At 48.9% G+C, this 70541-nt stretch overlaps 2 protein-coding genes and 1 long non-coding RNA gene across 4 annotated transcripts in view; all 3 read left to right on the forward strand.

Moving 5' to 3' along the window:
• Positions 1 to 2701: 2701 nt before the first annotated feature.
• CUNH1orf116 (chromosome unknown C1orf116 homolog) lies at positions 2702 to 14690 on the forward strand. 2 transcript variants are annotated; one of them, XM_055319117.1, is made up of 4 exons: positions 2702 to 2861; positions 7709 to 7891; positions 10238 to 10415; positions 12040 to 14690. In XM_055319117.1, exons 2-4 carry the CDS (start codon positions 7787 to 7789, stop codon positions 13440 to 13442), a joined length of 1686 nt encoding a protein of 561 aa, XP_055175092.1. In that variant the 5' UTR covers positions 2702 to 2861; positions 7709 to 7786; the 3' UTR covers positions 13443 to 14690. The 2 variants fall into 2 exon arrangements, with proteins under 2 accessions (XP_055175092.1, XP_055175093.1); XM_055319118.1 differs by lacking the exons at positions 2702 to 2861; positions 7709 to 7891 and adding an exon at positions 7898 to 8008.
• A 10395-nt stretch (positions 14691 to 25085) lies between these two features.
• Positions 25086 to 45997, forward strand: LOC129505845 (uncharacterized). Its single transcript, XR_008663608.1, has 4 exons — positions 25086 to 25193; positions 40071 to 40162; positions 41763 to 41829; positions 45391 to 45997. It is a non-coding gene; the product is annotated as an uncharacterized LOC129505845 (long non-coding RNA).
• Positions 45998 to 68748: 22751 nt separating this feature from the next.
• FCAMR (Fc alpha and mu receptor) overlaps positions 68749 to 70541 on the forward strand; it is an 8533-nt gene continuing 6740 nt past the window's right edge. Inside the window, exon 1 of the mRNA XM_055319178.1 lies at positions 68749 to 68803. Coding sequence (XP_055175153.1) covers positions 68770 to 68803 — 34 coding nt within the window. The 5' untranslated portion in view covers positions 68749 to 68769. The remainder of the gene's footprint in view (positions 68804 to 70541) is intronic.

Consider the following 70541-nt stretch of genomic DNA (forward strand, 5'->3'; position numbering starts at 1 on the left):
CTCTCTTTCCCCTAGTCCAGGCCTCCTTTCCAATGTTCTTGGAACCTTTAGACACTTTGCCCACAGCAAATATCATTCTCAACAGGCTGAGAAGCAGGGTGCTTGGAAGCAAAAATAAAACAAAAAGCAAGTAAAAAAGATTCCAGGTAAAACAGGTAAGGATATGGAGAATGAAGAACCCCAAACTCAAGATGGTGGCTCATTTCAGCAGGGGCATATGTGTGTTTTAAGTAGGTAGGAGAGAAGGGAGAGGCAAAGCTTGTAAGTAACTTCAACTGGAATGTTCTATTTCTTGAGCTGGGTGTTGGTGCCGTGGTGTTTGTTATGCCAGGGTATCTGAAATACTTCATAACTTTCAATAAGAGATGTCTAAAAGGAAAGAGAGGAACAAAACAATCGTTTTATGTCCCTTCTACTTGTGAAAAGACAAGAGTCCTTTCTTATTACACTAATTTTATTTATTTTTTTAAGACTTTATTCATTTATTTGTTCATTATTTATTATAAGCCCCGGGGGGGCACAAGCTGAGCAGGGAGCCTGACACAGGGCTCCAACCCAGGACCTCTGAGATCATGACCTGAGCAGAAGGCAGACACTTAACCAACGGAGCCACCCAGGCGCCCCCCTAAACTATATGTTATTATAAACTGAGAAACTGTGTTTGTTCACAAGCAAGGCTGTGCCCACTACCGTCTTTGAAGTTAATGCTCATAAGTCAAATTCAATTTTCTAGCAAATGTTCAAATTGCACACCTACAACACCTACAAAGCTGGATCAGCTTCAGTGATTCCATCCATGGGTGTAACTAGTAAGCACTGAACACCTGCTGATACAGAGGTGCCTTTCCTGTTTCGTTACTACTATGACATCATACATGTTTGAGTGACACACCACAAAGAGAGGTCATCAGCCTTAAATGCTCAGTGCATTCGTTACCCATATGCTGCTGATAGGATACGTGGTTGTCCCAGGCATCTTCCTTCCTGCTTCCTCCTCACTAGTCCTGCCCCATTTCTTCTCTTTCTTGACCCCAGGGTCACTGCACTTCTCATTTCCTACCCACTGTGATCACAGGAAGAGGAGAGATGAAAGCCATGTGTCATCTTGTTAACAGAGATATGAAGAGCTACAAGACAGAAATGAGATGGGAAAGGATTAATCTAACTGTTAGAATTAGACCTACCAACTCTCTGTTTCACATTGTGTGCTTGGGAATTTCTCCAAAATAGAGGGAGACTGGTATCCTACCGGTGCACGGCAAGCCTGATGTCATACTGCCTGAATGGAAACCATGCTCCGCTACCTCCTAGCTACATGATCTTGTCCAAGTTACTTCATGTCCTTGTAAAATTTGGATATTAATAGTACTTGCCCTTTGAAGTTGAAATAAAACTTAAATGAAATGATGCATCAAAATGCTTAACACCGCATAATACTCAATACATAGCAAGGGCTCAATAAATGTTGGCGATTAGGGGATCCCTGGGTGGCGCAGTGGTTTGGCGCCTGCCTTTGGCCCAGGGCACGATCCTGGAGACCCAGGATCGAATCCCACATCGGGCTCCCGGTGCATGGAGCCTGCTTCTCCCTCTGCCTATGTCTCTGCGCCTCTCTCTCTCTCTGTGACTATCATAAATAAATAAAAATAAAAAAAATGTTGGCGATTATTAACGTGCTTTGATTTTCATTTCACTTCCTGACCTTTTGGTATCAGGGATAACCTATATTCAGGAAAAACCGGCTTCCAGGCAGAAGTCCTGATAAAAGTAGCCTCCATACCTGGAGGGAGGTTTTTTTTTCCTCCCCTGCTGAAAGCAGTGATTTCTTCCACCTACACATTTCTCCCTAATTCTCTTCGGGTTGTTTTAACAACAGATGCAAAGAGTCTGCCTATGGAAGGAGACAGGTTGCTACATTGGTTGGAAGCTTATTTTGTTTTTATGTCTTCGTATTCATCGCTACCTTCCTGGAGCAGCGAAAAGAGACCGGAGACCCAGATGACAGCAGGCATGTTCCCTCCTCCAAGACTGTCACAGTCACTTTTTCATCAGGACAGGGACCTCCTGGGAGAGAAAATGGTTCCACACCCCCCCCACAAATAAATGAGGCTAAGAAGGTCATTGCCGAGCATTGGCCAAGGGCGGCTCAGCTCCAGCAGGCTCAGACCCCTTCTCCAACAGTCCTGAGCGCAGGTGCTGGTAGTAAGAGCTGCTAGGACCAGGCTTGAGGGCGAAAGTGCTTTCAGAACAGCTAGAAAAGCTGTTGACAAAACTGGTCACAGCGGATTTTAACTTGGAGAATTCAGGGCAATACTTATCTCTGAGGAAAGGAAGGCAATTCCAGATAGAAAACCAAGTTTCAAGCAGACACAAAGGAAAGCATACTGCCTGTGTTTCTTTATATTAAAAATTTAAAATAATATCTTTTACCTATTCCCTTCCTGCCAACTCTCCTCTTCCAGTCTGAGCCCAAACGTGTCTCTTCTCCTTCCAGCCTTCCTATTTCTTTCTTTCTTTCTTTTTTTCCTTTAAGGGCTCTTTATTCACTCTAAAGGGGGGGGGGGCGGCAAGAGATGATTGGCTACGTGAGAGCAGCCCGGCCCTGCCCATTTCCCTTCCCACACCCTCCCCGCCAGAAACAGCTGGAATGAGAAGTAGGGAGGGAAGGCTGGGATTGGCTGTGAGTCAGTGGCAGGGTAGGGTGGGGCAGCGCAGATGAAGCATTTACCTGTCCAGGTAAGTCTGGAGGAGGTCAAAAGAAGAAAACAGTGGAAGGGAGGGGAAGCAGTCTCTGTCTCCGTCTCTGCCCGTTGAAATAAAAGGATATTTCTTTCCTCTCTTCAGCCCCTCATCCAGTGAAGGTGAGTTAATCACTAACCAACTATTGCTTATTCTGCAGCAAGAAGGGGGTGCTTCGTGGGAAGTCAGCCACAGGGCTGTGGGGAGCCCTGTACACCCCAGCCAGGGGGCTTTCCTCTCTGCTCCTCAACTCTCTGAGTCCAGTCTGGGATCAGAGTAGCCTGGTAGCTTCTTGAGATTGGAATGTTTTTGTGGAGACCAGGGCTGGGATGCACTTTTTTTTCCCCCATCTGCCTCTTTCTGTTGGATCAGCATTGTTTTGCAGACAACCAGAAAAATAAAATTGGCTTGTTTTGGAAATTTCCTTCTCTGAGCAATTAAAGTTGTGATTTTGGAAAGGAAGAGTTGGGAGTACAGGGATTCAAAATGGGAGATCACCCAGGGGAGGAGAGGGCCTTAGTTTCTCCATTGCATTTCTCACAGGAAATTGTCTCGTGGTTTATCAACTCAATGTGTATCTTTATTTAAATAAAGGGTGCAGTGTTGTGTGTGTGTTCAATAATGGTACCGTGATAATGGAGCTGTGCATGGACAAGCATGTAAAGGATGAGCTGTGCTAGGTTGTTTGTAAGGGCATGTGAGGCTGGGAAGACTCCCAACTCAGACTACCAGTTAGTTCATCTTTGGAAAACCCATGGATAGTCCAGTTGCAAAGTTGAGTTTATTTGGATTTGACCCAGTTAAGGTTCCAACTACTAGTCACAGAGACTGGCAAGCAGCCGCTCGCTACGCTGTGGCAGGACCTCACCCACCTTCATCTTTCCCAGTAGTACCTGAGTGGTTGGAGTTCTTGGTGGGCTCGGGGCAAAGCCATGTGGCCGTCCCCGGAGAGCAGGAGCAGACCACTGTGGTGGCTTTGCTTTGTTTTCCTCCAGGTGTCCCAGCGGACAGTATGCGTGGCAGGTGTCCCTGCACGGGGAAGCTAGATGTCCAAGTCAGTTCAGAGTAGCTGGTCAGTTCTCCATTAGCCACCTTGGGCTGGGGGTGGCATCCAGGGGGTCACATTCTGGCCCCTCACTTCACCTCTTGTCCTCCTGGTGCAGGAAGGAGCAAAGTGGGGACAGCGCGGTGCCCGGCTCCAAGGGCCTGGCACCCGCAAGCCCTGAGCAAACGTGTTGGGTTGCCAGTCCTGGCCAACTCTTGGTTTCAGCTGAGCCCACACCACAGAACCGGCCCGGTAGACTCACGGACAGAGGCCGCCGTAGTTGGCGAGCTCGTGGTGATGAGAGAACTGTGTATGGAACAAAGCTCTTCAGTGCAGAAGACGTTTCCACCTGCCCTTGCCTCCAACCCACCTGCGAAATAGGAGATGATAACGTTGACTAAACACACTCAGAAACCTGACCCTGTGCTCGTGGAGAAGCATATAGTCCCCATGCAACTGTTAGTCCCCTGCCATCTTCCTTGGGATGCTCCCCAGCCCGAGGCCTGGACAGTCAGCGAGGAGAGACACTTGGTCTGAGGGAAACAGGAAATCTCCTCGACTGGTGGGGAAAGGGGCTGAGCTGTTGGAGATACGGGGGTGGGCTCACGGGGGGAGGGCGACAAGGGGGCCTTGGGCCCGGTTGGAAGGTACACAGAAGCCAAACAGGAATGGGGCTGGAGGCCTGCGCAGCCCCCGCCCCCACCCCCCATGCCAGAACTCCACATGCTCTTTATTTACTCTCCTCCAAGACTTGGCTGGTTTCGGTGGAGTAGTTAATATTTAACGTGCTTTTGCACGGGTGGCCCAGACCATAGGCTGCGCGTGTATTCTACAACCCACTTCCTCCTCCCCTCCAACCCCTCCAAGAGGTCAAGGGTGAAAAGATAGCAAACTCTCACCTTGAGTGTCTTGCTTGTTTCTCTGGCTTCTTATCAGGTAGGAATACCTCAGGTCTCAGTGGCTGCCCTGAAATAGCCCCCAAGTTTCAAGGTTGTAAAGTTGATGGAAGGAAATGTAACATCCAGGTCAGGCCGGAGCGGGGAGGGAGGGTGCAAGGGTGCAAGGGTGGGACGAAGAGAAGAGACTCTTGGGGTTCTGACTCTTTGGATCACAAAATGTGGCATGGAGACAAGTGCCTCAGGGCTCATTCGGCCTTGGTTTCAGGTTCAGGTTCACTTCTGCGGTGATTATGTAGTGTCTGGTGGGTGACAGGGTCTTCAGTGGCATTTGGTGTCATTTGTTTACTCTGTTTACTCTTGCGGGGGCAAAAAGCTGACCTGGAAGCATTACGTGGAATCAGGTAATTTAGAGGGTTTAAGGCGTAAAGTAGAAGGGTGACCTTAGAGCTCTTAGTGTTTAGTCAGGGGGACCAATGATCTTTCCTTAGGTTCATGACCCTCTTGCATCTCCGGAGGGGCCGGGATCCACAGGCAGCCCTGTCTATGCTGTTATATGTCATCCCGTTTCCCTTTGGGAAGGAGGAGGGGAAAGAGCCCCTGATTTCTCATCTGTCAAAGAAGAAAGTATCGCATCTTGCCCATTATCAGGCTATTCTGAAGATCTCATTAGCATATCTGAAGGCATTTTGGGGCTTCACCGTGCTGTGTGTTTTTGAAGCGGTGCTATTCACACTGCGTCTCTCCCCTGGCTACTTTAGGCTGTCCTTAGTTCCAAAATGTGCGTGTGATAGGTGGCCCTGGGAGGAAGGAGAGGCTAGCAAGCCACCAGACAGTCTGAAGCATCCTTGGAAGATCAAGGGTAGTAATTGTCTTTGAAAAGAAAGAGGCAACATCTGGTCACCCATTCACAGAGAATATTATATTAGCCCCAATGATTAATACGGTATTGATAATTATTGCCATTAGTTATCTACAATTTTACAGATAAAAAAGTAGACCCTTGGATTTACACTGACTGCTTGGAAACAGTGTCTTTGCCTCACAAGTGTTGCTTGCCCCATGCCTCTAGGGGGCTCAGAAATGTTAGTTTAACTGAAGCGTGGCCCCAATGCCACTGAGCCACCTGTTCTCAGGGCAGTAAAATACTTAAGAGTTTATAGTAATAGAGTAGAAGCCAAAAACAAACAAACAAACAAAATATAGAGATCTTCCAACAGCTTAACTCAATAGTTACTAGAACAGATGACAGGGCTATTTGTCTAGCATTTTTCGAGTGCCTTCTGCGTGCCTAGGCTTGTGAGAAATGGGTCTCTTTGGTTGTAATGGCCTCAGCCCTGCAGAATGTCAAGGATGAGTTAGTACCTTCTGAATCTAGATGGTCATGAATGGGGTGGATAGCTAAGGTGACCGAACCCCATCCACATGACTTCTCATGTTCCTGTTTCTTTGGGGTTCTGGAGATTGGGAAAGTAGCCTTAGGAAGAAACCTTATGAGCCGTCTTGCCCAAAGTTGATTTCTCTCTGGGCTTCTTTGGCATCTCTGTCCCCTCTGGTCCTGTCTCTATGGACCCTTATGAACTCCATGTGTCTGGCTCACTGGGATTTTTTTCCTCTTTTTCCCCTCATTGTCCTGCTCCTCCCTACCTGCCCCACTTGCAGGTCTCCCTGAAAGCAGGAGAGGAGCCCCATGAGGCCTTGTGCTTATCAGCTCTACAGGGTTGGCAGGCTGGCTCACCCAGCCCAAACCTGACTTGGCCCTGGAAGCAGTTATTGGCAGAGGCCAAAGGGACAACCTCCCTGGGATCCAAACCCCAGGTCCCAAGATCTCCAGTAGAACACGTTTTTCCTAGGACATTTTACCTAGTATCGGGGAGTCAAAAGGTAGTCAAAAATCCAGCGTGGTGTCACAGGAAAAAGTAGGATTCAGAATCAGACAAACTGGATTCTGATCCTAGCTCTCCCCAAACTCTCAACTGGACCTTGCAACCGTCTTTTGAACGTAACTGTTCCGGGATTTCATTTTAACATGGGAGAGTCACCTCTGGCCTTTCCAGAGCTTGGGATATTCAGAAGGAAGATGGCACTGCCTTCCTTTGTTATCACTATTGATACAGCGAAGTTGAAACCGTTTTCCCCTACGAGTTGGAGTCCGGGAGGAAGTTACACAGCACATTTCTCTTGTTCACTTGGTGAGGGTTAGGGAACCTCACTGGAAATAAGCTCAGCGTCATAGGGGGCGGCGCACAGGAGGGAGACTGGGTTTGTGGCAGCCTCTGGGGTCCTGTGCCTGCCCCCAGCTCAGGGAGCCGATTGGTGGCAGTTGTGGTGGGGGTGGGAGGGGGACGGTGTTGGCTCTGAGGGCAGCCAGCAGTTACTACACGACGTGTTTTGTGTGCACTATTTCAGTCAATGCTCATGACGACCCAGTGCAGCTGCTATTATTGACGGCCCTGAGTTCCTTCTCTGCCATTTAACCCCAACCCTCCTTTTCTAAACTCTCGTTGCCTTACCTCGATTTACGTGGATCCTAGATGGATCTTGCCTTTTTCTTATTACGAGAACAGTAGCAGCTCTTCTCTTATTCATCAAGTGAGTGTTTACTACCAACTAAGCTGTGCTAACTGTTCTCCTTCAATCCTACGTTAACCTGTTTTAATGAGAAAAAACGGAGTCCAGGCGTAATTTGCCTCCGGTCACATAACTGTAGATGGCAGAAGTGGGATTTGAATCCAGATCTGACTACCTCCAGGACCCAAGCTCCTAGCCCCTCTGTCCTGATGGCTCGCAGTCGAGGACATGTAGGGGAGGCCACTAGGGAAGTGATGGAATCTCCTTCCTTCCTGCCTACACTGCCCCCCCCCCCCGCATGTGAGTGAGCCCGCTTCTGTGCCCTTCCCCGGGCGGGGCCTTGGGTGCTGGTGCTCCTGGCCCCTTGCCGCCGGCCCCCTGCTTGCTTGGTGTCCCTGCCGCCTTGCCGGAGAGCCTCAGCCCGGCTCACACGTGGCTTTGATTCTTCTCTTTTCAGGCCGGCTTGGGACATTGTCCACTGCCTTCGCTTCCCCCCTGGGAGCCCCTTTCACCGCCCCTGCACTTGCTTCGGGCGATGCCCCAGAGCCAGCTGTGGCCAGTGGGGCCTGGCTCGGAACCCGGGACCCGCGTCGGCAGCTGCGACAGCATCATGAGCGCCACGGCCACCCGCTCGGGATCTGTACGTACCCTCTGTCCGCAGCCTGGCCTGCTCGCTGCTCCTGCCCTGCCCTGCCCTCCCGGCCTCACTGCTCCTCCGCTTTCATCTTCCTCATCAGAGAGTGAATCACACCCCTTGGTATTTCTGCCTCTGAGTCACCCTGGTTTTCTAGAGACGAGGGTGGGACGGCCCCCGAGAGCAGTAGGACCGATGAGACTTGCTCCCAGTTTTCATTCACTGGGGACAAAGTTGAGGTGGGGGTGAGGGCCAGCGATCTGGGGGCCTGGTGGCACCCGGATGGATCATGGATCGCAGATCCCTGGAGCCCTGTAGTCCTGAAGTCTCCTGCAGCAGGCCGCATTCCTTTCGCAGAGATCAAAGGGGACAGAGTAATTAGGAGCCTGGGTTCTGGAGCCAAGCAGGTCTGAATTTCTCTACCTACAAGGCCGATGGCCTTGGGCAAATTACTTAATTTCTGTAAGCTTCGTCTCCTCAATTTTAAGGTGGGGATAATGCAAACACCGAATTCATGGGGTTCTGGGGGGAGTGAATGACAAACACTTAGCACACGCCTCTGTAGAGAAAAGAAATAGCCTGTGTCTACGAGCAGAGATTCAGAATCTTCCAAAGTCACCGTGTGTAACTGTGAGTGGCGTGAAGTAAATTGTAATTTTTCTGGGAACGAATTTAAGTCTCAGTTGCTGTGAGGCTGGTGTGAAAGAGTAGGTCTGCCCTATATCTGGATGTCAGCGTTGCTTTGTTCTTGGTGTTCGTCACATACATAATAAGCCTTGACAATTTATACTTTATTGCTTTATATCCTATGGAGGTGCTTGGAAATTTAAGGATTATAAGAATCTCTACCAAATGCCAACGATATGTAAAAATCGAGCAGAGAAAGCAGGACACACACACACACACACACACACACACAATCCAAAGTGCAGGCAACCTGGGTATAATTTCTTTTTGACCTGAGACGGTGGGACCACAGAGACAATTTTCTGTTTCTATTAGGCTGAGAACAATATGAGCAGTTACATACTCCTGGACACAGAATGTGACGGGGATTAAAGGTTTCCCGAGTACATCATCCAGAAAGGAGAAAGTCAGGGTTGGCTTATCCTTGGCTACTCGAGGAAGAAAAGGGCAGTAAAGAAGATTTTGTTCAGGGAACCCCTGGAATCGACTTCAGGGTTCCCAAGGGTATGTCTGAGGCTTCCTTAAACATGGAATCTTCACTCTTGTCAACAGACAGGTGGCTCCTTAAGGAGTCAGGGGAGCTGGTAGGGTTATTCCAACAACCATCTCCTAGGATTTATTTAGGGTCGTCTCGAAATCTTCCCAGGCCGTCTGAGTGGGTCTGGAGAATATGTAACTCTGAAGTATCTCAAATATTAGGAAGAGAGTAGAGATACATGCCAAGAAGGGACTCAGGCCAAATCTCTTACATTTCCATTTGCCTTTTTGGTTTTCCCTTCAACTTTCAACTTTAGAGAGGGGCTCTTCTATGGATCTTGCTGGCCTCATAGGACACAAGCAGTAACCATTGGAAGTGGCCATAACACTCTTTCCCAAACATCCCTCTGTGCTTTTTCATCATGACAATTATTTACTTTAAAATCTACTTGATATTTCACACCATGTTGCCCTCTCCTCCTCCCACACCCGTCCAGTTTCTCTACCCTCCCCTCCTCAAGTTAATATTTGCTTAAGAAATGCACACTTATTTGAATGTTAGCCAGCGCCGAATGCCATCAAGAGAGCAAATACACAAAGGAAAAAATCCTGCATGGAATGCGTTGCAAAGTCAAGTGTACATTATTTAGTAAATTTATCTGTGGCTACTCATACCACAGTACCACAGTTTCTTGTTTGTCCCTCATACCGTCCTTGACATACCAGTCGTGTATGCAAAAGTACTTTGAAAGTTAAAAAGAATACCGTTCAAGTTTAAGGTCAAATCATTCTGTGGTCCGTGTAATTTAGAGCTAAATCGGAGACACACAACGTGAAATGCTTGGCAATTCCTCACACAGAGGAATTGGAATTAGAACCTGGCACCGCTTCTGATCTGTTCCCCCAAGCCTTCCACCCGGGACTGAGCCAAGAAAGGTCAACTGCCACCTGGCTGCCCCACGATGGGTGCTCGTGGGCCCTCGGCCCCGCATCCCTGCCCCCGTCCGGGCCTGCGGTTTCAGGAGGCAACTCCCGCACAGTTTGCACAGTTTGCTGAGAAGCCTCCTGGAAAGGTTTCCAGCTCTTCAGCATTCCTTCGGGACGCAGGGTGGTTCTCGGCCCCACCAGTTTCAGGGGAGCTCCCTCTCACAGTCCCTCATCCTCTCGGTCCTCCACGCCTCATTCCAGAGTGACAGCAGCTACGACTTCCTGTCCGCTGAAGAGAAAGAGTGTCTGCTCTTCCTGGAGGAGACCATCGGCTCACTGGACACTGAGGCTGACAGCGGGCTGTCCACGGACGAGTCTGAGCAGGACGCAGCTCCCCGAGCCCCCCGAGCGCCGCCCGCAGCCCAGCCTGCCCCCCACGGTAAGAGAGGCCCGGCTGGGGGAGCGCCTCTAGCAAACCCAGAGGCCCGGGCAGCCTCCGCTCTCAGGGCCTTGGGCTGAGACGGAGCAACAGGCCTCCTCTCCCGCTCCCTCCCGGCTGGAATGAGGCCTTGTCCTGGGGAGAGGACGAGGGACTGCTCACAGGCCGGCTTCTCTGGCTTCCTGTGAGTTGTGGGAGGCCTGGGAGGGTTTGACCAGCTCCCACTCTCTCCCAGACATTCTGAAGAGACTTGGCCACAGAGGTGGGGAGGGAGGCAGGGAGGGGTGGGTGTTGCTCTGGGGACACTGAGTGATTCTGGAGAGCTAATCTGGATGATCCAGAAGAAGGCGGTTGCAAGAGATAGGAGGGAAGGGCTCCTTAGCCTCAGTGGGTGGTACCTCGCGGCTCTTGTGAGGGAGTGTGGAGAGCCCGTGGTACTGAGGCTCAGTAGAAGGGGGACAGGATGGCACACACGTGTGGCTGTGACTGTGGGATCATATGTCCCAGAGTGAGGCGGGCACTTGACTCCTGAGGACAGCCCACTGGCATAGCGACTACGACCATTTATTCATTCATTTAGCAAACATTGATTGACAATGTGTGTGTCTTTTTTTTTTTTTAAGATTTATTTATTTATTCATGAGAGACACAGACTGAGAGAGAGGCAGGGACACAGGCAGAGGGAGAAGCAGGCTCCATGCAGGGAGCCCGATACGGGACTCGATCCCGGATCCCAGGATCACAACCTGAGCAGAAGGTGCAGCCACCCAACCGCTGAGCCACCCAGGCATCCCGACAGTGTGTTAGGCCCTCCGTGGACATAGGCCAGTAAGTGGGGACGAGGACGCCACTGCTCCCTGAGACTGATTCCCTGGCCCAGGGGGCCCGAGGCACCTGCCTCGCTTGCTGGAAAGAAAGAGCCCATGTCACTCTCCAGTGTGGGGACAGCTGTGGCCATCACAGAGCCATTCAGGTGCTCATAGAAAGTGAAGGTGGGGGGACACCTGGGTGGCTCAGTGGTTGAGCATCTGCCTTTGGCTCACGCTGTCATCCTGGGATCCGGGATCGAGTCCCACATCGGGCTCCCTGCATGGAGCCTGCTTCTCCCTCTGCCTGTGTCTCTGCCTTTTTCTCTCTGTGTCTCTCATGAAAAATAAATAAATAAAATCTTAAAAGAAAAAAAAGTGAAGGCAGAGGAAGGCAAGTCTGGTCACAGCAAGAGCATGTCAGCTGTTGGTGCTATTTGCGTTCAGAGTTTCCCCAGGACTCAGTGACCTGGGCGCCCCAGGATAGCTAGCGGGCTGTGCTGAGCCCCCCCCCGCCCCCACCCCCGTGTTTCTGTAGAGGGCTGGGAGGAGCCCGAGGCCAGGACGGGAGTTCTGTGCAGCTGCTCCTTCCCCAACCGCCATGAAAAATTAATCCTTGGTTGTAGGGAGTCTGCTAGTGTCCATCTGTCCGTGTAAGTGATATCCAGGCAACAGGGGGCCCCTTAGAGAGCAGAGACTCCGCAAAGGGCACACCCCGCGGCTAAGGCGAGGTGGGAGCTCAGGAAGGATGTGCCTGCCCTGGGCAGGGGGTTCTCACTGCACCCACTCTTCTGTGCCTGTTCTCCCGACCCTCGCAGGACACCCAGCGGAGAGGAGCGTGCCCCGCGGCCCAGAGCCCAGGAGAGGGCCTCCGGCCGGGCCGCCCCGCCTGCCTGAGCCGCAGGGCCTGGGCCCCAGGTCTGGCTCCTATAGCCTCCCCAGAAATATCCGCATCGGCAGCGGCCAGGACCTCGGGAGGAGCAGCCGGCCCACCAGCGGCCCCGGGGAGCCTGAGCACCGGCCAGCGGGCCCAGGCGCTGAGGCTCAGGCAGGCGGGGCCTCCCGCGACGGCCACCCGGGGCCGCGGGCCCTCAGCCCCCAGGCGACAAAGGCCATGTGGCAGGAGCCCCAGGAGGGTGGCCCCGCGCCTCCCCCTGCCCCAGGGTCCCAGGCTGCGAGAGCCCACGATGCTGCCAGCCCCGCGGGCATGGACCCCGGTGCCCGGCTGGCCCCGCTCCCGGCCCCCAAGCCCCGGAAGCTGCCCCCTAATATTGTCCTGAAGAGCAGTCGGAGCGGGCTCCACGGCGAGCCCCAGAACTGGCTGTCCCGCCACCCTGACGGCGGCCCCGGAGACTCGGGCCCCGCCGCCACCTCGCTGCAGGAGCAGAGGAGGGCACGCCGGGAGGCGCTGGAGAAGCTGGGGTTACCCCAGGACCAGGACCAGCCCGGACCCCACTTCAGTGGACGCACCAGCTGCCCCGGCCCGCGGCCCAGGCCCAGCCCCCAGGCCGCTGCACCTGCCCCCACGCGGGCCCCGACCCTGACCTCGGCCCCGACCCTGGCCTGGACCTCAGCCCCTACCTCGGCCCCAGCCCCAGCCCCGACCCCGGCCCCGACCTCGGCTCTGACCTCGGTCCCAACTCCGACCCCGGCCCCTACTCCAACCCCGACCCCGACCCCGACCCCGGCCCCGGCCCCGGCCCAGGCCTCCCCGCCGCTGCCGGCCGCCAAATCCAGGCCCATCCCCATCCCTAAGGCCCCGGCGGCCGGCGGCCCCCTGACCCAGCGGAGGCCCGACCCGGCGCTGACGCTCCCAGAGAGCAGCATCCCCGGCCTGAGACAGATGAGCTTCAAGTCCAACACCCTGGAGCGCTCGGGCGTGGGCCTGGGCAGCCGCCTCCCAGCTGAGAAGGACCCCAGCCCCCAAACCAGCTCGTCCCTGGGCAGAGACTCCTTCTTGGGCAAGGTGTCTCCCAACGTCCTGCGAAACACACGGCCCCGCCCGGCGTCCTTGGGCACCGGGAAGGACTTCGCAGGGGTCCGGGTGGCCGAGCTGGCCGAGCTGCAGCAGCCCAGCACCTCCAAGCGCCCGTCCTTCCAAGGACAGGGCCGCGACAGGCTGCCTCGCCCCCCCTGCGTCAGTGTCAAGATCTCCCCCAAAGGCGTCCCTGACGAGCACAGAAGGGAAGCCCTGAAGAAGCTGGGCCTGTTGAAGGAGTAGTCGCCGGCCACACGAGGAAGAGGAGGCTCGGGCCTCCCCGGCCTCCAGCTCAGACGCGGGCGAGCAGGCTTCTCTCCAGGGGGCTCCCCTCGCTGAGGCGAAGGGGGGAGACGGGACTCCGAGCACACGCGGACGTTCATACTCAGCGCGGCCGTGTCGTCGAGTGCCTGCCCGAATCATCCCGAAGATGATTTCCACGAGGCAGCCTGCGTGTGCATGCGTGTGCATGCGTGTGCATGCGTGTGCGTGTATTCCGGGCTGCGTGTATCACTGAAGCTATTTATAGGACGCGGCAAGTCGTCGCTCACAGTTGTGCTGGTCTTGGAGACTTGCTCACGCAGGATGGAGTTCGGCCCAGCCACAGCTGAGAAGACACGGGCGGCTAAGCCGGAGGAATAAAAAGCCCGACGACACGAGGGGTGTGTCAGGGTCATGTGAAATGCGGGTCTCCCAGAACGCCCGCACGGCAGGAGGCCGGCTCATACCTTGGGGGATCCCTCTCTCCGCTCTGCTCTTCTGGACGGGGGGTGCCAGCAGGGGCGGGTCTCTCATCTGCTGCCCCACTGCCTTCTCCCCGCCAGGCCCAAGGGACACATCCCTGTGACGAAAACTGTCAGCTGATTGGAAGCAGGCAAGGTCCGGTTGGCCTGGGAAGGCAGGAGAGGTGACCACCCAGCACACGTCCAGTGGGGAGGATCCTTGTCGTGGGCCTGACAGATCTCGAAGAGTGAACTGTGCTGCGGTCCCTGACTCTCCTGCTCCCTATCTCAGCCTGCACGTGACGCGAGGGATCCCAGGCCCGGGCACGCTGAGATGGGAGTCTAAGCCCTGAGGCTCTATAAATACCAAAGAACTGGGGGCCGCCTCTGCCTAGGCCGCGGGGAAAGGGAAGCCGTGGCTTCTGCATGTAGACGTGCCCGTTTCTATGGGAAGGCAACACGGTACATTCTCTGCTAGCTATTCCCCGAATATCAGAGCTGGGGGGCGGGGGAGTCCTAGAGACAGACAATCCTGTCCCATACTGTTAGGGAGGGGAAGGGACTCCCCTGTGGTCACTCTGCCATTCAGGAGCAGAACAGGGACTCTGGCTTCTCAGGCCACGCCGCACGATGCCTCCTCCTGCGGTGCCTCTGTGCATCCACACGCACCCTCAGGCTCAGCAGTCACCGTCAACGGCTCGACTCTCAGGCCCTTCACGATCCTCGAGTGTCTCCTGGAACGTCCGAGATTAAATGTCGTTCAAGACCATGTCGAGTGTTGTTTTTTTCCTACCACGTCTTTGGAAAGCAGCGATAGAATAACTCACCAGGAACTCCAATTCCCCGACCACATTGTGCAACTTGACAAAATGCGAAAGGAGGGTAACACGAGTAGGTGGTACAGGCTTGTGGGCACAAGTTTGGAAATCAGACACAGCTAGACATGACCCCTGCTTCCCCTAAGGAAAGAAATATCCTTCTTGGCTGTGGTTGGAGCCCAGAAGCCCCAGATGTGAGGGGCGGACTAAAGGGGACTGCGGTTGGAAAGGTGCCCTTTAGGTCTGCTGAGCAATTCTGAGCTGTGTCCTTCGGGACCCAGCACTGTCAAAGCATAGTGATTCTGAAAATGATGAAAAGATTAAGGTACAGACAACAAATGGCCCCACCCAGTCATGGTATGTGGGGTGTGGGTGTGACAGTTTCTGTACGAAGTCTCAAACACACACACCCGAAATCCTGGTGCCTTCCTGGCCCTGGGTAAGGGCCTGGTCTGTCAGAGCTGATAGGGACTCCCACAACTGGCCAAGCCATTCCTTATTACAGACTCCCCCAAAGAGAGAAGGCGCCCTCCTGGAGGACTGGTTTGACACATGCTGTGTTTGTTTGAACGGCTTCATGTGTGCATTTCAAGAGAACCTAGGATTGATCACTTTATTTTCTTCAATTGCCCTGATTAACAGGGAAACTCGGTGCTCCCTAGACTGTCAGGCTTGGGAACATCAGTACAAGGCTAATCAGCACAATTAGCATCTTTTTTTTTTTTTTTTTTTTTTTTTTGCACGATTAGCCTCTTAAACCCTCACTCCCAGGTAAAGGTAATAGCTCCCCAAGAAAACAGAGTTACGTACAGTTTGCCTTCCCGCTCTGCATCCTCATCTGGTGACATGCCCATTACCCTGGTGACTCCCTTCTGGCTTCCCCATGTCCTCGTCCTTCAGAGGGCACGTCTTGCTCTTCAGAAGGTCTTTGGGATTCAAGAATAGGATAATAAACCTGAACCCAGCTGTCCTCATTTTGAAGAAGAGCAAGGGAATCCACCGAGGGACACCTGCCATCCCCAAGGTGAGGCTACACCCACCCGTAGAGTTTTCTCTCTCCTCTTTTATCCATATAGGATTGCTCTTCACTCAGCCTGAACTGTCTGGGTGGAGGTGAGAGTGGAGTCATTGTTGTTTTATCCCTTTTGAAAGATTTTGGATGGAAGTTTGTAAAGGTCATTTGATGTTAAAAATCCACGTGACAACTCTACTTCCACTTGGCCTTGTAACTCAGCTACAGCCTTGCTGCTGCTGGGAACAAAGTATCTGCCAAACACTGAAGCTGGCTTCTCCTCAGCCTGGCACAGTGGGCCCTGCGCCCTTACGTGTGTTGACAGCTGCTTCTCTGAATCACTACTCATGTGCTACCCTGGGAGTCCTGTACTCCAACGTGGTGTGACCAGGACAAGCGCTCTCCTACACAGAAGTCAGGAGATGGGCCCAGACACCTCCAGGTGCCTCCCTCCAGAGTGAGAGGCATAGTCTGGCAGAGGCGGCCCTGCAACCTGGCTTTGCACAGGTGTGGAAAAGTAGGTGTTAATTCCGTGGAAGAAAGGGCAGGTGAAGGAGTGGAGAGCAGGCCCTACTTGATGTTATGAGCGAAAGCTGGAGGTGAAGAGTTAAGACTTTGCAATTTGTGTAAGTGTGCAAGTGAAACCTCTCCATCCCTGATCCATGACCATATGTACAGGAGGAGGAGGGCCATACCGTCAGAACAAGAAGGTCATAGACTAGAGGAGTTGGAGACCAGTGGGATGGGCAGGAAAAACCATGGTCATTTCAGAATCTAAGGAGGAATGGGGCTCTGATGCTCCCAGGCTCTTTTCCTCATGTGAGTGACTAGAGAGCATGCAGATCTGGGCTTAATCATTAGAAATGACAAATACCCACCATTTGCTTCGACGTGGACGGGACTGGAGGGGATTATGCTGAGTGAAATAAGTCAGTCGGAGAAGGACAAACATTATATGGTCTCATTCTTTTGGGGAATATAGAAAATAGGAAAGGGAATAAAGGGGAAAGGAGAAAAAATGAGTGGGAAATATCAGAAAGGGAGATAGAACATGAGAGACTCCTAACTCTGGGAAACAAACAAGGAGCAGTGGAAGGGGAGGTGGGCGGGGGTCGGGGTGACTGGGTGACAGGCACTGAGGGGGGCACTTGATGAGATGAGCACTGGGTGTTATGCTATATGTTGGCAAATTGAACTCCAATTAAAAATTTTTTAAAAATATTTTAAAAAATAAAATAAAATTTAAAAATGAAAAAGAAAAAAAAAAGATGTGGACTTAATTTGACCTCCATCACTTATCAATATGGGAACCCTGGGGTTGAGACTCTAACTTTCTGGACTTTGGAGTTTTTATCTGTAAAGTGGGGATGATCATACCATCCTTTCAATATCATTGAGGTAAACAAGTGACATGTGTAAAGCTCAGTGCTTGACATGGTGTAGATATTCAATAAATGATAGTATTGTCCTCTGCACCTTATTTCTTCCTTCTCAAAGGGACCAAACGGAGACAGGGTTGGAAGCCGAGAGCTCACCCAATTTCAGTTCTGAGAGGAAATGGGAGAGACCTTATTGCAAGAAAAAGTACAAAGTACCAACGAGGCTTTGGCACACCCTCCAGGTGACTCAACTTCACCCACGCCAGGATTCCTGGAATTGGAAAAGAAAGGGATCAGTGTGAATGTAGTGTTTATGTCTCCGTGAAGCCAACTTCTCTATTTCCAAACCCAGCTTTTGATTTATCATCAAGGTCTTGTGGCCCGTGACCACTGTAGTTTACTTTTTTTTCCCTTTCTTCAACTTCCTTTTGCTGTGTGGTTCAGTGAACTATAATGCTGTTCTATAGTTATTCATTTTTAAAATGAAGAAAAAATACACATAGCAGGAACGAATGATGGTTCAAATCAGGAAGAGATAGAGACTAGGAAAGGTTTCAAGCTTTCTGGGGCATTTTCTAAATAAGGTAGGCATCTTTCAGGAATGAATCAGGCATTAGTTGGCAGGAAGCAAGAAGGTGTATTGGGTGACTCCCCACATCCCTTCTGTCATAAGGGCCTGGTGAGTAGCAGGAGACCTTGCCATCATCACCATTGCCACCACCACCATCATCATTGTCATCAATGACCCTTGACATTTAAGTGAGGTAAAAACATGTGACATTCTAATTCCAGGCTGCCATTCCCTCTTGCTCATTGCCTATATGGATCTTTGTCCTTATTCAGCACTTGCCATGTATCCAGGGTTCAAAATAATCTGAAGCAGAGTGGAACCCTGGCAAAGCTCTGGGCAAGATGGACTTTAGTGAGTCACTTAGTCTCACTCGTAAAATGGGGAGCTTGGACTGGACTATCTCCTAGATCCATGCCAGCTCTGAAACATGTGTTAAAATGAGTCCAAGCAACTTAATTAGGAAGGTAAACACTCTCCCAAACATCACAGTAGAGTCTAGGGTAAAATATACCTCATAGAACCTAAGACCTGGAAAAAAAGTTTTCAATTATCTAATCCAACTTCCCAATCCAAAAGGAATTACATCTATAAGTGGATATAGATATAGTCGGAAAGATGTATGTGTGGATGGATGAGTGGGTAGATGGGTGGGTGGGTGGATAGGTGAGTGGGTGGATAGGTGGGTGGATGGGTGGATGAGTGATTGGATGGATGGGTGCGTAGGTGGATGGGAGGGTGGGTGGATAGCTGGGTGGATGGGTGGAAGGATGGATGAGTGGAAGGATGGGTGGATGGGTGATTGGGTGGATGGGTGGGTGTATAGATGCGAGAGAGGAGGGGAAAGGATTGAGAACATTTACTAAGAGTGGAAGCTTAGGAGTCAGGCTGCCAGGTACTCTGCACCTTGACTTCCTCTTCAGTTTATTTTTGATTCCTTTAACTTCCTTGGGAAGTTTAGGAAACTATATGCTATCCTTTAGTTATTCAGTTTGAATACGGAGTATTAAAAAAAAACAAACTTTTAATAGGGATGAACCCTGTAGAAGCAGTAATAATACTTGTTGCAGTTGTTATGAAAACAGAATCCAAGGGAGATAATATATATGAAAAACATTTAGCACATTATTCAAAATATGGAATCTATTAATATTAGTGTCATATACATATGTAATTCAGACGCCAGTGGGTGCCCTTGAGGACAGGGTTAATATGAGCCTGCACTTGAATTCCTCAGCCTGGAACAGTCAAAAGCCCTTCTCCAATTTCCAGAACCTACAACCAACCTCCCCATGGCCCTGTGTTCTCTCTGTCTGGGGGTGCGGTACCAAGGCCTCCCCACACAGCCTGCCCTCCCAATCCATGTCCTGCTGCCCCATTTGACCCTCACGGTCCCCACTCCCACCAAGTTAATCAGACCCATGCCAGGCCAGACTCAAAGCCCGAGACTTTAATTGATTTGCATGGGAAATCAAGGGACTTCAAGGGTTTATGCTGTTTTCTGAGTTTTTAACTAAAGATTGAGGTAAGAGATGTCAAGGGAACTAACAGAAGGCACACACTTGCCTCCACCTCCCATGCCACCCTTTTCCGTCTTCTTGTTCCTTCCTGGTGTCCTGTAGGTCAACCAGGAAGTTCCCCCCACCACCCACCCTCACTCAAAGCCCCTCATGATCTGAGCATCTGCTCCAAGAGGCTTCTCAAAAAATTTCTTACCCACGGATAGGGCTATCTCCTCGAAATGAGCTCTGGAATCTTCCCTCCCTCCTTACCTTCAGGTCTGAAAACAGGGAGGAGGAAACAACATAAGATGACTTACCGATAATGACCCCCACTACATACTTCCTAAGGAATTCAAAGGGCTTCATTTCAATTGCTCCCTGCTGTGTGCTTGGATATGAGGAGAGATTTAGACTTCCCCAACCTCAATCCCTGGGGCAGGGGCCCTGCCCAGTAATAGCCAAGGCCCATGGTAGGTCTTGAGCTGTGGGGATCTGATCTAGCTGAAGTAGGCTCAAATACAACATCATTCTCGTTTTAGGGTGACTTGAAATCAGGCACAAAGGCAGCCCCGACCTTCTGTCATCCCACCTCCACCTGGAGGACGAGGGGTTCCCCTGTGCCTCTGACCTCACCCACTGGGAAGGCACAGTCTTCTGGGAGGTGCGCTGACCTGAGCAGCCAGCCTCCTGCAAGGAGAGGTTGGGGTGACTACCAAGGCTTTGGTTTAGGTTTTCCTCTTCTGCGTGGGACTGCAACATCTGCCTGCAATATTTTGATCTGTAGTAAGAAACACACATTGGTCTTCGTTTCTGTCCCTTTTTCTGGCACCGAGCTCTTAAAACCCTTGGGATTTCTCTGATGAGGGAGATAAAGGTATCTTTTGTTATATTAATGAGGTGACTTTTGGAAAGCCCCTAGATCACCTACCATGGGGGCTGGTTCCAGGAGAACCAACCCAGAGATGAGAGGTTGGAATTTCCAGTTCCACCCCCACCCTATCCCCACCTCTGGGGAGGGGAAGGGACTGAAGGAGAAGTTCAATTGCCATTGGTCAGTGATTTAATCAACCGTGCCTTTGTAACGGAACCACCTTAAAACCCCAAAGGACAGGGTTTGGAAAGCGTCCAAGGCTGGTGAACCAAGGCACATCCATCACAAGGGTAAAGCCTCTGTGTGTGGGACCTTGCCCTGTGTATCTCTTCACCTGGATGGTGCTTCCTACCCTTTGATATCTTTTGTAATAGACTGGTAATCTCGTGAGTAAAAGGGCTTCCTGAGTTCTGCAAGCCGTTCTAGCAAATTAATCAGACCCAGGACAGGGGCGTGGAAGCTTCTCCTGTATAGCCAGCTGGTCAGAGGCACAGATGCCCAGCTGGACTTGACACTGGCATCTGAAGTGGGGAGCTGTCTTCCGGGACTGCGCCCTCCGCCTGTGGAATCTGATGGTGTCTCCAGGTAGCAGTGTCGCTGGTGTCACACACTAGCTTGGCGGTGTAAGGACCCCCCCCCCCCTTTACTGGAATTGGGTGCAGATCATACCCCCTAAGCGGCTGTGCTCTTATTTTCTGACTTAAGTATCCGGAAAAACTAGGGCAGAATTTGTACAGCCTGAAGGCATTTCTCTTCAGACCCCATCTCTGGGCTTTATGCCTCAAGTGCCTACTGTTTCCACTTCAGATTCAACATGTCAGGGACGCCTGGGTGGCTTAGCGGTTGGACACCTGCCTTCAGCCCCCTGGGGTCCCAGAATCGAGTCCCACGTCGGGCTCCCTGCATGGAGCCTGCTTCTCTCTCTGCCTGTGTCTCTGCCTCTCTCTGTGTGTCTCTCATGAATAAATAAATAAAATCTTTTTAAAAAAAATATTCAACATGTCCAAACAGACCCAAGTGGGGGACACTTCCACCCAAATCTGATGCTTTTACAATGCTCTGAATCCTAGTGAGTGACACTAGCATCCATCCAATCAGTTAAGCCAGAAGCAGAAACCTCATCTGCCCTTTCCCTGGCCCTCAGTATTCCGTCACCGAATCAGGGCCCTGTCACCTCCAAACATTCAAACCTGTCCTCCTTTCTTTTCCGCTGCCACCACAGCTGCACCGAGCTCCCACCCCTACCCCCACCCCCACCCCCGCATCTCTCTCTTGGACTTGGGTGGCAACTTTCTAGCTGTTTCCTTTACTTCCTCTCAAGCCTGCCTCCAGGCCCCTCTCCACCCAGCAGCCAGAATTATCTTTGCATCTGTAGTCCACTACTTCTCATGGGAGGAGAAAAAGGTTCTAGGAAAATACACATGTGTCCTCACATCTGTGCAAGAAGAGATAAGGCAATGATAAACCAAAAACTAATGGGACAGAGGGTGGGTGGAAAAGTTGGGAAAAGAGGGAAGGGGAACGAGGTAGGAGGGAGGACGAGGGCAGTCCTTCTCGGAGGATACCTTTCCTATAGAGCTCAGATTTTAGAACTGTGGTAATGTTTCAGATCTCCAGGAAATAAAAATATAAATGATAAATAAGTAAGCAGGATGTGGGGGGGCGAGGGCTGGGAGGAAGAGGGTGGAGGGATCCCAAATGACATGCAAACAATGGCAAAGAAATGTAGTTATATTAAAAATGAATGCCACACCACACTGAAGGGAGTGAGGAAGGAAAGAACTAGTCTAACTTTGAAAAAAAAACGTACTTTGACTATGGGATTGCTCCATAAAAGGGAGGTACATGCAAAACCACCTCCAAGGGCCCAAGAAGCTACAAGACCGGCTGACACATCCACCTTGATGAGAAATGATTTATTAAGGAGCCGTAGGGACAGAAGCATGTCTTGGGTGGCTGCAAGACCCAAGGCACGTAGGTCTCTGCAACCTCAGTTCTTTAAGACATGTTTTTATAGCTCTAGAGCCTGGGGAGTACATGCTGGTAGACCACCAGGTAGGAAATGTATCTTCGGAGTAGATAAAAGATATTATGCCCCAAAGATGTACTTAAGGGTGAGATTAGACAAAAAGGGAAGAATGTGGAAGCAGAGGCTGTAGTGGAGAAGGCTGCAGGTCACAAAGCAGTCATCATGGCACATGGGTCCAAGATGGTGTTAGTCCGGTTCACACAGTATTGTCAAAGGCTAAAGACAGATTCTAGTTGATGAAGGTGTGTTTCACATTTATGGGTTAGCATTCTTTTTTTAAAGATTTTATTTATTTATTCATGAGAGACACACAGAGAGAGGCAGAGACATAGGCAGAGGGAGAAGCAGGCTCCCTGCAGGGAGCCCCATGCAGGATTGATCCCAGGACCCCAGGATCACTCCCTGAAGCAAAGGCAGATGCCCTACCACTGAGCCACCCAGGTGCCCCTGCAGGTTAGCATTCTGAACTTATGTGAATTACAAAATTGGGCAAATAAGTAACTTTATCATGGATGAAAGCACTAGGTTTCTCACTATTGGAGAAGAGACAATAAATAAGAAAACAAGAAAGACCTGTGATTTCGGATTAGAATTGGAGGTATCAGTATGAACTCATGATTTTTAATATATATGTAGACAGGGGCACTGGATGGTACAGTTGGTTGAGTGTCCAACTCTTGGTTTTGGCTCCAGTCGTGCTCTTGGGGTCATGGATAGATCTCCACAACAGGCTCCCCGCTCCCTTCTCCCACTGCCCCCCCCATCTCCCTCTCTCTCTTAAATAAATAAATAAATAAATAAATAAATAAATAATTAAATATATATATATAAATGTGTATATAGACAGGTGAGTATAGACAAAGCTAGATATGTGTGTGTATATTCCCACATATATTTCCTAGTTCTGTTCATTGAGTGGGTCTAGAAGCAATGACACCCCAGGCACAATGAACATGTCTAGCACCCTGATCTTGGCTTCTTAATATAATTCCAAAAAAGGGTCCAGAGGTCTTTAAAAAACTCCAGGGTGAGAACAAAGAAAGGGCAAGAGGGGCCCCAACCATTTCATGATGCCAAGGGTAAGGTGGGAGCATGTCAGAAGGACAAAAGAGCCAATATAAAGGGTCTCTCTGTAGCCCAATATGGAGTAAGTTAAGCAACAAAAGAAATGATAACCATAGGCTATTACTCACAGAATAAAGTAAATATACGTGATTCCATACTGATATAAATATAAATAAGTTATTGACTAAGTAATTAAATGGGAGTTAAGAAACAACTCTTTGTTACAGTAGATTTCCAATCAATAAATGTTGAAGAACGATGGAAATAGAAAAATTACAATTCGGCAGACACCATGGTCATAATTGTTGCAGGCAAAAATCATTACTATATGCTAAAATTAGTGGAAAAAACTATGACGGGAAATGGGATTTTTGCGTAGCCTGCAACCTACATGTGCATCGAAAAGGGAAAAACAGTAACTTTGCAATGAAAACACTTGGCAGACACAAGCTGAATCAGTGATCCAAGTGAACATCACCACCAATTGTGATGCGTATTGATATCAAGTGCCTCCCATTACACTGCACGGAGAAGGACACAATGTCACAAGGTTCTTGCCCCAGCAATGCACAGCCTGAACTTAAACATGAGAAAGCATCAAATACCAACTGAGAGACATTCCACAAAAACAGCCAGGATTCTTGAAAAGCACCACGATATTGAAAGACAGACCGAGGAACCATCACACATTGGAGAAGACAGAGAAGTGACAAATACATGCCATCTAGGATTCTGGGTTGGATCTTGCATTAGAAAAGGACAGCCTGATTTGGTTTTAATAAGTGTACTTATATAAGATGCTAACATTTGGAGAAGCTGGGTGAAGAGTATGTGGGAACTCTTTGAACTATTTTTGGAACTTTTTTAAAGTTTGGAATTATTTAAAATTAAAAAGTTTTTAAGAAAAAAACGTTTTTAAAATAAAGACCTGAAGCAGTCATGACCTGGCTTCTCCACTGCTCTTAGGATACAGTCCAAAAAAAAAAAAAAAAGGATACAGTCCAAAATTTTAAACACGGACTCCAGCCCCAGGCCGTCCCTCCAGCCTCCCCTACCTCTCTCTGAGCTTTAGTCACTCTTGTAGTTCATTGAAATAGTCATTCTCATCCCCAACAATCATTTGCTCATAACTGTTTCATTAATGTCTGCTCCTTCATTAAACTAAGTCCCATAAGACCAAAGACTACGTCTCTTTTTGGTCATGAGTGTATACCCAGCACATAGTATGCACTCAATGAATATTTGTTGAATGAATAAAGGAGTGCACGGTGGTATAGGGTGCAGGGTGCCACAAAGGCACATAATTCCTACAGGTTAAACCAAAAATGGGACAATTCTGATTTACCATGTCTCAGGTGTACCCTTTAAATTCTTTTAGATATGCCCCATTCATCCTTGCAAGGTGGTAGGTAACCAGGTGTTCTAGTGGTCCTCCTGGTTGTCAGGCTTTGAGAAGCAAATGTGTGGACATTGTCTCCACCCAGAGCCTGGGACTTTACTGAGAATCTCCTAACCAGAGATGAGGAACTTCATCCTAACTCCGCAGGATCACACTCATGTTCCTGAAAGGTGGCAGAGAACAGGGTAAAAAGGGTAGACTCTGGAGTCAGATCCTAGAGGTCATCTTGAGAGTTGTAATGCTAAGCAACCTCTACTGAAGTTAAATGCAAACAAGACACAGAGGTAGGCACTTCATTCACACTATCCTGTTCAGTCCTTACGACAGCCCCAGTGGAGGGGGAAACTGAGGCATAAACAGGTTAAGAGACTTGCCCAAGTCACACAGCTAACAAGTGGTGTCAGGCCTTGAACTCTGGCTATTATACAAACTTCCTAAAATTGTCCTTTCTTTGTCATTTTTTTTCAAGGAGGTGAAAACTTCCCAACTGCAGGAGATATTCCAGTGGGCAAGGTCTCTTAAGTGTCCGCTCCTGTGGCCTCTCTGCTCTGATAGCCTGTCACATCAAGATAGGACTATGCACTTTTAACAGCATCTGGAGGCATCATCTCCTCTGTTGAGCTTAACTGGTAAGTGACACCATGGAAGGAATTTGGGCCCAGGAAGATTGGACACATGGTTAAGAAAGAACCTTCTCGGTGGGCACATGAGTTGCATGGGAAGCAGAAAGTCCACCCCATCTCTGGGTCCAGTTCTTTTCCTAGGGTTCATCTCAAAGAAATAACTGTCGACTATAGGAGGCTTGGGGCTGGTTTTGGCTTCCTGCTCACCCATGCTGGTGATCCTTTTCATGCGCTTCCAGTGAGCTCTCTCCCCAACCCTCCATCTCCCTTCTCATGCTCCTGATAGCATAGGTTGGCCATGTGCAAGGCTTCCTCATTCCTTAGGAGCTCAACCCTTTGATTTCTTCTCCTTCAGTCTTGGAAGAGGGGAAGCAGGGAAAGGTTCTAGAATATGGAGCTGTAAGACCTGATTCTTCCATCACTTAGCATCACATCTCTACTACCTTCTTGATTCACAGAGTTGTTTAGAGACTTACATGAGATACATATTTAGGGAAGCACCAGGGGGTCTTCTCAGTGCTATGCAGATGTTAGTAACTCTTCTTACTCCTCTGTGCTGGGATGAAGGACCAGAGCAGTTCTGCATGGAGGTGCTGGCCTGGCGGCTGCTGTCTACACACTTAAAGGAAGCAGCGATCTGTGGCTTTGACTGCTCAGTAGCATTTGGACTACAGCTCTTCTCTAGGCACTGGCATCCCTGGTGGGATCCCACCAAGGTTGAAGACCTCCTCCCCACCCTTCCTCTTCACCTAACATTTCTTGAACCCCCATTATGAGTCAGAAATTCTCACTTCCAATATCTCAATTTAATTCTCACCGCAGCTCCACACATTCATACACAACCTCCTGTTAGGAAACTGAGGCTCAGAGAGCCTCTTCACCTTGCCCAAGTTCATAAGTTAATAATTAGTACACATGGATTTGAACTTGCATCTGCCTGTCAGCAAGGCTAGTACTGTCTCTGCCATTACAGAGCTGCCACAAACAAATGATTTCATCAGACAACCCTATGATCTATGCAAAGGTAGAATTATTACTCTTGTTTTACATAGAAAGAAAATGAGTTTGGGAGAGTTCATGAGGTTATAAGAAATAGAACTGGGGATAGAATCAAGATCTCCGGTTTCAGTACACTCATTCACTCATTTTACAATTTCCTGAGCTCCAGCCCTCTACCCAATATTGGGAAAACTAATCCAAATTAGAAAGGAGCTCATATTCTAGCGAGAGGAAAAGACAATAAAATGGGATTATAATCTCTCTGCTTTTCCTCTGGAAATGGTCCTTGAAATAGTCCTGGATTCCCCTTTCTCATCCAACACTTACTCCTCTACCACCTTCAGAGAAGCATCTGTCTCCTCCATGCCCCCAAGACTGCACTTGTCAACATCACCAGTGATGCCTGTGTTGGCAGATCTCATGGTCCTCCTTGCCTTCATTTCATTCTATCTCTCAGCAGTATTTCACACAGCTGACAACTCCCTTCTTTCTGCAATATTTCCTTTTCTTGTTTTCTGGGTGGTATCTGCTTCTTCTGAGTCTTTGTCGCTCATCCTCTTGGGCCCAGGGCTCTCTATAGAACATGTCTGCATGTTCTTCGAACACATCGAGTTTGACCCAATTCTGGACTCTGCCTTGGCTGTTCCTTCTGCTAGAATCCTCTTCTCCTCATCTTTACACAGCTGGTTCCTTCTTAGCCTTCATGTCTTAAATTTCAGCTCTTGAGAGGCCTTTGCTAACGCTCCATCTAAAGATGGCCCTCAATCTTTTCCTTCATCAAACCACACTTTAGTGCTCTGCCTGGCACTCACAGCTATCTCCTATTTTCTTTTTTCTTTTAAGATTTTATTTATTTGTTCATGAGAGACACACACACACATAGAGAGAGAGAGAGGCAGAGACACAGGCAGAGGGAGAAGCAGGCTCCATGCAGGGAGCCCGACGTGGGACTCAATCCTGGGTCCCCAGGATCAGGCCCTGGGCTGAAGGCGGTGCTAAACCGCTGAGCCACCCGGGCTGCCCTATCTCCTATTTTCTTAGTGATGTATTTGCTTATATTATTTGCTTTCTCTTTCCCTCACACTCAACGAAAAGTAAACTCTGTGAAAGCAGGGGCTTTGCCCATCTTGTAGAAGAATTCTTGGCCCATAATAAGCATTTGACAAATGTTTGTTTAATAAACATACGGAAGGTTTTCTCTGAAAGACAGGAGAGAGGGAGAGACAGAGAGAAAGAGATTCTGAAAGCTAAAACAAACAAACAAAAAACCCAACAGTTTTTAGAAAGAGACATGGTCAAAAGTATCAAATAAATGCCCAGATACAGCAAATATGACAATAACTAAAACAATTTAAATTGGATTTGGAAATTTGGTGGTCACCAACAATCTCAGCAAAAGCAATTCTGGTGGAGAGTTGAGTGTGGAGAGCTAACTTGAGAGTTGAGTATATGGAAGTGAGACAGCGTAGATGTAAGCTTAGCTATAAAGGTGGAAGGAAGCTAGGGGAATTGATAGGCCATCAGGGTCAAGGAGCATTGTTTGGTTTGTTTTTGCTTTGAGATAGAATAAATTGAGCATGATCATTTGCTAGGAGGACAGAGTCAACAGAGGAAGAAATTAAAAATCTATAGGAAAGGTGATCACTATAGAACATAGTTCTTAAAGGAAAGAAGGGATTGAATCTAATGGACAAGAATAAGTTCTTCTTGGCGTAAGGGTCAGCACCTTCTCTTCCAGGTCAGGGCAAGAGAAGGAAAGCATGGAGAGCGGTAAAACAACGAAACAAAACAAAACAACGCCACACACAAAAACAAAACACACACACAAAAAAACAAATCCATCCAGTTTTATGGGCAAAGGTTGAGAAATGGACAGAGCTCCCTCTTATTGGATTATATTTTCCCTTTTTTATTTATTTATTTATTTATTTATTTATTTATTTATTTATTTATTATTTTTTATATTTTCCCTTTTAATGGCAACTCCTGGGCAGCCCTGGTGGCTCAACGGTTTAGTGCCGCCTTCAGCTCAGGGTGTGATCCTGGAGACCCAGGATCGAGTCCCATGTCGGGCTCCCTGCTTGGAGCTTGCTTCTCCCTCTGCCTGTGTCTCTGCCTCTATCTCTCTCTGTGTGTCTCTCATAAATAAATAAATAAATAAATAAATAAATAAATAAATAAATAAAATCTTAAAAAAAATAATGTCAACTCCTGGTAGCAAGAGAAGTGGGGAAAGGAGAAGGCACTTGATAAGGGAAAAGGCATAAAATAACCATTGTAGGCAGGGATGAGAAATAAAGTGCATTTGGAACGATGACAGAGAAGAATGTGTGGTGACTTGGAAGCCCCCAATGACGTCAGAGGTACCCACATATTCTTAAGTGTGGGCGTGCAGAGAAAGGAAGGTGGTGAGGGTCAATCCAGGTGGAGGGAGTGCGCAGTTGTCCTCAACGCTGGTGCTTTGACTGAGGCCCACTCCCTCACTATTACCCAGTTACCAGGTAGAAAACACCCTAGCAGAAAACAATTGTTCTGCAAAGACAACTGCCCCAGTTTTCCACTCGATTACACTAAATCCACAGCTCTTGCTGCCACCCTTGCTTGTTGCCAGAACCTGTGCACACCCCTCCGGCGTCCTGACAGTGCTTGAAGCTGCTGTCAGTGGGTACTGTACTTCAGAGGGCAGAAAAGGCATATTCTGGAAGTGGTCTGGGATAAGCAGAACACTAACACTGCCTTCCAGGGCCATCCCAGTCCCTTGATGTAAGGGAGGGAGGGATAGAAGGTGGGGAGGCATGTTTCAATTAAGGCAGAAGGTAGGAGTGCTCGGTGAAATATCGAGGCTATGTCAGAGTTTTGCATCTAGGAGAAAATGCGGGGCCTGGAACAAGGAGTTAACTGGAGCGCTCGCGTCCATGACGTCCATTTGGGCAGGCCAAGGTCCTTCCTAGGTGTGTCAGTGTCCAAGGAGTCTGGGGTCTGAACAGCAGAACACTGGCTGGAGGAAACTGTTCTTTCTGAAGCTTTCACTTCTCAGTAATGAGAGTCCGGGGAGTGCCCTGGTGGAGAGGAGGTGATTAACCCCTTCCTGAAACCTGCAATTGCCTTCAAGGCTTGGAGGGATCTAACTGAACTCATTTTGTATCACTTCCTATAGTCATCGCCATAACTTGTTGACGGGTGGATGATTGATCTACATGAAATAACATGCAGTTTATGTCCGATCCTGAGAGAGAGCAGAGAGAGGCTTTCCACACAGACCTTTCAAACTTGTTGATGGGTGGATGGTGATCTACATGAAACAACATGCAGCTTATGTCCAAACTAGAGAGAGCAAGAGACAGAGGTAGAGACAGACTTTCCACACAGACCCTCCAAACACTGTCCAGGGAGAGCCGAGGCTAGAATCAGAACTTAACAAACATCTAAAGAACATGATTTCTTGTCTTCAGGCTTTGAGTAACAAAGAATGGAGTTCCCAGTCTAATGGGGAGACGTAGATTGTGCCCTCAGAAAGCTTTCCAATGTGAGAGCCACACATACAGATGAAAAGCACCAGAGAAAGAGGGCAAATGAGCACAATTCAGCCGAGGTACATAACCGCTCAGGGGATGTGGAAGAGTGTTGATACATCAAAGGGAGTAACTGGAAGCAAAGGATGTTGAGCTCCATCTTTTTCTTTTCTTTCTTTTCTTTTTTTTTTTAATTTATTTATTTGACACAGAGAAGGCAAGCATAAGCAGGGGAAGCTGCAGAAGGAGAGGGAGAAGCAGGCTCCCTGCTGAGCAGGGAACCCAATGAGGTGCTCATCCCAAGACCCCAGGATCGTGACCTGAGCCAAAGATAGCCACCAAGGTGCCCCTGTTGAGCTCCATCTTTAAAGGATAAAGGAGAAGCAAGCAGAAAAGAATTCTCTGCAGGGCCTGAGTTTAGGAGGCAGGAAGGAAAAGACTAAGGAATCCCTTATCCTGAAGGAAGATAATGGCATGTGGTCGTTCAGCTGAATCCCTGTCATCCCCGCACAGGAAGCCCTGAGCGCTGACATCACGTCGGCCTGTCCCCAGTGCCGGGGTTCTGAGTCTCTCTGGGACCGGGGCTGCTCTCTTTCTCCTGCACCACTGCGTTCAGAGCCGCACACAGATGGAGGCTCGGCGGCCTCCCACCTCCGGAAGGGGCCAGGAAGAGAGGTAACAATGAGCCAATGTTTAGCTCAGGAGACAAAAGCCCCTTTGATAAGACCCTGGCAGACTCCTCAGCTCTGCAAATAAGCTTGGACTGTGTTCCGGAGGAGCAGGAGCAGGATGCCGTGGTCAGTGAGCAACCCCTCGTCCCTTCAGAGGCCGTGGCCGAGGAGTGGACCCTGCAGGTGGGACCGTGGCCTGGTAGTCATCCTGTTCACCCCTTCCAAGGAATTCTGCACTCACTCCCAGCAGCCATGTGCAAAGAACCAGGACTTGCCTCCGCCCTGGGAGGCCCACAGCTCAGTGCAGGGATCAAGACCAGTCCCCGAGCTGGAGTCTCTGAGCCTGCCTCTCTAGGGGGTCATCTCCTCTGCAACGTGCCAGTTCCCTGGCCAATCACTCTTCCAAGGCGAAAGGTGGAGAAGCAAACTCAGCAGATGGGTGATGGGCGGCTCTGCTGGGAACTTGAGGTTCTGAGCAAGCACAGTGGGATGGGGTGGGGCCCAGGGAGCTGGGGGCCTAGTGGACCCAATGGAGGGGGGGGCGAAGCTTGCAAGGGGCCCTGCCAGGCCCAGCCACTGGGAGTGGTGCAGGCTGCACCCACCTCACTATTTCCCATTCACCCTTCCTGACATGTGCTTCCAAATCCCTCCTCAAGCTGCCAAATGAGCTTCCTTTCCTGTCCCTGCCCCTCCCCTCTCCATGTTGCTCATCCTTCCAGACTTTGCTTGGGGGTAAATAGAAGACCCCCCCCCCAGATGGGGCCATTTTATCACAAGGAGTACAGTGTGTAATGAACTCTTCCAGCACAGCGTTAGCATGAGCCTTTATTCACTTCTAATTTGGGAAGGGGAGTGGAATGTTTTATAGGCTGCAGCAGGAGTGGGGGGAGCTGAAGTTCAGCTAGTTTCAGGAACAGGTGGTCGGAATGGGGTGTGCTTACAGATTAGCAGCCCTCGTTGGGGCCATTTGGGTCTTTTTCAAGGATGTGGAGAGAAAGAACTAGGGGCTTGTGATATTGTGATATATAAGAAATATATATCTAGTCTTCACACAGAGCTCCTAAAACCCTTGGAATTTCCTAAACGGTGAGAATAATAAAGGGGTTTTGTTATGTCAGTGAGGTGACTTTTGGAATGCCCACTGGTCCTTGGTCACCTGAGGATGGGCGCTGTTTACCTGGGGACCTAACCTTGTGCAGTCCCACCCCCAGCTCTGGGGAGAAGACAGGGGCTGGAGATTTCAGGTCACCAGTGAATTAATAAACGGTGCCCATGTAATGAGGCCTCCATAAAAAACCCAAGAAAGGATGGGGTTTGGAGAGCTAATGGGTTGGTGAATGTGGGAGGTTGTGGCATGCTCAGAGAGGACAAGGAAGCTCTGTGCCCTTCCCTGCACGCATCTCCTACACCTGGCTGCTCTGGAGTTCTATCTTTTGACAATAAACTGGTACTCTAGGAAGTAAAATGCTGAGTTCTGTGGGCTGTGCTAACATATTCATCGAACCCAAAGAGGGGATTGTCAGAACCTCTGACTTAACAGTTGATTGGTCAGTCGCACAGGTGACAACCTGGCCTAGTGATTAGCATCTGAAGTGGGGGACTCTTGGGGACAGAGCCCTTAACCCGTGGGATCTGATGCTATTGATGTAGAAATGTTGGGGTTCGGGGCTCACCGCCAAGAATGAATTCTTGAGACATCTTTGGTGCAAAAAGGTGGTTTTATAAGACGCGAGGACAGGACCCGTGGGCAGAGAGCGCTGCAGTGGGTTGTGAGGGGTAGCTGGCGGTATACCTTCAAGTTGGGAAGAGCTCTCTTAGGGAGAGCCTAAGTCTCGAAGGAATTTGGAAGCAAGGTTTCCAGGACCTTGAGGGGCCAGCTGATGTTAGGGAAAGGTCATTTATACTGTCTAGTAAAGCGTCAGTCATGAGCCCCTTCAGATGTCTATCAGTGGGTCATACGCTTGGAGGATGCTTGTCAACATGTATCTTGGGGTAGAGATAAAGGAAGTTTCCAAGGAATTTTTATATGTCCAAGAAGACTTACAGGACCCTGGAGATGGGATAATGTCAAGATAAGGTTGCCTTTTGCCTTTAGCAAACTATAAACATGAGGAAGGCGTAAGAAAGGCAAAACCCTCCAAGGAGAAAATACGCGAGCCGTCACAGCTCAGACCCCTTCCTGAAGCCGGCTTCATCACAGAATCTAGGGGAGCCGGGGGGGGTGGGGGGGACACCGGGGTCCATTCTTCTCTGCTCTCCCAACTCCCGGTTGGGTGCATGTGTTGGGTGAATAAGGGGATGCATTCCGGGCCTAAGGAGTAACGGGAGGCCACCTGCCCAAACATCTGGGGGCGCCCAGCCCTCTCTGCAACCCCTGCCCTCAGGGAGCAGAGCACATCCGGAACAAGGTGACCATGCGGACCGAGCTAGAGTGAGGAGACAAAGTCCAGAGCGCCTAGGGTGCCCCCCTGTGCCAGGCTTCCTTTTCAGTCAAGCAAAAACGCTCCTCGTGGGGTCCCGCGGCATGTCCCTCCAGAGCCTCCCTTGGGCCTTTCTTGTGGGTGCTGCAGCTCCCTGGCTCTCCATCCCTGCTCCCTGTTTCAGCCTCTCTGCCTCCTCCCTCTGCGCCTCTCCGGATTGGAGGCCTGAGTCTGAAACCAGGATCCTCCCAGGCTGGCCTCTCTGACCCTGATCTTCCACGGAGCCCGCCGCTGCAGCTTCCTGGCACCTCCGGGGTGTTCGGGGCTGAGCAGATGTGCACAGACAGATGACAGCAAGCACGCCCGTCGAGGCACGCCCGTCGAGACACACCCCACCCCACCCCCCCTGCCCCGGACACCTGTGCACACCCTTTCCTTAGGCTACGGCACGGATCCTGGGCATCCAGATAGTTTACAGCAGTTTTGCTTTTTTGCTTTGTAAGAATTACGTACACTTGAACAACACAATGGTATTTTATTTTCCTTTGGAGGCTCTGGCACAAATACGTGAAAAGACCTATCCCCCCTGCAGTGTATTTTCCGTGAAAAATACATTTGCGAGGCCTTGTGTTGGCCGATCCCAGGCCCCCTCATCCACACACGTAAAATGCCTGATGTTTTCAAGGTAACCAGCGTTCTCTTCATTCTGCGACTGAAGCTGGTGAGCTCTATACCTGTAATTTATTTTTTTTTAAGATTTTATGTATTTATTCATGAGAGAGACAGAGAGAGAGGCAGAGGGAGAAGCAGGCTCCATGCAGGGAGCCCGACATGGGACTCGATCCCGGATCTCCGGGATCCTCTTCGGGCCTGGGCCGAAGGCAGCGCTAAACCGCTGAGCCACCCCAGCTGCCCTATACCTGTAATTTAGAACACAAATGTGCCAGAGACGGGGGATTTAGCGGAGTAGGGAGACAGGCTGAAGAAAATGCAAAAGAAGCATTTTAATATGTCTCGATATTTGGGCGCAGGTAACTCACTATTCACCAACAGCACAATGGATTGAGCTGATCACCTCCTCTGCCAAACAGCAAGAGGAAAAGTAAAAGAAGGGCGGTGAGAGGACGGGAACAGCACTTGCCCAGCGCCGTGGCTTAAGTAGGGTGGGTGACGAATAAATGAGCAACGGATGGATGGGAAGCGATACATCAGGGGGAGAAATGGTGTGTGACAAAGCAGTTGAGAGCACCGGCTGAGAGAGGGCCGGCGGGGCCCCGACCTCAACCTCCGACGACAACCATCCGGTCCACCAGCCCCGCATCCATCCCTCAGGGAGCAAGACATGCCCACAGTTACAAGATCATTGGATCCCGAAAGCAGATGAGGGGGTTGGGATTTGTGACTACATCTTACAGATGAGGAAGCTCGTCCATTGGGGGAAAAGAGTCAGCCAGTGACCCAGGGTCCCCGAGCGCTGCTTCCGGGACTAGAACCCCCGTGGGTCACCCGGACACCCAGGCCAGGTGGCCTGTCCCGCTCTAAGCGCGTCTCCCGGGACTCGCCTTTGAGTCATCTGGTCACGTGGCTCTGCCCTGGACACTTCTCCCGGGCTGGGCCTGGCGCTGTCCCTGACCTCGCGGCCGACCTGCCACCACGTGGGGACCCAGGTGCCGCGGACAGACAGGCGTCCTCAGTGTAGCTCAGGAAAGTCTGTCTACACCCAAAGCCGCTGGCCCGGGGCCGCCCTGCCGGGAAGGCCTTCGAACTGGGCTGTCAGAGGCCACCCGCCGGCCTGTGACACGGAGGAAAGGAGGCCTGCCTAGGAGGCGGACACCTGAGCACTAGCTCTGGTTCTTCTCGAAGGACCTGGGGAGTTACTTCACCTCTTCCACAGCAGCCTCTTCGTGTCTGCCAAACACGGGGAACAGCAGGCCCATCCGAGCCTCCGCGTGCAGGGCCTCCTGGGCACCCGCAAAGGCGCCCTCTCTGCCCTCCTCCCTCTGGCCGTCCCTCCTCCCTGCCTCTTCTTCCTTCCCCTCTGCTGAACTTCTTCTTGCATGACCCTCCCAGAGGATCTTTCTGGAACGCTGCTGGCCTCTGGCTGCTCGTGGAATCACCAGTGTCAAATGGCTTGCCATGGCCAGAGCAGCCAGCTGCCGCTGCGTCCACACAGGACCCTCAGCTCCAGACGCCACCTCCCCCTCCAGGCCTCCTGGCTTGTCCCGCTGCCCTTCCTCCTGCCATCTCTTCCCCCACCATGCCCTCTCCTGCGCCTCCACCGCTGCAGGTGTCACCTGCTGCCAGGTGGGTCTCTCCCTTCTCTGATTTTTTTTTTTAATTTAAAGACTTTATTTACTTATTCATGAGAGACACAGAGACAGAGGCAGAGATGCAGGCAGAGGGAGAAGCAGGCTCCATACAGGGAGCCCGACGTGGGACTCGATCCTGGGTCTCCAGGATCACACCCTGGGCTGAAGGCAGCGCTAAACCTCTGAGCCACTCGGGCTGCCCCTTCTCTGATTTCTTGTTTCATTTACTGTTTGCATCAGTTTTCTTGGTTCCAAATCGTGGGGGCAAGTACGTCTTCAGGTTGTCTCTTGGGTCTGTATCTTGTCCTTTTGTCCTTTTTTTTTTTTTTTTTTGGTATCTTGTCCTTATTGGCTTTACCCTCTGTCCCTCTAGAGCAGACCAAAGTCACGCTCCTCTCTGGGCTCCCCACCGGCCAGCAGAGCCCAGTGGGAACACGGGACGAGCTCTGGACTCGCGCCTCCAGGCCTGGGTCCAAATCCTAGGTCTGGTACTTACGAGCTATGTGATTTAGGGCATCTTGTCTCTTGCAGCTGAAAAATGTATAACTTAGCTTCTTCAACAAAAGGTTGCTTCTTTCAAATGGGTTTGTCCATTGACTAATATTTATTGAGCATCTACTATGTGCCAGGCCTCTGCTTTTTGACACATACAAGCTCATCTTTTTTTCTTTTTTTAAGTTCATTTTATTTATTTATTCACGAGAGACACACAGAGAGAGGCAGAGACACAGGCAGAGGGAGAAACAGGCTCCCTGTGGGGAGCCCGATGCGGGACTCGATCCCCAGACCCTAAGTTCACGACCTGAGCCGAAGGCAGACGCTCAACCACTTAGCCCCCCAGGTGCCCACATACATACAAGCTCATCTAATACTATTTCAACCTCATCTCTGGAGCCCCGAATCTTAGCCTAGAGTCCATGGGGATTACCTAAATGAAGATCGTAAATGAATCTGCATGATGTTTGATGCACAGCAGACGCCCAGCCAGTCGGACTACTAGGTCCTCAATACGTTGAGTGTGACTGACTCACTCACAGACGGTGCTGAAGATACAGCAGTGAGCAGGATGGGGTCCCTGTCCTCATGGAACATCCAGTTCAGCCCAGCAAAGGATGAGATGGACATTAATACCTAGTGACAATTGTCTTTAGGAGTATTTCTAGAGCGTGTAAGAGGACGGCCTGTACTGTGAGGGGTACAGTGTTGGCGGAGACTTCTCTGAAGAAGATGAGGAGCTCGGATCTGAAGTATTACTTATAAACTTCAGGAAAGAAAGGGAAATGGGCTAAGAGGTGGAGACCGTGGGCCTTCCAGGCGGTGGAAACAGCAGGTGCAAAGATCCTGAGGCAGGAAAGCACAGAGCAGTCTCCGGGAACTTGAGCTTAGCTTGGTGATCAGTGAGGAGAGAGGGGCCAGGCGAGGCTGAAGGCGGGCGTTTCTAGAGCAGAGCCTGGCTGCCATGCTGAGGAATTTGGACTTGATGCCAGAGAGGGGGCCACCAGAGTCTCAGGCCGGGCGGGGGGAGGTGACGCGGTTAGCTTTGCACTTCGAAAGCTCACTCTGGGAGCTGTATGAGGAACGGATAAAAGGGTGAGAGTGGATTCAGGAGAGCAGAACGGAGTGAAAGAGACACCAGTGCCTGAGACACTGCCCATAAACCCTCCGAAGGGTCTGGGAGTTTAAGACCTGCCTTCGGGGCGTCACCTTCAGCCCAGGGCGTGATCCTGGAGACCCGGGATCGAGTCCTGCATCGGGCTCCCTGCGTGGAGCCTGCTTCTCCCTCTGCCTGTGTCTCTGCCTCTCTCTCTCTCTCTCTCTCTCTCTTTCTGTCTCTATGAATAAATAAATAAAATCTTAAAAAAAAAAACACCTGCTTTCAGGGTCTTGAGTGAGCACCCTCACCTTCCTGAAGCACATTTGTCCCAACCATCACCTCTTGCCTCATCCCTACTCTTCCTGGACAGCCTGGTTTAGGGTAGGGGGAAAAACCCAACCAAGAACTGCCAGCACCACCCCATTCTGTTCCGAAGTGTGGGCTAAGCCACAAACTGGTTTGAACCTGTCAGTTCAGAGCTGCTGCAAGGCCAAGACCCTGTGGCCTGGCTCAGGGCCCAACGCATTCCTGCGCCCACACTCACCCTGCGGAGGCCAGGGCAGGGCCAGGGCCCTGCTCCCCCCCTTCCTTTCCCGATGGCTGCCAAGGACTCAGCCTCCGCTTACCTAACCTGAGCCCAGGGCAGGGCCCCATCTCTCCTGGGGGCTGGGCGGCTCTGGAGGCGGGTTAACAGGGAGGTTCCCGGTTGGGGAGGTAGAAATAGGAACAAGGTTCTGGTCCCCGTGGTTCTGCCCACTAAGCACCCACGGTCTGTGCTTCAGGCTTAGTCCCGGCTCCCAGGCCTCAGGCCCAGGTGGTTCTCCCAAGGCCCCATGTTCAATGTTCTCCTGCTCTGCGGGGAGAAATCGGAGTGACCTTTGGCGGGGTCAGGGGAACTGTGATTTTAGACCTCCGCTCTCTGTCTCCAACCCGGGCAAGTAGCCACGACTTCTCTGGGCTTGGGTTTCTTCAACCGTGAAATGAGGGGCCGATCACTTGGGCTGAGAAAGAAGACCGATGTAAGGGACTCAAGAGCAATCCAATCCAATTCCGATCAAAAATACAACACCAGCAAAACAAAAACAGAAACAAAAACAAAAACAAAAACAAAAACAAAAAACAACACCAGCTTAAAAAATATCAATAACGTCAGTAACGACAATCAGAACAATGACCTTTCGTGCCCAGGGACTCATCGACGGCCATCAAAGCCCCGAGGACCCCTCCACTAGATCTCCAGAAGCAGTGACGTTTCCCACCCCCGTTTCCCTCCCGGCCCTGGCCCTAACCCTAACGCGGTCCAGGCTGGGACAGAGGCTCAGGCCCTCTCAGTTATGCTGCCCTGAGTAGGGAAGCTTCCTCAGGCCTTGGCCTTGAGGGCGACACCTCCTACCTCTCCGCTAAGCCTCTTAGGGAAGCTCCCTCTGACTGCGTGGGTACTTCGGAGGGGAGGGGTAGAGATAGTCACCAGCTCAGAAAGGGCAGCTGCAGGTGCCCCAGGCAGGCCTGAAATAGACACAGGACCCAGAAGATTCCTGGAAGGAGTCAGTGCCAGAGACCTGGCAAGACGAGAGTCCTAAGCCAACCAGAGGACAAATACAAAGTAGCGAGGGTGACTTCCAAGTCCCAGTCTTTCATCCACCCTAGGGCATCCCTCTTCCCCAAGACTTTCAAGAGGTTTTCCATGTCTGACCCCTCTGGGGGCTCTGACATGGTTAAAAAGTTCATGCATTTCAGCCAAAGGAATGAATCTCTAAGAACACACATACCAGTACCTAATCATCCAAGACCACCCAGGCACAAAGCTGCCAACGGACAAAATCACATTTATTGACTCAATGCAGCGAGGGAGAGTATTTCAGAGGAACTTAGAGTGAAGCTCAGCAAGAGGGAAGAGGAGAGGCATCTTTTGTAAGGTTTGGGCTCCTGCTGAGTCATTTTGAGGAAGGTCTCAAGGAAGTGAGGTTCAGCTCTGAACTGATGGCTGTTTTCAATGCAGGATTAGGATACTGGAAGTGATTTAGGGATTGGAGGAGTTGAGGGCCCTTGAGCAACCGGGTCTTCCAGCAAAGCAAGTCTGGGAGCATCACGAGTAAGAGAATAGTGGTCCCTCACAAGGGGAGGGGGGCTCTATTCATGACATTTCACGTCTTCTGCCGGACTTTGGGAGAAGCAACGTTTCTTGTTACTTTTGCAGCTAGGTTTGTTTTTTGTTTTTCTGTTTGTTTGTTTTTATCTGTATCTGTCTGGCCAACCCGACTAAGGGCAAAGCTGTTTTTTATTTTTCATTCCGAGCAGATTTTCACTCTTTCAGTTTAGGACACAGATTTTACTCTTTCACCTACCACCATTGAGTATAGGGCCTTCAGGTTGGGTGGCTATCTGCCCATCTGTCTACTTTCTATCTATCGATCGATCAATCGATCGATCTACCTTCCTGTCTATCATCATCTATCTAATGTCACAGGATGATTCAGGACTGTGCTTCTGGAGTCAGGCTGTCTGTGTTTATATCCTGGTTCCACTATTTGCTTAGCCCTGAGATCTTTGGCAGTGATTTATTGTCTCCATCTCCCAGTTTTCTCATCTGTAAAGTAGGAAAAAAATTAGAGCGCTTGCCTCGTAGGGTTGTTGTGAAGATTAACAAAATAATACAGGTGAAATTCTTAGACCAGTGATTGGCCTGTAGTTAGGGCTCAATAAACATGAGTGTTTTTGCTTCTTATTTTTATTTTATTTTATTTATTTATTTTTCTTATTTTTATTTTAAAAGTAACCTAATTTCTGGTTAAAGGTGACAGGTTTACTCTACATGTTTTCTCCTCTCCCTTCAAAGATCCCTGCAAATAATAAGAAGGAATCAGATGTATGAACTCTGAGCAGTGAAGATGAATCAGGAAAGGGTCAAGGTCTAGGTAGGAAAACAAAACAAAAAAAAGGTCTAGGTAGGGTGAGAGAGGAGGGCCCTGACTCTGGGGACAAGGCTCACCCAGGGGGCTACAGTGACCAGGCTCATAGTAACCCCAAATGTGGAGACATGCTGAGGGCAGACAAATCCAGAAATAGGGGAACAAACCAGACCACCTGGCCCTAAATGTTAGGGAGTATTTTATTTTTTTATTTTTGGCAACTACGTTGTAATCACAGAAAACGACCAGAGCTCAAAGAAGTTAAGTCATTAAGGATGTTATCAATAGTCCTTGCTCAAACCAACACGGCCCAAGAATTTCAAGGCCACAAGCTTTCCAGACAGTTCTCGATAAAAGACTGCCAGTAAAAGCCCCCAGTGGCAACTCATTTGGGACCCCTCTCACTCTAGAGAGATTTCTTCTCTCCTTCCCTTAATAAGACTTCACTTCACCCTTTCGTGTCCTCCAGATTCATTCTTTGGCTCCTGGAGACAAGAACCCTGCAACCCTGTAATGCAGAGACCAACAGAGAGGTCATCAGAAGATGGGAGACGCCAACAGGTATTTGGAAGCAATGAAGAGATGAAGGAGTGAAAGTTGATGAAGCAGAGACCAGGAACAGGGTTGGGGGAGTGGGGAGGTTGCGTATGGCGGGAAAATAAAGTAGAGGAAGGGCTTTCGTGCTCTGCAAAATAAAGAAGAGGACGTGGGCCTAGCAAATGCCAAGGGGAATGAAGCCAGGAGTGAGATCTGGGTTGGACAGCGGGGCTTTGCTGAAATCCGCTATACACAGAGAATGCTACCAAAGCTCCAAATGCGCAGGAGCCACGCACCAACCTCCCCGGGGCCATAGAACAACCAATCACCACAAATAAAATTCCCAAACAAAACCCAGCGTAGGGCTTTTTCTCTTGAGACACTGAATGGTTCCAGAGAAAAGATACTCCCCAAATGGCATTTAGGCGTCAGGGTATCTGCTGGTTCACACCCGACCCGCGTGAAGCAAAGCACATACGTGTACATGGGACTCCCTACCTGATGTTTTATTTTTTTTTTCCTACCTGATGTTTTAAAATATGAGTAGACAACCAAGGAGAGATAACCAGATCTTAGGGGAGCCTTTACTGAGAAAGGGAAAGAGAGAGAGAAACGATGGTAAACAAATGGATAATTTAAAGAAGGGAATTTTGGGGACGCCCGGGTGGCTCAGCGGTTGAGCCTCTGCCTTCGGCTCAGAGCGCGATCCTGGGGTCCTGGGATCGAGTCCCACATGGGACTCCCTGTGGGGAGCCTGCTTCTCCCTCTGCCTGTGTCCCTCTGCCCCACTTGTGCTTTCTCTCTTTCTCTTCTCTCTCAAATAAATAACTAAAATCTTAAAAAAAAAAAAAAAAAAAAAAAAAAAAAAAAAAGAAGAGGAAGAAGAAGAAGTCACTCTCCATCCTCTCCTCTCCCTGTCCCTGGAAATCGTAGATCCACTTTCTGTGTCTGTGGACTTGCCAATGCTGTACGTTTCCTGTAAATGGGATCATATAACGTGTAATCTTTTGTGACTGGCTCCTTTCACGTAGCGTAACATTTTCAAGGCTCGTCCATCCGTACAGCACCACGTCTCGGTGCTTCCTTCTTTCGTTGTGTGGATATGCTACATTTTTGTTCACCCATCCATTGCTGATGGGCGATTTTGGTTGTTTCCACTTTTGAACTATTATGAATAATGCTGCTGTGAACATTCATGCAGTTGGTGGGGGGGGCTTTTTGTTCATTTGTTTTGTTTGTATTTTGGGGTTTGGTTTTTTTTTAAATTTTTGTTTTTTTGTTTTCTGTTTTTTTGTTTTTGATTTTGTATTTGCATGGATCTATGTTTCTATTTTCTTTGAGAACACTAGTAGTGGAAGTGCTGGGTCATATGGTTAAGGTTATGCTTGACTATTTGAGGAACTGCCCTACTCTTTTCCAAGGTGGCTACACCGTTTTACATTTCTGCCAGCAATGCCTGATGGTTAAGATGATGTTTTGAGATGCATTCATGACCCCTGTGACTATATAGTTCATCCACTTTATGGCCACACCACACTTGATGCATTCTATGGTTGAGGGTCATTTGGGTTATTTCCAGTTTTATGCTGTTATATGCAACACTCTCATGAACGCTTTCCTACAGGTCATCTGGTGCACATGTGTAAGAACTTCGGAGTCTGTGCCCAGCAGTGGAATTGCTGGGTCATAAGGTATGCACATTTTCAATCTTATTAGATAATTCTGAATTGTTTTCCAGTCTCATTGTAATAAGCATTTCACCCACAGTTTTTAAGAGTTTCTGTTTCTCCATCATCTCCAACTCTTGACATCAGATTTTTAAAATCTTGGCTAACCTGTTGAGTATGCAATGTTCTTTCATTGTGGTTTCTTAATTGGCATTTTCCTGATTACTCATCTTACTGAGCACCTTTTTGTGTGTTTGGGGCCCCTTCCAGGTCTCTTCTCCAGTGAAAAGTGAGACGTCTTTTTTTTTGGTGCTCCTCTTGATTTATTTTTATTTTTCTTATGATTTGTGGGTGTTTTTCCTAAATTCTGCATGCACATTCCTTTGTCACACTTTGTGTTGCAGTTGTATTCTCTGACCTGGTGGCTTTTCTTCTCTTTCTCTTTACCTCCATAAACAGTATCAAAGTATATATAGTATGTTAATGTATTTAAATGTATCCACTTCCCCTTTGGTTTGTGATTTATGTAGTTATAAAATAAAACCCTTCTTTCCCTTGAAATCATGATTCTCTTCCACTATAGTTCTTTTAAATGTTTTTTTCTTTTATATTCAAATTTTTAATCCACCTGGAATTTATTTTTGCATATGGTATAAGGAGGGACTTGATTTGCTTTTCCCCATGTAAGTAAATAATCAGCAATACCACGCCTTTCATGTATCAAGTTTTTATCTATTTGTGGGACGGTTTCTGGCATCTCTTATTCTTCTCCACTGATCTGTTTGTCTATCCTCTCCGAATATGACATTTGTGATTACTCCAGTTTTATAATAAATCACAATACCAGAGACAGCATGCTGTCCTACCCTGATCACCAATCCTATTTCAGGGAGGGTTTAATATTCTTGCCCCTTTGCTCTTGCAAACAGACTTCAGAGTAAGTTGGTCACATTCCACAGAAAGCCATGTTATAATTTTTACTGGAATTTCTTTGATTCTACATATAGATCAAGATGGGGAAAATGTACATATTTACAAATTTGACCTTTCTTTCCCACAAACATATATGTCTATTTCTTTAAGCCTTCTCCAATATCTTTCAAAAAAGTCATATTCTTTTCTATATTTTCTAAAGACTTGCACATCTTGGAGATCTCTGGGTGGCTCAGCAGTTTAGGGCCTGCCTTCGGCCCAGGGCGTGATCCTGGAGTCCCGGGATCAAGTCCCACATCAGTCTCCCTGCAGGGAGCCTGCTTCTCCCTCTGCCTGTGTCTCTGCCTCTCTCTCTGTGTCTCTCATGAATAAATAAAATCTTAAAAAAAAAAAAGACTTGCACATCTTTAGAGTCTTACATTTTTTTCTTTTTTTCTGCTTTTGTAAATGAAAATTTGAGATCATATTTTTCTGTTTAAATTCAAGATTTTATTTGTTTATTTGAGGAAAGAGCATGAGAGAGAAAGAGCTCAAGTGGGAGGGAGGGGCTGCAGGAGAGGGAGAACCGACTCCCTGCTGAGCAGGGAGCCCAATGCTGGGCTTAATCCCAGGACCCTGAGATCCTGACCTGAGCCAAAGGCAAACACTTAACTGCACCCCCAAATTTATTAATTTTTGTGTATTGATTTTAAACTTAGCTATTTTGCTAACCTGTCAGTAATTCTAATAATAAATCTGTAGATTATTTGGAGTTTCCCATGTTAGTATTCATATCACTGGCAAATAATGAGAATTTTGTTTCATCCTTTTTTCATTCTTATACTTTTTCTCTTTTTTTCCCCTTGCCTGGCCGAGCTGGCTCAGATCTTCCCTGCAATCTTAATTTTGTTCCTGAATTTTAAAGCACTACTTTTAATGTTTCACTAATGATTTACCATGTTAATACTGTAACTGGTTGGTTTTTTAAAATAGATTTCTTTAATCAGGTAAAGAAAATTACTGTTTCTAGTTTACTAGGAGATTGGTTTTAATTTAATTTTTAATGGATAAATGTCGAATGTCATCTCAAATTTTTTCTAGACCTATCGAGATGAATATCTCTTTAAATCTCTAATGGGATGAATTATATTAAGATATTTTCCAATATAACTTCTTGCAATCTACTTATTTGAAAAAAAAAAAGACAAAGCTAGATTATGTTTGGAATATTTAACCAAGGCTTTTAGAAAGTTTGTATTCAGGGGCGCCTGGGTGGCTCAGCAGTTGAGCATCTGCCTTTGGCTCAGGTCCTCATCCCAGGGTCCTGGGACTGAGTCCTGCATCCGACTCCACACAGGGAACCTGCTTCTCCTTCTGCCTGTGTCTCTGCCTCTCTCTGTGTCTCCCAAGAATAAATAAATAAAATCTTTTTTTTTAAGTTTGTATTCATAAATATGAATACAATAAATATGACTGATCTTTTTTACTTTCTCATACTTTTTCTGTATAGTGTGGGGATCCAGCTTCCATTAATCTCATAAAATAAATTTGGGGCGATTGCCTCTCCCATTATCCTCTTTTAAAGAGTTTGAATACATCTGGATTATCTATCTCTATCTCTTGAATATATGTCAGAACTCACCTTTATAATTGCCTGGGCCCAACATGTTCCTTAGGATTCAATTTCTTTCGCAGTTATGAATATGTTAGAGGCAGTTGCTACCAGTTGCATTTTTCATGCAGAGGCAGTTGTTACCAGTTATGTTTTTCTGGGAGTTTGTCCATTACGCCAAAGAATACAAGTTTATTGACTTCAAATTATTTATAACATTCCTCTATTATCTTTAATCTTGTTACTCTTTTCTCATTCCTGGTATTGTGAGTGCCTCTGTTTTCCTTACTTGCATCATCTTTCCAGAGCTTTGCTAATTACTTTGCTCTTGCTGTCTCTATTTTTTTTAATATTTCTATATCAAGTTTTGTTCTTGTCTTCCATTTTCCCCTCTTCACCTTTACTGGGTTTTCTTCTGTGGTTCTTTTTCAAATATCTCTAGTTGGATACTTACTCCAGTTTACTTATTTAGTGTTCAACCATTCTTCTTTTCTAATACAATTGAAGTTTATAAATTTCCCTCAAATGTTAAATTAGTTTTGAAATTTAGTGGGTTTTTTTTATCACTTATATTGACATTTTTTTCTATTTCATCTTATTTCTATTTTAACATTTCTAGTATTTAAGAGATCTGTTTTCAAATTTCCAAATACGTGGCTCTAAAAATATGGTATATGGCATATTTTCGTTGCTGAATTTTAACATGATTCTTTTGTGATCAGATGAGAAGATCTGTTTGATAGTAACTCTTTGAAATTCGTTGAAAAATTGATTTATGATTTACCATGGTGGTCAATTCTTGAAAATTTTTTGAAGTCTGCATTTTAAAAGAGTATGTTTTCTTTCATTAGTAGGTATTATATTTAATATATGTCCATTAGATCAACCTTGTTATCTTATTCATAATGATATTTTTAGAAATGCAAAGACTGGAAAAATTTACCTATCTAATTTCCTTTGTTAGTAAATGATTAGCAATATGCTTGAGCAAATAAAGGAGTCAGCTAAGACAGAGAAAAACAAGGGACCCAGGAAACTGTCTCAGGCTCTGTCTCTCTCAGGAATGCAGTGACACCCCAGGATGCCGGCTATGCAGCAGGTTCAGGAGCTCCAGGAGGAAGTTTCTGCAAGCACAGGCTTGACCCCCTCCCCCATTCCAAGCAAAGAATTGAGAAATTGTAAATATTTTGGATGGCAATTTTTCAATATGCGTCAAAATCTCTAAAAGTTTCATTTCGTAAAATCATGGGAAGGTGTACAAAGATGATCGAATAAGGATGTTCACTGAATCGTTATTTATGTTAAAAAAGTGATTATTAACAAATAAAGGATTGGTTGATGAACTTATAGTCTCTGTATATGATGTAATGCTCTGTAACCATCTGAAACGATGTTACAAAAGATGAAATGTCATCAGTAAATAAGTCTGGGTACACTAGCAAACGGAAAAATATGACTTGGGAAAAAAGTGTTTTCAGAAGAGTTTACTTTTGTGGGACAATACCAGGAGAGATAAGCATTCGGATATTAAAATTGAGTATCGTTATATGGTGGAGTTATAGGTAAATTTTAATTTTCTTCTTTAGCTCCCTGTATTTTTTAAATATAAAACTATAACTATGAAACTGTATTACAACTTTTACAATAAAATTCTTTTTTTAAAGATTATTTATTTATTTATTTATTTATTTATTTACTTACTTACTTACTTACTTATTTTTTCATGAGAGACACAGAAAAAGAGAGAGAGAGAGAGCCAGAGACCCGGGCATAGGGAGAAGCAGGTTCCATGCAAGGAGCCCGATGTGGGACTCGATCCAGGATCCTGGGATTACACGCTGAGCCAAAGGCAGATGCTCAACCAATGAGCCACGCAGGCATCTCAAAAAAATTTTTTTAATCCATTTTTAAAACAGTAAATAGTTTGTTTCTGTCCCTTCAGCACAATTGTCTTTGGGAATTGATTTTGATGAGTCGAGCCTGTTGGGAGCGGTCCTGGGGGCTCTCTTGCTGTAGATGGGGAACAGGAACAGGGAAAATAGACCAGCTAGGACAGAACAAAAGGCATTCCACACTGATGAAGTTTTGGATATAGGTGAGGTCCGGAGCCAACCACCAAGAAAAAATTCTTGAGACTTCTTTGGTGCAAAATGGTGGTTTTAGTAAAGCCCAGGGACAGGACCCGTGGGCAGGAAGAGCTGCTGCCCCAGGCCTATGAGGGTGGCTGATTGTAGACCTGGTAGCTGGGAGGGGTCTGGGGATAGCGTACTCGCTAAGGAATTTTGGAAGCAAGGTTTCCAGGACCTCGAGGGGGCTAGCTATGGTTGGGAAAAGGTCACTTATTACTGTTTAATAAAACCCGAGTCTTGAGGCCCTTCAGATGTGCATTGGTGGGCCGTGTGCTGGGGGATTATTGCCAACATGTATCTTGGGGGTTTAGAGATAGTGAATTTTTCTAAAGGAATTTTTATATGTTAAAGTAGACTTACAGGCTCCTGGGGGCTGGGCTAAGATTGCCTTCTGCCCTTAGCAAAGTATGAACATCAAGGCAGTTGAGTCCATAGAGGAATGTCCCTCTGCCTGTTTCAGGGACTTGTCCATGTGCTACTGGGCTCATGCTTTGTCCTCAGCTAGTCCTCTGTTCCCCCATCAACATCACACTAGGAAGCGTGGGGACCAGACAAGTTTCTACAGCCAGTGCTCTCTTGACACACAGTACACCTGCCCCTCGGGGGGCCCCAGTCAGCAAACACTGGTTCTGTGCCATGAAGGAGGAGAGAGAGGTGTGTGTTTGAAACGCACAGAAAAGGGCTGATAAAAAGAGGGGGGAGAAAAAGTGAAACAACTACAAAGATGTGCAGTAATAAATTCAAAATACTATAGGATTGCTTTGATATACTGGCTGAATCATGTAAATGATAGTGGTACAGAGTAAATAATCCGAGTTCTGAGAATTTATTGAGAGAAGCTAAGTGAAATGCATGGAACACGGGCTGGTTCTAACCAAAAAAAGAAAATCTTTTTAAAGAGTGTGTCATGCTCACTATGCCTGTTAGTTTCTCATTAAGTGTTTGTGGAAGGAAAGAAAGTAGAAAAGGAGGATGAAGTGGGAGAGAAGGAGGGAGGGATGAAAATAGAAGAGACATTTCAGGAGGAAGATGTGGCTAAGCCAGTGGTTCTCAAAGCATGGTCCTTGGGCGCCTGAGTGGCTTTTCTTTAAGCATCTAACTCCTGGTTTCTGCTCAGGTCATGACCTCAGGGTTGTGAGATGGAGTCCACATTGGGTTGAGCGCGCATCCTGCTTAAGCTTCTCTCTCTCCCTTGCCCTCTGCCCCTCCCCCTGCTTGCATGAACTCTCCTCTCTCTCTCTGTCTCTAAAAAAAAAAAAAAAAAAAAAAAAAGTGTGGTCCCTAGACCACCACCATTAACACCAACTGGGAACTTGTTAAAAATGTAAATTCTCAGGCCCGGGCCCAGCTCTGTGGTACTGAATCAGAAACCCTTGGGTGGGGCACAGCAATATGTGTTTTAACAAGCCTTCCAGGTGATTCTGATGTAGCGAAAGTTTGAGAACTACTGGGCTAGGCAAAATCTTTGAAGCTGGCATGAGCAGGCTGCAGGTAAGGAGATTCACTTTGCTAGAGCAAAGAAGTCAAATAAGGGTTTGTTGGGAGACCAGCTGGAAAATATACAGGAACTCCGTATTATTGGAGGTAAAATAGATTTTTTTTTTCACAAACAACATGGCTGGTATTTATGTACAAAGATTACAAAGGAAATGTGTTAAAGAAAAAGAATCACCCATCCTCTCTCCTCACCAGCATATCAATTAGCTTAATATTTTTCCTGTTCCTTTATAATGTGTGTAGATACGCATAGATAATGTTTACGCAATGGTAAGGAAGTCATACATGCAATTTTGGGGATGTGTTTGCTAGTTTTAGTATTTTGTAGTGGACCGGTGTTTTGATACATTAAGCAATGAGTTTAAACTTTACTGTGGTTTATGCTGTTGTATTTTATATCTTTGCTCTTCCTAGCCTGTCTCTGGGAGGTTGTTAGAGCAGAAACAAATAATAAAATGACCAATCACTGGGTTTAAGATTTCAAAAGTTGAGATCCAGGCCAAAGACAAGAGCATTTGCAAGTATCTACACAGCCACCATCAGTTTTTCTCACCTGAGAGACTTGACGAAGTACTAGGGTTAGGGGGCTAGGGCAGGGCTGCAAAGAATCAGAAGGAACATGCATGTCTTGGGCCCATTCCCCACACCATCTGCTCCTTCAGGACCTCGTGGATGGGAGCTGAACCACCTTCCTGAAAAGAGCCTGGAGAAGTGGTGAGTGTGGCAGGGATCCTTCCACGTAGCACCACGTGAAAACAGCAGTGGCTGCATGACCCACATCAGGCATGAGGACCCAACACGACTTCTCCAAGCTCCTCGCAGATCCAGAGTCATTTGATGAAACAGACTGAATATGGCTAAGACAGAGGCTGACCTGAGGAACCTCTCTGAATTAGGGAACACAGAAAAACCCAAATCCTGCATGGATCCATGACCAAAGAAGCAGAAGTCGGTGACTATCCCAGTGGGTGCCAAGAAAGGGCAGGTGATGACAAAGTACCAGGCACAACTACAAGGGAAAAGTAAGCAGTTGGGAGGAAGGGGGGGGCGATAGACATAATTGCCTAATACGTTCCTAAGAGTCCCCAAAATGTTGCCAACCAGGAACGAAGCACTTCATGTGATGCAGACTTGAAGAGGGACGTAAGTCTTCTGTAGAAAAGTAAAGAAAGTCAGTATTTGGCACACCTGAGTACGTCCTTAATGATGTACGCTTTTTTTTTCATGTCTTATAACACTGGATAGTAAATTAATGGACTATATCCTCATCAAGTGACTATACTGTATTTTATTGAAAATTAGGATTGTTTCCATTTTTAACATGATACTGAAGAAACCTCCCCCCTTGTAAGTAGGGCTAGCCCTAATCCAGAGGCAGCCCATCCAGTCTTCTTCCTGAAATTTTAGCAACTAAAAGCATTCTGTTTACAATAAGAAAACCGTTCCCCCCCCCACACCCTGATTGGAATGTCCCTGAATAGGTTCATGTTGACCCTCCCCAAAATCAACTCCCGCGGTTCTTTTGTCTTTAGGGAGTTTCTTTCCTTTTGCCTTTTAAAAGATACCTGTAATTGCTAATCGGGGCTCTTTTCCTCCTCGGAGGCGGAGAGCCCGTTTGCGCAAACGTTCAATAAACCCTCTTGCTAATTGCATCTGCCTGTCTGGGGTCTGAGTCTCTGGGGCGTCCACCGGGCCACGTTGGCACCCGTGAGCCAGGGTCCAACAATACAAATATGGCACAATGGTTATTCTGCACCATTCATTTGCCACCTACAATGTGCCAGACTCTGGTACTCGGAGGTGAGAGGAACACAGTCTCCTTAGTGTCTGATGGGAGAGTCCGACGTGTAAAATGGTCATCCAGCGCAACATGAACGGCATTATAAAAATCGCGTATAACTTGAATCTTCTTTTAAATTATTTCCTTAGAAATGAGACTCCAATATTGACAAGTTGCTTTCCGAAAGGCATCAATTTACACTACACAGAAGCAATGCTGGTTTCTGTTATATGCCAAATTCCCTGACATGTTCTAGAGATGTTTTGCAGGTTTTGTTTGCCTTTCTATTTATTTACATTGCTGTGGGGGGCGGGGCTGATTTTTAAAAGTCTTTTAATTTCTCTTTTCTTATTTTAGTTCTTCCATGACTTTAAAGCTTTGAAAAGTACTCCTTCAGAGACATGATAAGTACTCATTTCTATTTTCTGTTAGTTTTAAAACATGATTTGATTTTTCTTCAGTTGTTCAGTTAATCCACCTGGAATGTATTTCAACCATTAATCAGAACAATTGACTTTCTAATTGCTAGCTTAGACTATCATTCCTGTACTTCTTATTTGAAGATGTTTATCAAATGCAAAATTCTTACTGCACTGGGATAATATTTTTTGAGATATTATGCCTGGTACTGCCTAGACTCTGATTAGCCTGTGGCTCTTATATATTGGATTAATGGCATCCACAGCTTCATGGAAGGGGAGGGAAGAACCATCAGGAGTAGGGGAGCTACTGTTTGGTGTTCCAGGCTATGTTGAGAAAGTAAAAAAAAAAAAAAAAATTAAAAAACAAAAATGCTGGAGGAGTTTCAGATAGCCTGAGCTTAGAGAGCTGATCAGGGAGCCTATCACAGATCAGAGAGGAACATGGAATAAGATGGTAGTGAAGTTCCCACCACAGAGGAAGGGCAAAGGTCCCCCTGGTGCTGAGAGTGGATTCCGGGTATTAAGAGGGGGGAGAGAGGGTGAAGGGTCACCTGAAATACTTGACTCCCTTCCTTACCCCAGGATGAAACATTGATAAAAGGTGGGGCTGGCAGGAGGTAAGGAGATAAAATCACAATCAGATCAACTTGGAGAATCTGAGAATTTTAGGGGCTGGCATTCTGTACAAGCTGGGGAAACTGGGGAAACTACAGGCCTTGCAGAGAAAGGCTTTACTGGTGAGATGCCAGACTGACATGATGCAAGATGGCAGACGTAGCAGGGACTGGGCCAGGTGCCAAGACCCCTACCCCCACAGCAGAGAACACAATATACAGTTTTCTGGCACTCATGAAGAGTGGGATAGCTGACAGACCAGAAGAGACCTAGGTTCTGAATCAGGAAACTCTTAATGTGGTCCTCTTGTCACCAGAGGCAATAGCAAGGACTAGGGTGTGGCTGGCAGATGCCACTATGTTGCCACGGACCAGATCAGGCCAGCTGCACCTTCGTCATCAAGCAGGATGAGGCTCTCAGTGGAAGCTACTGGGGACCAGGGATTAGCTGGACAATATCATTGCACCAAGTAGTGCTTCCCAGTATCCCAGGAAAGGGTGACCCTTCTCAGCTGTTAGGAGTTTGAAATTTGACTTGACTGCTTTACCCACAGAAGAGCTGAAAAGGAGAGAAATCAAGTTACCAAGAGTCTTCGGTCAAAGTATCTTGCCAGTGTCACCTGGTCCCTGCTATCAACAGGAGAAAGGGGAACGCTCTCACACTGTTGGTGGGGGTGCAAACTGGTGCAGCTGCTCTGGAAAATAGTGTGGAGGGTCTTCAAAAAGTTAAAAATAGAGCTACCCTCCGACCCAGCAATTGCACTCCTAGGTATTCATACAAAGGATATGAGCATAGTGATTTGAAGGGGCACCTGCCCCCCAATGTTTATAGCAGCAATGTCCACAGCAGCCAAAATATGGAAAGAGCCTAGATGTCCAACAGATGAATGGATAAAGAAGATGTGAGCTATATATCTCTCTCACAATGGAATACTACTCAGCCATCAAAAGAATGAAATCTTGCCATATGCAATGATGGAACTAGATGGTATTATGCTAAGCGAAATGAGTCAATCGGAAAGATAAATACCACATGATGCCACTTGTATGCGGAACTTAAGAAACAAAACAGATGAACACAGGGGAAGGGAAAGAAAAATAAAATAAGATGAAATCCGAAAGGGAGATAAACCGTAAGAGACTCTTAACTCTAGGAAACAACTGAGGTTGTTGGAGGGGAGGGGGGGCGAAGGGAGGGGGTACCTGGGTGATGGGCATTAAGGAGGGTGCGTGATGTCATGAGCACTGGGTGTTATATGCAACCAATGAATCACTAAATTCTACCCCTGAAATGAATAATGCAGTATATGTTAACTAAATTGAATTTAAATAAAAATTTTCAAAAAATAGCATCCAGAACAGAATGCAATTATAAAACAAAAATTTTACTTTTATATTACTGAGTAATATATATATTTTGAAATCACCACCACCACCACCACCACCACCACCATGTGCGCATACACACACACACACACACACACACACACACACACATAGGAGGCCCTTTCTGGGCCTTTTGTCCCTTTATTGATTTAAAACATGTCTTTGAAGTCAGAACAGGACTTTAAGTGTGTTTGAGGCATGCTGTGTCCACAGGCAATGTAGAAGGAGATCTTTTTGCTTTTTGGCCCCCTTTTCATTTTTTTTAATTTTATTTTTTTATGTTTTTATTTTTTTTTATTGGAGTTCAATTTGCCAACATATAGCATAACACCCAGTGCGCATCCCATCAAGTGCCCCCCTCAGTGCCTGTCACCCAGTCACCCCCACCCCCCGCCCACCTCCCTTTCCACGACCCCTTGTTCGTTTTCCAGAGTTAGGAGTCCCCCCCGCTTTAATAGGTACAGTTGGAAATTCTTTATACTTGGTGTCAGGGGAACGCAAAGCTCTTTCATGTGTTGTTAACCTTGCGTGAGGCGAGTGGAGGCCCACGTGGGTAGCAGAGGAAGCCTCAGGCTGGGAGGAAGGGCTGGAAGGTGGGACAGTTTGGGACACACTGCCAGACTGGCCTCGAGAGAACCCTGCATGGCCTCTTATTCCCTCAACACCCTGTGTCCCGGGCTGCCTGGGACAAGTCCCCATTTACACTGCTGTCCCAACACAAGAACTAAAAATGCCCACTTTCACTTGCAAGAGTGTGCAGGGCTGAGTGCTCAGCCACGTGGCCGCCCTGGCCATGGAACCTTCCTGCCACAGGGCGGCAGCATCTGCCCAGACTGGAAACCGTCCTCCGGCTGTGGGGCAGGTCCAGGGTCTGCGGCAAAGAAAGTGGCCCCTTGGGTAACCCAGGACAGGGCCGTGAAATGGGGGCAGCGTGGCCTGCAAGCACTTGTAAGTCCTTGTCCATCCCCCGCCCCCGGGCAGGTGGCATGACCACGGCTGGCAGCTGTGACAGCCACTGTGGCGGGGGGGGGGGGGGGGCATGCTCTCAGGGTGCCGAATTAGGCCCTGCCGCAAGCATTGCTTGTGCGATCCCCGGAGGGGGGGTCCTCTCCCCCAGCAGCTTCTGAGATCCCCACCTACAAAGACACTAGTCCCTGCACTGAAGCTGCAGGTGTCATCAGGCTCGTGAAGAGGTTTATTTTCCAGATGATACATGAAGGGTCTGCCCTCTTCTCTTTTTTCTTCCTGTGATGGGGTTGGATTTTGTCTGCAAAAAAAGAGGTAGGTTGAAGCCCTAACTCCCGGTACCTCGGAATGGCTTTATTTGAAAATGGGGGCATCAAAGATGCCGTTAGTTGGGACGAAGCCGCACAGGTGGAGCGGGCCCTCAGTCCCACGGGGCTGGCGCAGAAGACAAGAGGTCTGGGTTAGAGACCTGCTGCCCTGGGTCAAGGAACGCCTGGGGAGGTCAGAAGCTGGGGAAGGCGAGGCTGGATTCTCTTTCAGAGGCTTCGGAGGGGGACATCTGGGTGGCTCAGTGGTTGAGCACCTGCCCCTGGCTCAGGGTGTGATCCACGGTCTCGGGATCGAGTCCCACATCAGGCTCCCTGCCTGGAGCCTGCTTCTCCCTCTGCCTATGTCTCTGCCTCTCTCTCTCTCTCTCTCTCTCTCTCTCTCTCTCTCTCTCTCTCTGTCTTTCATGAATAAGTAAATTAAAAAAAAAAATCTTTAGAGGCTTCAGAGGTCTCCTGGCCTGGCCCACACCCGGCTCTTGCACTTCTAGCCTCAAGAACGATGAGAAAATTGGCTGTGGTTATCTCCTGGTTTCTTTGGGTCAAGAGCCCCGCGTACGACTTAGCTGAGCTCTGGGCAAGGCCGCAGTCGGGGTGTTGGCCAGGGCTGGCCTCTCCCTGAGAGCTCAGTTGAGGGAAGAAGCATCCACTTTCAAGTTCACACGATTACTGACAGGAGTCAGGCCCTTGTGGGTGGCCGGACCGAGAGCCTCAGTTTCTTGCTGGCTGTAGGTCAGAGGCCGCCCTCGTGGCCTTGCCGCGCGGCCCTCCCCACAGAGCAGCTCGCAGGGTGGCATCTGGCCTCGGTAGAGCCAGCGAGGGAAGCAGTCTCCTTGCCAGATGGGTGTTAGAATCTTCCGCATCTTTGTCACGGGAGTGACCTCTCATCACCTTTGCTGTGTTCTATGGGGTGAAAGTAAGTCACAGCTCACCCCGCGCTGAGGGAAAGGCAGGAACACCCTGAGGTTGGGGGTCCTGGGGACCATGTTCTACATGGTGGGGGGACACACACTCCTGGGGGCTGGGCTCCCGGACTGAACTTCCAGGAGCTTGTGTCTCTGTGGCTCTCCTTGGTCACTGTCTCCCCAGACACCCAAAAGATAAAAAATTATGTTTTCCTTCCCATTCCCAAGTGGAGAGCAACTTCCCACTGGGCTGTGGGGTGACCCTCTTCCCAATTTTGCCCGTTTCTCCCTGCTGCCATGGTGTAGAAGGAAGCCCCCAGGTCCAGGGGCAGGAGCGGAGTCTGAAAGGTGAAAATGGGCAGATCCGAGGCAAGGACGGGCTGTGTCTGGCCGGAATTTGGTGGGTCTTATCTTCCTTTAGGGATGGGGTGAGCCACTGCTCATGCTCCCCCACTTTTCCCTTGCCTCTGCTTCTGGGCCCAGAGTCCGTCCCACTCTATGGCAGCGACAAGGGACAGTGCTGTCCTGATTGTCCATGTCTCGACATTTTCCCTTCCTCCTTTGCAGTTAGGCTGGGGCCATGGAATAATTTAGGCCAAGGACGTTTGGTGGGGTGCTCCTGGGATGGGGAAATGAAGAGCCAGCGTGTCTCATCCATTCCTTTCTGCCCTGAGTCAGCAAGCACGGAGCCCAAGGGCTTGAGAGGGCAGTGCCGCACGCAGGATGGAGGGAGCTGGGTGCCTGAGAGGGGGCTGTCCCGGGGAGAGAGCCCTCTGCCAACCCACACAGAACGTCACTTGCAGGAGAACTACAGTTTGGTTGCCTTATCAGCCCTCGGGCCAAATGTTGCAAAGAGCAGCTCAGCGAAGCACATTTTGAAACGTCCAGAACTTGCCCTGGGATCAAGACACCTGCTGGGGTCCCTTGGATAATAACAGACTACGGATTGTGCTCTATGTCGCGTAAGGCCTGTGACCTCGGGCGGGCCACTTAACTTCTGTGCCTCTGCTGCCAAACCTGTCAAACAGGGTCCTGCCAGTACCTTCTCATATGGCTGTTGTGAAGCGTGTGTAAAACCCGCAGAGCAGGGCAACAGTTCCCGGCTCATGGTCTGCGTGATTGGCCACCACCAGGTATGTGCTCCGGACACCAAGGCGGTGCTGCCTTTAACCCTTTCCCCAACCTGTCAGCTCAGATCCCTGGGGGCTTCTCCTTGGCCCAGGTAAAGGACTGGCCCCCGCTTCCGAAACAAGGGCCCACTTACACTCTTCCTTCTTTACCCGACTCCCTCCCTTGCGGGCATTCCTTTCCTTTGCTTAACACTAGAGGGCGCGTCATGACTGGCACCATCCAGCCCTCCAGCTTGGGTTCTCACTCCATCCAGCAACTGCGGCAAGGTCCAGCAGGTGACTGAACTTGAGCCTGGAATGTATCCCTCTGAACAAGGAGATGGGCTCCCACCTGTCAGAACAGCCAGCCAACCAGCTAACTATCCGGACCCGTCCTGCCCCACTTGCACTGAGCCCTCTTCTTTTCCTCCTGAGGAGCTATCAACATTTAACTATGTACTTCTTTCTCTGCTGATCAGGTTACTGTCCTTCCCGCACCCCCCCCCCCCAACCAGACTGGAAGCTCCACGAAGGGAAGCACATACCTACCTGGTTCTCTATCCATTTCTGACACCTAGCATTGTGTCTGGTGTACTTATTCTTAAAAAAAAAAAAGATTTATTCATTTATTTGAGAGAGTGTGTGTGCACAAGCAGAGCAGGGGCAGAGGGAGAGGGAGAGAGAGAGAATCCTCGAGCAGACTCCCCGCTGAACCAGGACCCCGATGGGGCTTGATCCCAGACCCCAGAGATCATGACCTGAGTCGAAATCAAGAGTTGGCCACTCACCCAACTGAGCCACTCAGACGCTCCTGGTGTATTTATTCTGGATAAATATTTGAGGACCCATTAAAGTAATCTCTCTATCTCTTCTCATACCCCCCCTCCACCCACCTACCCCACACCCTTGGATGTCAGCCTGACCTGGGCTACTCATCACTACCATCCTAACTTCATCACCTTTGGTAATTGTCACAATTTCCTAACAGGTTTTCATTTTTTCCAGATGTTTACTCTCCAATACATTTTGTCCATTTTATTACCCTGCTCAAGAAACAACTGCTTTCAAGGCATTCCGACAAACAAACTCATCTAGAAGGGAGAAACTTAGGAGAGGGTTTGAACTTCTTTGAGGGCCCAAGATTCTTATTTATATAGTGAGGATAGTCATACTGACTTGAGGGGTCATTGTGATGCTTAAATGAGGTCATGGCAGGCATGGGGCCAGCAGAAATCAACCTTCAATAAAGAATAAGTATTTGCCTCAGTAATAACCCAAAGGAATGAGGACTATTTAGATGAGCAAACAGAAGACTTTACTGGACTAGTTCAAATGCTAATCAAAGAAGGAATAGATTAAATCTTGTATTTTTCTTTCTAGAAAGTGTAAGTATTACCAACTGGTAGGTATTAAAAGTAGTTAGATTTTTCCCAGCTAAGTTTTCCTAAAAATTTGAAATATTTGCAAATGGGTTTGGCTGTGCATGAACTCTGTCACGGGAGGTCATCAACCTGAGGTGGCATGCCTCTCTTTTAAAGATGTCTTGGATGATATTGTGCATCAAGTAGAGATTTGAGTTAGGTCACTTCTAAGTCTCGCATACACTTTATAATCCAATGATGATTTATGATTCCATGAGAATCCTTTCCTAACTTTCTTTGGTCCATTGAATTCTCTTACTTTTTTGAGGCCTTCTTTTTGGGAATATATGTTTGTATGGACATTTGCATTTTCAAGTTCCTTCCACAAGGAGGTAGTAAATTTCTGGAGGACGTACCTTGTATCTGTGCCCAATACCCTCTCCCCAGTGCACCCAGCATTGTGCTGTATAGTCACTGGGTGCTCATTAAAGAGTAGTCAGAGGGGAAGGGGGAGTCCAGATGGGTCTTGCTTTTAGGGAGAAAATCTCCCGTGCTGAAGTCGGTGGGGCTGCAGGATTCCATCCCCTCCTCTGCTTCAAGATAAACCTCAGCTGCATAAATTGAACAGTTAGGAAGGACATAACCCCAGGAACACTGGGGAACCTATGCATCACTTTTTGAAATGCGAAGTGAAGCTTCATCATTTCTTCAGGTATCTTCATGTAGAAGCCATTAAAAAAAAACGCACATGAATGAAAGATTAAGATCAATGATCTCTGAAGATAAATTACCTCCTCAAATTAAGTAATTTTTTTTTTAACTTAGAGCTAAAAAGGTGATAGTATGAACAAACAGAAATGAAATCCCCCATCATTTTGGAGCTTGTCCCACTGTCATAAATCTGGAGGCTAACTACATCCATTTGTTTCGATATAAGTTGCCCTTGAGAATCCCCTTGTTATCAATTCCTGTGGGATTTCAGGCGGTTGGGCAAGTCCCATAATAATCTGTCTATAACAGAAAGCTGGACCTGCCCTTTCTAGTCCATGCACATGAACAGGCTAAGTCTAAGGGGAATGGAGACATTCGTGGAGGTGATGGGGCCCCAGAACTTGGGATAGGACATCTAGGTGGATGATTTCCTCCCCTCCCCCACCCACAATGTTTAACTCCTAGATTCTTCTAAACTCTGAGCCTGCAGAATTGGTCTGCCTCTCCCTATTAAGAGCTAACGCTACTCTTTCTACTCCCACTTCCACCTTGCTTGAAGAAACCTCAACGACCTTTCCCCTCCGCCTCCCCTCCTAGTAACTAGGCTTGTTACTAGGCTTAAGTCCCAGCATAACCCAACGGGGCTGTTCTGGCCCTGCTAATGGAAGATGGGTGTTAAAAAGCAAAAGTCAGCTGAGCAAATTGAAAGATCTAATTGGCTTTATTAATAATCCTCGAGCCAGGCAGCATCCCATCCTAGCAGATTTAGAAAGGAGCTCCCAGGAGTTGTACAAAATGGAAGACTTTATAGGCAGGAGGTAGGGCAATGAAGTGATTCTAGCAGAGTGAATTGTTTTGCAAGGTCACCTTCCTTTGGGGGAAGGCAGGGGTCTCTCGGGCAGGTTACCTCACTAGCGCTGACCAGGCAATTCTAGATCGATTGATTAAAGGTTTCACTCCTGGAAGAGATTGAAGCGAGAATTATTAGGTATTACGTTTTGGTTTATTGATGTGGGACTTAGTACAAGTGGCTCCATGTTAGGCCTATTTTTTTTTTTTTTTAACCAAAGAAATAAACCTCAAGTGAGCTGTAAGTCTACTCAGCAGGTGTCAGCAAGAGTCAGAGGAGTTCATATGGACTGGATTCTGAAAATGCTGGATCTCGGGAGGCTGAAGCACAAGATAGAATAGGGAAGAGTATATTGATTAGGGAGCAAATCCAGAGATACAAGTTTTAACACCTGGCAGGGATTCCAGGAAGTATATGACCGTGCTATTCAAACATTTCCTAGAAGTATGGAAAAAGTGATGACCCAAGCTATATGAGGTTGAAATGCCAGAACTGCCCCAGCAGGCAGTGGAGGAAGAAATGAAGAGACTCAGGAATTGAGCATGCTAAGAGTGGATATACCAGAAGACTGGAAGACCTACCAGATAATTCTGTTCTGTTGGAAGGTCTGGGCAATATGTCATTCACAAAGCTAAAAGAAATGAGCTAGTGAGAAGGACACCAGCATTTTCAAAAACTCAATCAAGACTCTCTTCTATAAGCCAGGGCTGAAGTTAGGAGAGGTAGGTAGAGAATTTGGCTTAGTGATACCAATGATGATAATAGGTCCAGATTCAAAGAGACCAAATGGATGCAGTTATTATGATGAGCAAGGGGGTCAGAGCAGTGGCCAAAGGGGCCTGACCCGCAGACAGTAATGGGGGTGATTAAAAGAACGCGGCTTTCCTAGAGGCAAAATAGACACTCAGCCAATGAAATTGTTTCTTTTAGTTTGTACTGTTAGGAGAAGTTAAGGATGGATGACAAAGAGTCTAAAGACAGTGGCCCCAATAATATGTCATGATCTCTTCCTCATTTGCTGGACCTGAGCCAGTTTTCAGACTCAGGCTCAGCCAGATTCCCAGGAGATGAAACCTTGCAACACCACAGCAAACATACAGAGTAATGATTCCATAGGTCCTTTCCAAAGGAACCCACAGTCATTTATTTGGGGACACGTATACTGGTGAAGAGGGACTCCCAAATGTTTGATGTTAGAACACAAGAGTCCAAGCTGACATGATACCCAGAGAACCCAAGGCTCCTCATGACCCCCTATTCTAACTAGTGGGGCTTATGGGGGCCAGGTAATAAATAAAGTCCTGGCCAAGTCTGGCTTACAGTGTGCCCACTGGGTCTGCAGATACATCTAAAGGTAAGCTCTTCAGTCCCTGAAAGTATAATTAGGGTTGACGTCCTTGTTAGTTGGATCATTGGGTCTTAGGCTTGTGCAGCAAGAACTGTTGTAGTGGAGATCAAGTAGAAGCCTCTGAAACTGCCCCACCCCCAGCCAAGACAATAAATACAAAACAAATCACATAGTGGGGGGATTGTTGATATTAATGTCACACTGAGGGACTCAAGGATGCAGAGTAGTAGCTCCCATGATGTCTCATTCAATTCAATAGTTGGCCTCTGCAGAAACCTAGTGGACCCTGGGGGATGACTATAAATTACTGCGAACCCAATCAAATATTGGCCCCAATTCAAGCCACTGTGTCCGTTTATCTATTACAGCAGAATGGATGTGACCTCGGGGACATAGTATGTAGCCTTGATTTGCTGAGTGCATCCTTCGCTATTCCCTTCAGAGAAGAGGAGGAGAGATTATTTGCATGTATATGGGTAAATGTAAACATATGTCTACAATTTCCCAAGGCTGTGCTGACTCCCCTGACCTCTGTCATAATATAGTCCAAAGGGATCCGGATCATCGGGGCATCCTGAAGGATGTCACACTTGATCCATTATTCATGGACAATATTATGCTAATCAGGCCATGTGAGCAAGAAGTGGCTAGCACGTCGAAGGACTTAAGACATGCATGCCTCAGGGGATAGGAGGTAAATCTCATGAAGATCAGAGGACTGTCACATCAGTGGTGTTTTTAGGGGTCTAGTGATCAGAGTCCTGCCAGGAAACCTCATCCCAAGTAAAAGACAACATATTCCATCTTGCACCTCCCACCCCAAGGAAGGAAACCCAAACTTGGTGAACATCTTTGGCTCTGGAGGCAGCAAACACCACCCTCAGAAATACTGCTCCAGCCCATACACCAAGTGGCATGAAATGCTTTGTCAACCCTAAAAATAAAATGGCAGGTTATTTTACCAGCAAAATGCGTTTTTTGGGGAATAGGAGAGAAATCGCAATTCAGGACAAGCAAACTCTGCCGAACCACAGGGAAGTTCAAAGAGACGGGTGGGGGCTGGGGGAAGGTCAGCTTTTATTAGGTTTCAGGAGGAAATTGGAGAGGCTTGTTTTAAACAAAAGTTCATTGGAGAAGAACAAGTGTTGGAGGTTGCGGCAGGTTCTCATTGCCACACGGGGTGGTTGCTGAATTGTTGCTGGGGCGGGGAGGGATCTTCTTTCTTTTTTACTTAAAAGTAGGAGAGAAACTCCTATGTGGAAAAACGCCTCCCCTTGTCCAGATAATCCTTATCTCCCTTCCCCGGGCTGCGAGGTAGTCCGTGCAGGACAGCGCCCCCTTCAGGGCTTCCTGGCTCCATCCCAAATGAGGAGTTCACAGCTCCTACCTTGGAGCCGGGAGCAGGGCAGGGCCCTGCAGGGCCAGGCTGACCTGTAAGCAGCCTTTTCAGGTCAGAGGTCGGGGTGTTGGGGAACGATGCTGTATGGAGCTCATGGTCAGTCCCAGTGGGAGAATCACAACCTAACCCCCTGGGGTTCTTCTGCACAGCCCTGCCATCTGCACGGGAGATGGATGCGTCGTTGATAAACGACTCCTGGTGTGATACGGGCCCGGCCGAGATATAACACCTGGACGCTGGATCCCAGATGAGTGTGTATCTGGAACTGCCCATCATGAACCGAGGGCTATTACCGCCACGGAGTCATGCAGTCAGGGAGGCCAGCAGCAGCTCATTGTAAATGGGAAGTGGTATGGCTGGGACCGAGGCCATGGGGACGTGGAGCACCAGCAAGCTGCAGGAGCACACGGGCTGGCCCCTCACTTCTGCTGTCCTGTTGCACGAGCATCCCCCTCCCTCCATTCATGAAGGGCCACACAGGAGCATACCTGATAAACCACATGGCAGGAGCCAAAACCAAGCTTCAGTTACAGATGAGTTGGTTCCATTTGTGGGTTCACGGCGAACGTGAACGGAGTGGCCCTGAAGAACAGCGGCAAGAGAAAGTCCTTCCAACAGGCAGACCTTTGGGCAGTGCCTCTGATGTCCTACTTTGTGCACAGGGAAAAGCCGCCAGACGTTAGAACATGTACCGAGGCCTGGGCGGAGAGAAAGTGGAAGATTGGTCGGAGGCACGTGGATGCACGTGGGAGTGACATCAGGTGTGAAGCCCTTTGCCTCACATGCTAAATCCCACTGAGAGCCCCCTCTGTGGAGGAAGCAGTCAGTCCCCAAGCAGACAGAGGGCTTGGCTGTCTGACATCAGCCAACTCCAGGCACTGGCCACCGTGGTGCTGGCACAAGGGACATGAGGGAAGTAGCCACAGTCGGAGGGATGGGACCACCATGCCCGGGTTCCCACAAGCAGCATCGGCTCCTCCGAACCCAGGCTGAGTTTGGCCTTGTTGCTCATGACCATCCACCCTGCCAGCAAGAGAGCAAACCCCTAGCCCACCGCAGAACACCATCCCGCGGTGGCAAGTTAATTACTGGGGGTCCCTTCCATCCTGCAAGGGCTCATGATTCATGATCACAGGACAGTGTCTATTCCAAAAAGCATCATCATTAAATAATCCCAACTGGTAAGAAATAGATTTCAGTTCCCAGACTCATCACTCCAGACGGATTGTGCGAGAAGCTGTAGTTGATCACGGTTTCCTGCAGTGATCTAGGCCAAGCTCTTGGGCTCTCCTCCTATGAACTATGAAATGATCCCCAGGGATTCTTTCCCCTGCGCTTTTGCCAGCAGTCCGTCCATGAACTTAACCATCTCAGCACTCGCCCGATTGCCTTTGGGATGTCTTCTGGATTTGGAGGGCTGTGAATGTCGCTGGATTGCAATCTTTGCTATCAGCTAAATGATGGTGGACGTTGTAAAAGCCTGCTAATGTCATTATAAAATGATTACTTGTGCTATACAAATACTTTCTTCTCTTATCCTTTGGAAGAGTGACAAGTCTCATAGTTCACCTTCCTCTGTGAATTTCTAAGTGATCAAGGAGTGGCGGTGGCAATCCAGGTGTTTTTAAACAACGCTTTCTTGGGCATGCAGGACTTGAGTTAGGGAGGGGGAGAAGGACTGTGTCTCTCCTGCTAATAACTAGGCTAGAACAAAGCTTGCAGGGGCACCTGGGTGGCTCAGTTGGTTAAGCATCCGACTCTTGGTTTCAGCTCAGGTCATGATCTCAGGGTCCTGAGGTCCAGTCCTGCATTAGGCTCTGTGCTGAGCGTAGAGTTTGCTTGAGATTTGCCCTCTCCCTCTGCCCCTCCTCCCTCCCTCTGTCTCTCTCTCTTTCTAAAATAAATAAATGAAATCTTTTTTAAGATATTTAAATTTACTTACTCATGAGAGAGAGGCAGAGACACAGGCAGAGGGAGAAGCGGGCTCCAAGCAGGGAGCCCAGCGCAGGACTCGATCCCGTGTCCCCAGGATCACGCCCTGGACTGAAGGTGGCACTAAACCGCTGAGCCACCCGGGCTGCCCAATGAAATCTTTTTTAAAAAACAAAGAACAGAAAAGCTTGCATATGTAGGTAGAGCCAGCTGAAAACTCAGCAGTGATGCAGAAGGAGGAATGTGAGGCCACCTGGATGCATAAAGCATCGCTACATATTGCTCTTAATTTATTCATTAGAAAACATGTTTTGGAGATGGAAGAGATCAATACAGATCGTGTTATAGCACAAATAGCTTTCCCTGCCTTGGTTAGCTTCCTGATTTCTGATTTTTACTTCATTGCGCCTGTTTAGCAAATGATCCTTTGCTAAATTTGGGATTGAGGGAACTAGGGGAAGGAGGGCAGGGAGTGGGTAAAAATGCTTCCCATACCTAACATTTGGTCTACGCATTATTTCGTTTTCTTTCTGGAGTCTGGGACCTGGAATCAGAAGGTCACAGTGTCATAAACCTATATAAAGAGGCTTCCCGTGGCTTGATACTAGGAAAAAAAAAATTCAGTTACACTCTCAAGAGGAGTAGCCAGTACAGAGTTTTCTCCCCCATAAAGTTTCAGAGAGGGAGCACTTGGCTCCGGGTCAGGCCTCTGAAAACTGGCCCCAGACTTTACAACTAATTGGGCTTTACTATGGTTTACCTCTTTAGTAATCAAAAAGTCTCCAAAATGTTCAAAAGGAGATAAACTAGACAAAAATATCCTTTAGGCTGTAAAATGTCTGCCTGGTTTATTAAACAATACAATTTGACCATTTTTTATTTTAAAATACAAAATCAATCTGGACATGTCCTTAGAGAAATTGATTTATTTTTCATCTTTCAGATACCAAAATAATCAAGTGGCAAAAAAAAAAAAAAAGAAAAAAAAAGAAAAAGAAAAAGGAAAAAAGGAAAAAAGGGCAAAAAACGAAAGGGAAAAAGAAGAAAAAAGAAAGGAAATAGCAGGCTGCTGAATAGAGGAAAAGCTTCAGAAAGGACTGTTTTTTGAGGCTGTGATCATTAAATGACACCTGCTCTCTGTCGCTATAAACTAAGCTATTAATATTATCTATTAATATTATCAGCTGACATTTACTGAGAATTTGCTACACGCAGGGAACTTTAAGTTACATGGATTGTCACACTTAATCCACAAACTTTATGAGGTAGGTGCTATTATCTCCTGTTTTCAGATGAGGAGAACAAGGGGTAAAAACGGTTAAGTAATCTGACCCATATCACTTTTCCAGTACAAAGTAGGGCTGGGATATTAACTTGGAAGGAGTCTTAACTCCAAAGTCTATGGATCAACCGCAGTGCTCTAGTGCTCCCGGCGGAGCGTTAACCCTCTCTGCCACCATTCAATTCTGGGGATAAGGGGGGCCATCACGTACAGTTCTTCAGGTTGTGCACTGTGTCAGCATGCCACAGCTAAGGGGATGCCATTTCCATGGTACATGTATTCTAGCTTATAGGAGAGGCTACAGGTGTCGATGAAGATCTGGGCTGTCTAACCACGTCCTGGGATAGTGGCACACACCGCTCCGCACACAGTAACTGGCACACACACGTGCCGAAGACCACCTCGGCCCCGCCACACCCTGGACATCCTACAGTAATGCTTCTTTTCCTCTCTTATTTGCTGTCAGTGACCCAAATCCTACCCACAATCTATCTCCAAACCTGGAAGGGGGAATGCATAGGTAATACGTGCTGCCATCTATGGTCACGGCGCAACAATATATCAACGGCCTTGATTTTTCTAAAGAAGAAGTGCCCTTTTTCACTGGCCTACGGGTACTACGGTGCCCATCAGGGGCCCTGGTGAGAGTCCCTCACTGGAGTCTACAGCACCTCCATCCCTTGGAGCATCTTAGTTGTCATTTGAATGTCAGTTTAAAACGAACAGAGGTGGGATCCCTGGGTGGCTCAGCGGTTTAGCTCCTGCCTTCAGCCCAGGGCGTGATCCTGGAGACCTGGGATAGAGTCCCAACGTCGGGCTCCCTGCATGGGGCCTGCTTCTCCCTCTGCCTGTCTCTCTCTCTCTCTCTCTCTCTCTCTCTCTCTCTCTCTCTTTCTCTATCATGAATAAATAAAAAATAAATAAATAAAACCAACAGAGGTAGGCATTACATCTTTTAAGAGGAAGTGAACGCACCCCTGATGTGTTTTCCAAAGCGACATATTGGGGTGTTTTTAAGCATGTTGTCCTCCTGGATGGGCCACCACTTGTCAGTGCTGTCTTTCCATGGAGCCCGTCTCATTTTCTGTATTGTGCTCGCTCTGGAGCATGAATCGGGGACTACCAGGCACGCAGTTGACCTGGAGCCCGTGACCCAAACTGGCTCTCCCTGGTGGCCGAAGGGGCCAGGCCAGCAGAAGGCCCCCGCTGTCCAGCCAGCCTACAGGGGAATTCCTCTCCCAAATTTTCTCCCCTCCCCAGATTGTTGGTTGCATTACTTATCCTGAAGGGGCCAGTTACACTGGGGCATCCTGAAAGATCAGGATGGGGCCTTGGGCCGGAGGGGTAACGAGAGGTTGGAGAATGTAGATCCTTGACACCACGGTGGAAAAGTTCTGCAAGACTAAGTGACAGCGAGGACCACAAGGACCGGCTCCTTCCTAGACCTAGAAGCCGAGTCTCGGGGTGAAGCGACTTGCTGCAGGTGTGGAGCGGCGGGGGGCAGAGAGAGCCCCTCTGGCACTTGGAGCTTCCAGTGCAGCTCCAGCTGCTTTCCAGCCCCTGGTGCTACCTTCTCAGTGTCAAGGTTAAGGAGAAGAAGCTAGACGGTGTTCCAACACCAGCATCTCAAAAAGACAGACAGACAGACAGAGGAGAGTCCGGGTGGGTCTTATCTCTGGACTGAGATGGCTGCAGAAGCCTCAGCTAAGCCAGGAGGACAGGTGAGCCTTGGCTTTGTCCCCGGAGGCTGGGGTCCTGTCTCCCCGGGGAGGGATGGTGACTCGCAGCAGCAAGTCTCACGTGTGCAGTGGGGGGCCCTTCCCGGGGCACGTAGGACCCACACATGTCACAAAGAGCTCTGGAGCAGGATGCATTGCTCTAGGTCTTTCTATGGTTCAATCAGCCACAGGCAGGGCCAGAGCTCCTGAGTCCTGCTTCTGGGCTGCACTACCAGATGTGGGCTCCTTGGCTTTCGCGTCGGCTGTCCCCAGAGGCAGGGAACAGGAGAGAAGTGGCCTGGGGGGACCAGAGGAGGGGGGCAGTGGGGATTTGGGGCGCAGTCTCCCCGGCCATGCTGGAGATGGGGTAGATGCGCTTCCCGGCAGGACAGGACGGGGCCCGAGAGCCCCCACCCTGGCCCTCATCCCAATCCCAAGGTGCTGGGCGTTACTCGGAGGCCTGCAGCCCCAGGCTGCTGAGCTGGGGCTCCCGGTATTCCGGAGAAAGGCTTTCGGAGGTCACGGGCGGGGCGGGTGCCTGGGCGCACTTCCTGCAGTGCTCCCCTGCCAGCCTCCAGTCAAGGCCGAAAACCCGGAGGCGCTTATCTCGGTCCGAGCTTCCTCATTGCCCCTCGGGGCAGGTGCCTTTGCTCCTGAGCCTGGAGATTGCTGCCTCCCCACACTGGGTGGGGGGAAAGGGGGGGCAGACTTTGGCCTCAGCCGCCGAGTCAGCACCCAGCGTGCTAGAAAAACTTCGCTCCAAGGGACCTGGGCTTGGTGGGCGGTAATCAAACAGCAGATTAGGGCAGCACACCTGGCAGAGGCCGCCGGGGAGGCAGGCGGCCAGCAGCCCGCGGGCAGGCGGGGGCCTCTTCCAGGGCCGCCCCCTTGGGGCTCCCTCGGGGCCAGCCCAGGTCTCCAGCGACCCCCCTGCTCTCGACCACCACCCCCGCCCCATCTCCTTAGGGCCTCCCCCCCATTCCCTCCCCTCCTCCCCGACTCTGGCTGGGCCCTGGGGAGGTGACGGTCCCCTGCCAGGGCCAGACCGCTGATGTGCACCTGTTCTCAACCTTAGTGAGGTAGGGACAAGAGGGGGAAGGACCCCAGGACAGCCAGCTCCCTCCTCCCTCCCTCCCTTCCTTCCTCCCTTCTTCTCTCCTTCCTCCCTTCCTCTCTCCTCCTTCCCTTCCTTCCTCCCTTCCTCTCTCCTTCCTCCCTTCCTCTCTCCTCCTTCCCTCCCTCCCTCCCTTCCTCCCCCCTTCCTCCCTTCCTCTCTCCTTCCTTCCTCCCCTCCTTTGCTCCTTCCTCCCTCCCTTCCTCTTTCCTCCCTCCCTCCCTCCCTCCCTCCCTCCCTTCCTCCCTTCCTCTCTCCTTCCTCCCTCCCTTCCTTTCTCCTTCCTCCCTCCCTTCCTCCCTTCCTCTCTCCCTTCCTCCCTTCCTCCCTCCCTCCCTTCCTCCCTCCTTCCCTTCCTTCCTTCCTACCCTCCCTCCCTCCTTCCTTCCTACCCTCCTTCCCTCCTTCCTTCCCTCCCTTCCTTCCCCCTTCCTCCCTTCCTTCCCCCTTCCTCCCTTCCTCCCTTCCTTCCTTCCTTCCTTCCTTCCTTCCTTCCTTCCTTCCTCTCTCCTCCCTCCTTCCCTTCCTTTCCTCCTTCCTCCCTTCCTCTCTCCTTCCTCCCTCCCTTCCTCCCTTCCTTCCTCTAGGTCCCAAGAACCGCAGGCAGTACATAGATTTCAAGCACAGATTTGGGATCCGTCAGAAAGCAACCGTGAAAACCCTAGGGGAACTCGGATGAAGCAGGCATTTCTAATCAGCACGCGATGAAGGCCGACCGGGTGGGGACGGGCAGGGCGTCTGTCGCAGGAGTGGTCAGTCCCGCTCCGAGAGCCCGCGGTGCCCCCACACCCTGTGGCCTCCTGTCCCAGAGCCGTGGGGTAGAGGGGTGACACACACAGGCCCACCCTCGAGTCTCCGGTGGGGGAGATCACAGCTTTGGCCCAGGGGACAGGGAGGGCTTTCTAGAAGTCCTGGAGAAGAAAGGGAATGAACTAGGGCCCTTGTGCAATTGCTCGTCCCGTGAGCCAATGTTTAAGTCCTTGTGACTGACCGGAGGCACCCCGCCAGCAAAGCAGCAGGCTCCCCTTGAGGGAATCAGCTCTTCTTCGGCCAAAAAGAAGGGGTGGGGGGGGCGGGAGCTGCTCGGTCCCTGCACACTGCCCGCGCCCCTGGCACAGTCGAGTTCCAGTTGCACAACGGCCCCCTGACGCACTTGCTCGTTCCCCGGGCCAGGAACCCAGCCCGCGAGGCCCCACCACCCAGCCTGGGTCCAAACTGCAAGCCTGTAGCCTTTCCGCGACACAAGGCTCCCCCGGATTCCCAGCTCCACCGCGTGGGTGCAGGGGCTGGGATCCTACAGAGGGAGCCCCCGCCCTGCTGAACACAGAGACCCCAAGGGCAGGGACACTGGAGCCTGGTGATGGGGCCCCAGGCCAAACACACATGCTTCGGAGTGCGGTGGAGTCCACGTCCTGCACTTGGTTAGGCACGGCCCACCCAGCACCACACTGCGCCAGCGGACGTCCTGGAGTGAGAGAGGGCTCACCCCAGGTCTCCCTGCTGCTCACCCCAGCTTCTCACTGGTCCCCCTCAGGCTTCTTCAACTATAGTGCTTTCTTTGCAGGTCACCAACCGGAGGGCAGGATGGAAAATGCCCGTCCTCCTCATGGTGTGCCTATTGCAAGGTGAGACCCCAACACAGCCCTGTTCAGAGCTTACAAAACCAGCCCCGTGGCTTCCAGGCCGCAGGGATGCACGGCAGCTCCCTCGGCAGTCCGGGCCTACCCCTGGCCTTCCCTCCTGGGACCCCAGGCCATGCAAGATCCAGGGGGTGGTCAGGTCTGGCTCCAGGGAGAATGAGACAGGCAAGAGCTCCCCAGAGAGGGCATATGCCTGCTTTGGTCATTCCCAGAATAATCACTGTTTTGACATTTCCCAGTGTCTCTGCTCTCTTCTATTCAAATTGCTGACTGAAAGTCAGCTGTGTTTGCAAGATAAGGGGTCCAGGGCATGAAGGCAACAGATGGAAGGTGCGCTGCTTGTTCCCACTCATTTGAAAAACAGGGATCCCGGGTGGCTCAGCGGTTTGGCGCCTGCCTTTGGCCCAGGGCTTGATCCTGGAGTCCTGGGATCGAGTCCAGCATCGGGCTCCCTGCATGGAGCCTGCTTCTCCCTCTGCCTGTGTCTCTGCCTCTCTCTCTCTCTCTCTGTCTATCATGAATAAATAAATAAAACCTTAAAAAAAAAAAAAAAGAAAGAAAAACAGCACCAGGCCCAATACTGGGGACTTCGAGATGCAGACCTGCCCCACCCCAAAGTGCTGAGTCTACTAAGAAGCTAGGTGGGTAGATGATATTACATCTCTGCATCCACTGGTTTAGTCAATACACATCCACGGAGGGCCGACGACACGCCAGCCACAGCGACAGTGGGGGGAAGACAGCCCTTGCCCTCCGGGTCCTGGCAGGCTGGTGTGGGGAGGCTGGATAGATCAAGGCTCAGATGACACATTAGCCCTGTCTCTGTGCTGCGGTGTCTAGATTTTTTTTTTTTAGATTTTATTTATTTATTCATGAGAGACACAGAGAGAGAGGCAGAGGCACAGGCAGAGGGAGAAGCAGGCTCCCCATGGGGAGCCGGATGTGGGACCCGATCCTGGGACTCCAGGATCACCACCCCCTGAACCAAAGGCAGATGCTCAACTGCTGAGCCTCCCAGGCACCCCTGGTGTCTAGATTTTGTTTTAATGGTAATGGGGAACCCTTGAGAAATGTAGTGACTGTTTGCCCAGAGCGTCTGGTACCTAAAACCTAGTCCTGAGTACACGCTGAACAAATAACCATTGAATGAATGAATAAAAAAATGCTCTGGTAATACAAAAAAAAAAGGTTTAATAATTATGTTTGGCCTATAAACAAATCAGAATTTTCAGGAAACGAAGGTTCATTTTGAGCGAGGACTCTCTGTGATATAATCATCCCATCTCTTTATTTCAATCTCCCGCGCGCCCCCCTTTAAAATTTCTCAGTAGAAGGCAGGCATCCCCCTGCCCCCAAATGAAAACTCAGGCAGGCCCGTGATTTTTCTGCTAACAAGTTAACGTAGGTAAGAGTCCTGACTTAATTCCTCTAGGTCTCAAATCTGAATTTGATACTTTAAAGGATGTAGTTAAATGTTTTGGTCGGGACTTCAATCTTTCTTCAAAGACAAGCCCCCTCATCCACCCAAGGCCTGCGGTCAGGAGGCAGTGCAGGGGACGTGGTGACTGTCTACTCTGTTCCTCTCTCCCCTCTCGTCCCCATGTTGGGACCCCAGTAGGGTCACAGGAGCAAAAAGGGAGGAGAGGCAGGAGGCAGGGAGCTCTTACTCCATGGGGGGGCCTCCAGCAATCTGGCCTGGCAGGGAGTTTAGAGCTGGCTCTGC

This window comes from Nyctereutes procyonoides, unplaced genomic scaffold (genome assembly GCF_905146905.1).
Source record: "Nyctereutes procyonoides isolate TBG_1078 unplaced genomic scaffold, NYPRO_anot_genome, whole genome shotgun sequence".
Lineage (NCBI taxonomy): Eukaryota > Metazoa > Chordata > Mammalia > Carnivora > Canidae > Nyctereutes > Nyctereutes procyonoides.

Bases quoted from the DNA above. Each gene is read 5' to 3' on its own strand.
- CUNH1orf116 (XM_055319117.1), top strand. From the start codon at position 7,787: ATGCCCCAGAGCCAGCTGTGGCCAGTGGGGCCTGGCTCGGAACCCGGG. The intron at 7,892-10,237 runs GTACGTACCCTC...GCCTCATTCCAG, and splicing joins CGGCCACCCGCTCGGGATCT to AGTGACAGCAGCTACGACTT. The intron at 10,416-12,039 runs GTAAGAGAGGCC...CGACCCTCGCAG, and splicing joins AGCCCAGCCTGCCCCCCACG to GACACCCAGCGGAGAGGAGC.